At 39.9% G+C, this 72,089-nt stretch overlaps 1 non-coding gene across 1 annotated transcript; it reads right to left on the bottom strand.

The window, feature by feature from the left end:
• Positions 1 to 38,441: 38,441 nt before the first annotated feature.
• Positions 38,442 to 38,503, bottom strand: LOC111764445 (U7 small nuclear RNA). The gene has a single exon (XR_002797047.1). It is a non-coding gene; the product is annotated as a U7 small nuclear RNA (small nuclear RNA).
• Positions 38,504 to 72,089: the final 33,586 nt, after the last annotated feature.

Genomic DNA, 72,089 nt, shown 5'->3' with positions numbered 1-72,089 from the left:
CCGCCAAGCTGTCCTCCAGAATGGCTGGATCCTTCTGCCTTCCCACCAGCAGTGCATGAATGTTCCCATTCTTCCACATCCTCTCCAACAATTGTAGTCTTCTTTATTTGATAGCTGCCAGTCTAATGTGAGTAAGATGGTATCTCATTGTAGTTTTGATTTGCATATCCCTAACAGCTAGTGATTTTGAGCATTTTTTTCATGTACTTTTTAGCCATTTGTATTTCTTCTTTGGAGAAGTATTGTTTAAATCTCTAGCCCATTTTTAAAATGGGTTGTTTGTCTTTTTATTTTCAAGATGTAGGGGTTCTCTGTATATGCAGGATATTAGTCTGCTATCAGATATATGGTTACCAAGTATTTTCTCCCATTGGGAAGGCTCTCTTTTCATTTCCTTGACGAACTCCTTTGAGGTGCAAAAGGCTTTAATTTTGAGGAAGTTGCATTTATCTATTTGTTCTTTTGCTGCTGTGCTTTTGGTGTGAAGTTCATGAAGCCACTTCCTATTACAATGTCCTGTAGATGGTTCCCTACATTGTTTTCCAAGGTCTTTATGGTCTTGGCACTTATATTTAGGTCTTTGATCCATCTTCAGTTGATTTTTGTATAAGGTGTGAGTTGGTAATCCTCTTTCATTCTTTTACATATGGATATACAGTTTTCCAGACATCATTTGTTGAAGAGTCCATTATCTCGCATCTGAGTGGGTTTGGTGGCCTTGTCAAATATCATTGGACTATATATATGAGGATCTATATCAGAACTCTCAATTCGGTTCCATTGGTCTGCATGTCAATGTGCCAATACCATGCTGTTTTCACTACTGTAGCTTTGTAGTATGTTCTGAAGTCAGGTAGAGTGATTCCTCCAATTTCATTTTTCTTTTTCAGTATGTCTTTGGCTATTCGGGGCCTCTTTCCTTTCAAATAAATTTCATAGTTAGTTTCTCTAGTTGATTAAAGAATGCTGTGTTGATTTTTATTGGGATTGCATTGAATGTGTAGATAAGTTTTGTTAGGATAGACATCTTAATAATATTTGGTCTTCCTATCCATGAACAGGGAATATTTTTTCATTTATTTAGGTCTTCTTTGATTTCCTTGAACAGTGTTGTATAGTTTTCTGTGTATGTCTTTTACATCTTTAGTTAAATTTATTCCTAGGTATTTGATATTTTTATTTACTATTGTGAATGGTATTTGATTCCTGATTTCCTCCTCAGATTGCTTACTATTGGTGTATAGAAATGCTACTGATTGATCTTGTAACCTGTGACTTTACTGAACTCATTTATATGTTCTAGAAACTTTGTTGTAGACTTCTCAGTGTTTTCTATGTATAGGATCATATCATCTGCAAATAGTGAAATTTTGACTTCTTCCTTTCCATTTTGGATGCCTTTTATATCTGGTTCTTGCCTCAGTGTTCGAGCAAGTACTTCTAACACAATGTTAAATGGAAGTGGTGATAGTGGGCAACCTGGTCTTGTTCCCGATCTGAGGGAAAGATTTTAGGATTTCACCATTATAAATGACTTTAGCTATGGGATTTTCATATATACCCTTTATCCTGTTCAGAAAGTTTCCTTCTATTCTGATATTTTGCAGTGTTTTTATCAAGAAAGGGTGCTGTATCTTGTCAAATGCCTTTTCTGCATCTATAGATATGATCATGTGATTTTTTTCCCCTTCAATCTGTTTATATTGTGTATTACATTGATTGATTTTCTTATGTTGAACCATCCTTGCATACCAGGAATGAATCTCACTTGGTTATGGTGTATAATTTGTTTAATCTCTTGTTGAATACGATTAGCAAGTATTTTATTGAGGATTTTTGCGTCTAGGTTCATTAGAGAGATTGGTCTGTAATTTTCCTCTCTTGTGGTGTCTTTGTTTGGTTTTGGCATTAGGGTAATGGTGGCATTGTAGAATGAGTTATGCAGTGTTCCTTCTGTTGTGATTTTAAGGAAGACTGGTGTTAGTTCTTTCTGAAATGTTTGGTAGAATTCACCTGTGAAGCCGTAGAGACGTTTTAGATTACAGAAAAATTACATCAAACATTACACATTATGTCGAAATCTATAAAATATGTGGTGGAATATGTAAATCGTAATGTAAACCAATGATCATTTGTAGCAGTTTGATATAGTTGATGAATTCCAAAAAGAAATATTGGATTATGTTTGTAATCTGATCTGTACCTGGGCATGATTGAGTTATCATTAGAGCATGGAGTCCCCACCCAGTCCCACTGCTTAGTAGGAGAAGACTCACAGATTAAAGGCATGGCAAAGGACGGAGTTGGAGCTTTTGATGCAAGGGCTTTTAATGTTGGAGTTTTGATTTTGGAGTTTGATGCTGAAAACTTAAACTGTAGCCCTGGGAAGTCAGCACACAGAGGAAAGAAAAGCCAGCCCCGGAAAGGAAGGACCTTGAAGCCAGAGCAAAGCAAGCCCCAGGAACTTAGTAACCCAGGAATCCTGAACCCTCACAGACGTCGGCAGCCATCTTGCTCCAAATAGACTTTGGTGAGGGAAGTAACTTATGCTTTATGGCCTGGTGTCTGTAAGCTCCTACCCCAAATAAATACCTTTTATAAAAACCAACCACTTTCTGGTATTTTGCATCAGCACCCCTTTGGCTGACTAATACAATGAGTCAGGAGGTCATTCCAGAGGTTATGCATATGCATGTCTCAGGAGGCTCTCACTGACCGCCACAGTAAACAATGCCTCAGGTAGAGGTGCTCCTGAAGGCTTTAGAGACATCTAGACACTATAGCAGGGCAGACAACATCAGGAAATCAGCACCCTATTGGTGGGCCTTACTTTTGGAATATATGATAACCTATCTCCCAAATATATCAGAGTTAGACTCATTTATAATTTTCTTACCCATGGCTCTTATGCCCCTTTATTTGAAACTATAATTAGCAGTGTACCCATTAAATATATTTCCCAGAGGCTTAAATCTTTGGTCTGTTCAAATGCCGGTTGAGACCTGAATCTCAGCAGTGTTGTGGCCAACTCTTTCTCTCCAGTTCATTGGACTCACCCAGGACAACTAACAAAAGGATGATGATGTACAACGCCCATTCCTCCAAAAACTGGAAGTATCTACAACTGCAAGTAAGACAGTTCCATCCACCTGCCCCATGGGATCTAAGCCCCCTCTCAATCAGAAACACAACATCCTAAAATCCTCAAGATTGAGGAATGAACACACTTAAAGGGGAATGCACCTATGGACCAAGGTAGACTTATTATTATTCTAGTAATGGAAGAACTTATAACACTGATATAAAGACAGTGATCACCAGAGATTCTCAGGGGAGGAAGAGGGAAGAGTAGGTGTAACATAGGGCATTTTGGGGAGATTGAAATTGTTCTGCATGACATTGCAATGAGATTATACATTTTATCAAAACCTGTAAAATCATGCAGTGTGAAGTGTAAACCATAATGTAAACTATAGACCCATGGTTAGCAGCAGTGCTTCAATATGTGTTCATCAATTATAACAAATGTACCACACTGATGGAAGATGTTATTAATGGGGAAAGGTGTGTGGGGGGAGAAGGTGGTGTATATGGGAATCCCCTATATTTTTTATGTAACTTTTGTGTAATCTAAAACTTCTTTAGAAATAAAAAAATAAAAATAATAATAAAAAGTATAGGGGATTCCCCTACAATCTACTCTTTTGCCCTCCCACAAACCCTGGTTTTCCTGATCTGACTACATATGCACCAAGACACTTTATTGCTGCTAGTCCTTTGCCTTATCAGATATTCAGGTCTGTATTCTTTTAGAAATGGGTAATTCTCCCAGGCCATAAGTACCCTATGTATTTCTAGGTAAATAAGGTGAAAGGAGCTGAGAGGGCCCCTTAACAGGACACCTCTGCCACAGCAGGGTGCAGGTTGGTAGAATGCATATCCCAGACGTATAATATTCCTTCAATTCAGGTTAGACCTTCCCTTGCCCCATAGCCTGAGACCACCAAATTGTGGTTAGACACTCTATGAGAAAATGGCTGACTTATCTAGGATAAAGGCCTTGAGTTCTCTGGTGTCATCTTTGTTGTGGAGTGGCAACAGCAGGTGTCCTCTACTTGCATGGTCTCATAATTATCTATCTTCTAATCCCAGAAATGTCTTCAAGTTTTTTGGGCTGAGCTAGCTAAGCTGTCCTCAGGACTTTTTAGCTAAGCAGCTGCTGAGAAGAATGTGATGGTGTAATGAAGCTATCTAGGGAGCTGCTCTAGGGATAAATTGTCCTTGGTCCTAGGATTGAGTTCTATCTACAAAAGAAATAAGAATAGGTGACTTCACTGCACTCTTTGTCTACCACCAATCCCTGGAATGTTGCTACATGCCAAAAGTAAATTTATCCCCAGGAAATAGGACTAGCTAAAAATAGAAACAGTTTTTGAAGAGATTTATTATTTCATCTGCAATGGTTTTACAGTAAATTATTATAGGAAGCTAGAATAATTATGGCTATATCTTTGAATAACTTCAGCAATAATGTCATGCTCTTTTACACTACTGGTGACAATATTTAGTCTAAATCAGCAAGACAATTCTTATGCTCTTATACTGTAATGCTATAGCATATTTCACAAAAGAGAACTATATATGATTATGACCTGATGAAAGTATTAATGGCATATATGCTTTAGTATTATTGATAGGGTTCATTCATTCATTCTTTCATTCTCAACAGGTTGTGGGGTGGCAAAATTGAGTAAGGGGAGCAGAGGTAGCTCAGTGGTTGAGCACCTGCTTCCCATATATGAGGTCCTGAGTTTAATCCTTAGTACCACCTTTAAAATATTGAATGAGACACATTTTCTCCTCTCAATGATCTTAGAGTCTAGACAGGAGGACAGATATGCTAAAAACTCATTGAAAGGTATGTGGTAGCAGTGATTCTCAATCTTGTCAATGCATCAGAGCCACCTGGAGAGCTTTTAAAAATCATTATGCTCCGGCAGCACTTTTGCCTGAAGTTCTATGGGACCAGACTAAGGCTGTGGCAGTGAGGATGAAAGGGGAGAAAGGGATATGAGAAGTATTTATAAGGCAAAATCAGCTTGGAGCATTGAGGAAGAAGTCACATGGTAAAAGGAGGCACTGAAATGTGGAGTACCTTGTTTGGGCAAATGGGAGAATAAAATAAAAGCATCATTGACAGAAAGAGAAGTCAGAAAAGGAAGGCATGTGTTTGATTTTAGTGTTTGGTTAAATGTGAAATAATAGATAAGCTGGAGATTTGAAAAGTTGTTAAGACTGGGGATAGAACATTTAGATTTGGACTCTTCAAAATGATAGAAACTGGAAATCCTAAAATGTGTCTCAGATTGCTCAGAAAGTATACTTTCTCCTTGTCCTCCATTTATTATTTAAATTTTTATTTATTTTTATCTTTTTTTAAAAAAAAGATGCATGGATCACACAAAATGCTACATGAAAAAGTATGAGGTTCCTACACACCCCGCTCCCCACACCCTCCACTCCTCCCATACTGACAACCTCTTTCATCAGTGTAGTACATTCATTGCATTCAATGAATACATTTTGGATCACTGCTGTACAGCATGGATTATAGCTTATGTTGTAGTTTACACTCTCCCAGTCCATTCAGTGGGTTATGGCGGAATATATAGTGTCCTGCATCTGTCCCTGCAATACCATTGAGAACAACTCCAATTAATTGAGATATGATAGGCTTCAACCTCTCCAACATGTATTTGGAAAAAAAGGCATGTAAATATTTCTTGGGATACTATTTTATCAATAAATCTACCTCTGAAATAATCATTAAAACCTGATATTAAAAAATAAAAAAATGATAGAAACTGTGGGAATAGATGGTTTGTAAATTTGTTTCCTCCTTTGCTCACCTGACCTGACAGCCCTCTAGTGACAACAAGCACATACTACATTAAGAAAAAGGGCTTCCAATCAGTTAATATGATTGTGAAATGGGTATTCAGATCCTGCGTTTGGTTGAAATATTATTGGATTAATATTTCAATATCAGTGAATGGTGGAGCGTCTATGCAGCAAGGGATCTCGAGCCTAAAGGTGTAATTCGGGGAGAGTCCTGAAGACTTGAAATTGAACCACCAGGGATCTATTTATACGAGGAATCAAGGAGCCCTCCGTGAAACAACTTATTTGAAAGCAGTGGTTTTCAATCTTAGTTACCATAATTATCACCTGGGGAGCTTTTAAAAATCCTAATGCCCAGGATGTGCTTTGGACCAACTAAATCACAACATCTGAAGGTGTGGTCTGGTCAGGCATGAATAGTTATTAAAATCCCTCAGGCAATTCTTTGTGCAGCCAAGGTTGAGAATGGCTGCTCTAGGGAATGGCAGCCAAGAGATATATATGTTTAGGTCAAGGATAAAGGCCTACGTGGCTGGGGAGGAGTGATTCTAGGAGCAGAATATGTCCATCAATCAAATTGGCCCTGGCACAAGCCCCCAGGAAGTCACACCTGACACCTACCTCTAAGGAGCTACAATAAGAGAGTCAAGGATAAAATAACTGAGCCATCCATAAGCCTAGTAGGCTAGTAAGAGCACAAGGAGTCCAACATCTTTGGCATTGGCAATAAAACTGCCAGTATTGCTGTTGGCAAGTCCTTCTTTCAGCACAGTTTTTATTGAGAGCCTATTCTATGTGCCAGACACTAGTCAAGGGGCTAAAGGTACAGTGTCAAACAGGACAGACAAGGATCATTCTCATGGAGGTAGACAAACAAACAAAAGAATGCTTAGTTGGGATAAGAGCTGTACAGAGTGTTCAAGTTAAGTGATATGATAGATTATGAGTGATTGGCTATTTGGCTTGGTAGGTCAGGGAAGGTTGCTCTCTGCAGAGGTGATATTTAAGGTAAGATATGAATGAAAAGAAAGAGCCTGACATATGAAGAACAGGAAGAAGAACATCCTCCAGACATAGGGAACACAAATTACCATGAGCTCCAGCCCTAAGGCAGAAGCCAGCTTGGCTTGAGGAACAGCAAGGAGGCCAGAGAGGCTGTAATGAATTAATTGAGGGGCAAGTGGCACAAGATGAAGTTCTAGAGATTGGCAGCTTCCAGATCATGTAGAACCTAGTAAGCCATGGTTAAGAGTCTGGATTTTAATCCAAGTGTGATGGGGAGACACTGAATGGTTTTGAGCAGGTGAATGGTAAGACCTAATTTATATTTTAAAGGACCATTCTTACTACTATTTTGGGAAATGGATTGAAGAGGTGTAAGAATGGAAACAGAGACACCAATTTGTAGGTGATTTGCCTTAGGGTAAGAGATGGTGGTCTCTTGTGCCAGGGTGGTAATAGTGAATTTGGAAAAGAAGTAGGCACATTTGAGATATATTTTGGAGATAGACTCCATAGGATTTGTGGATAAGTTGGTTGTGGAAGGTGAGGGAAAGAGAAATAGCAAGGTGATGGTGATGGCAGCAACAACATTGGCAGTCACATTGTTGAGCATAGTAATTCTGTTTCGGCAGTGGTATCTTCTGTGTCTTTGACAACCAATATCAACACCTTCAGCTCAGATGTCAGCTCACACAGCCTTCATAGGCATTGCTGGCATACTAGTTGCTCTTGGTGATGATAGGTACTGGAGACATCAAGACTGGAGGAAAATGTCAGGTACCACATGGGAGCAAAGAGGACTCATTTACAGAGTATATGTGAGGCACCTTCTGGGTCCTTATTCCCAGAAATATTTGGGAAGAATTTAAGAAAGGTTATTTTTAACTTCTGCAGAGCTAGTGGGTATGGAGTCAGAGCTATATATACTGTTACTGAGGCTGTGATTCCATACTATACACAGGCTACTTTAACATTTAACATTTAACATTTCCAAAACATTTTGGGGGGAGGTTAATAAAAATGACTAAATTTACACATTAACTTGGGGAGATTAATTCATGTAAAATAAAATTAATTATTTTATTTAGGATATTGAATCATCTCATCTAGGAACTTGGTCTGCTTTTCCATTTTTAAAGATCTTATTTTATGTCCCTCAGTGAAGGCTTATGGTTTTCTGCATATAGGTTTTAGGCACTTTTTCTAAGTATTTTACAAATCAATTTTTGATATATATTAATAAAGCATACAATTAATCCAAAGTGTACAATAATTGGTTTTGGTATAATCACATAATTGTGCATTCATCATTTCAATCATTAGTAGAGCATTTTCATGATTTAAATAATAATAATAATAATAGACAAAAAACAGACGAACAAGAAAATTCTTTACCTCTCAATTTTTGTTTCCCCTGCAGTGCATAGCTGTTATTTCTGGCTTTGTTGCACAGTTATTTATTTATTTACTATGTGGTTTTATTGAGATATATTCACATACCATATGGTCTATCTAAAGTATATAATCAATGGCTTTTAGTATAATCAAAATGTTGTGTATTCATCATCACAAAAATTTTTAGAATTATTTCATTTCTCCAAAAAGAAAAACTCCACACCCCTTAGCATGCCTTCCCTAGGCCTACATAAGCTCTAATCAAATTTCTTCTTTATAAATTGATTTATATTTATATTTTATATAAATGGAATCATACAATATGTTACACAATATATTCTGTTCATCGTAACTCAATCATACAGTATTTGCTCTTTTGTGTCTGACTTACTTCACTCAATGTAATGTCCTTCAAGGTCATCCATGTTGTCATAAGCTTTACGGCTTCATTTCTTCTTACGACTGCATGATATTCCATCATATGAATGCACCACAGTTTGTTTAACCATTCATCAGTTGATGGACACCTGGGATGGTTCCAACTTTTGAAAATCATGAATAACACTGCTATGAATATAGGTGTGCAGATGTCTATTTGTGTCACTGCTCTGTTCTTCTGTGTATTTACTCAGTACTGGTATTGCAGGGTCCTATGGCAAATCTATATTCAACTTCTTTAGGAACTGCCAAACAGTTCTCCACAGTGACTGTACCATTCTGCATTCCCACTAACAGTGAATAATGTCCCTATCTCTCCACATCCTCTCCAGCACTTGTAGTTCTCTGTCTTTTTTTATAGTGCCATTCTGATAGGTGTGAAATGATATCTCATTGTAGTTTTGAATTGCATTTCCCTAATCATTAGTGAGGTTGAACATTTTTTTCGTGTGTTTTTTTTTTTTTTTTGCCATTTGTGTTTCTTCTTTGGACAAACATCTATTCAAGTATTTTGCCCATTTTTTAAACTGGGTCATTTTTCTTTTTATTGTTGAGTTGTAACATCTCTTTATATATCATGGATATTAAACCCTATCAGACACGTGATTTCCAAATATTTTCTCCCATTGAGTTGGCTGCCTTTTCACCCTTTGGACAAAGTCCTGTGAGGTAAAAATGTGTTTAATTTTTAGGAGGTCTCATTTATCTATGTTTTCTTTTGTTGCATATGCTTGAGGTATAAGGTTTAGGAAACTATTGCCTACCACAAGGTCTTGAAGATGTTTCTCTACATTTTCTTCTGGTAGTTTTATGGTCCTGGCTTTTCTATTTAGGTCTTTGATCCATTTTGAGTTGATTCTTGCATAGGGAGTGAGATAGGGGTCCTCTTTCATTCTTTTGGTTATAGATATCCAGTTTTCCCAGAACCATTTGTTGAAGAGATTATTTTGTCCTTTTAACATGGACTTGGTAGGCAAAAACCAGTTGACTGTAGAAGTGAGGGTTTATTTCTGGACTCTCAATTCTATTCCACCAACCAATGAATCTGTCTTTATGCCAGTACCGTGCTGTTTTGACCACTGTAGCTTTATAATATGTTTCAAGATCAGGCAGTGAAATTCCTCCTAGGTTGCTCCTCTTTTTTTTAGAATGCTTTGGCTATTTGGGTGCACTTTCCCTTCCAAATGAATTTTGTAATTGCCTTTTCTATTTCTGTAAAACAGGCTGTTGGAATTTTGATTGGTATTGCATTGAATCTATAAATCAGTTTGGGTAGGATTGACATCTTCATGATATTTAGTTTTCCAACCCATGAACACAAAATATCTTTTCATTTGTTTAGATCTTCATTGATTTCTTTTAGCATTGATTTGTGGTTTTCTGCCTACAGGACCTGTACTTCTTCAGTTAAATTTATTCCTAGGTATTTGAGTCTTTTTGTTGCTATTGTAAATGGTATTTTTCACCCTGATTTCCTCCTCGGATTGTTCAATATTAGTTTACAAAAACATTACTGATTTTTGCATGTTGATCTTGTATCCTGCCACTTTGCTGAACTTGTTTATTACCTCAAGTAGCTTTGTTGTAGACATTTCAGAATTTTCTCTATATAGGATCATGCCATCCACAAATAGTGAGAGTTTCACTTCCTATTTTCCTATTTGGATGCCTTTAATATTTTTTTCTTGTCTAATTGCTCTAGCTAGAACTTTTAGTACAATGTTGAATAACAATGGTGACAGTGGACATCTTTGTCTTGTTTCTGATCTTAGAGGGAAAGCTTTCAACCTTTCCCCATTGAGTACAATGTTGTCTGTCGGTTTTTCATATATGTGTTTTATCATATTGAGGAAATTTCCTTCTATTTCTATCTTTTGAAGTGTTTTTTATTAAGAAAGGATGCTGGATTTTGTTGGATGCCTTTTCTTTGTTGATTGAGATGATTACACGTTTTTTTCCCCTTCAATTTGTTAATGTGGTTTATTACATTGATTGATTTTCTTATGTTGCACAAGTCTTGCATACCAGGAATAAATCCCACTTGGTTGTGATGTGTAAGTCTTTTGATATACTGTTGGATTTGATTTGCAAGTATTTTGTTGAGAGTTTTTGCATCTATATTCATTAGAGAGATTGGTCTGTAATTTTCTTTTATTGTAGTGTCTTTATCTGGCTTTGGTATTAGGGTGGTGTTGGCTTCATAAAATATGTTGGGTAATTTTCCCTCCTCTTCAATTTTTTGGAAGAGGTTAAACAGGATTGGTGTTAATTCTTTTCAAAATGCTTGGTAGAATTCACCTGTGAAGCCATCTGATCCTGAAGTTTCCTTTGTAGGGAGATTTTTGATGATGGAGTCAATCTCTTGAATTAGTTTGAATTGAATTGAATTGAATTGGTGATTGGTTTGTTAAGTTCTTTTATTTCTTGTTGCATCAGTGTAGGTTGTTTGTGCTTTTCTAGGAATTTGTCCATTTCATCTAGGTTGTCTTGTTCATTGCCATATAGTTGGTCATAATATCCTCTTATGGTCCTTTTTATTTCTGTGGTGCCAGTCTTATCTTTCCCCCTTTCATTTCTGTTTGTATTTATTTGCATTGTCTCTCTTTTTTTCTTTGTTAGTCTTGCTAGGTATTTTTCAATTTTATTTATCTTCTCAAAGAACCAGCTTTTGGTTTTGTTGATTTTCCCTATTTTTTTTTTTTTTTTGCTCTCAAACTCATTTATTTTTGTTCTAATTTTATTATTTCTTTTCTTCTGCTTGCTGTGGATGGGTTTGCTGTTTTTTTTTCTCTAGATTCTCTAGTTGTTCAGTTAAATCTTTGAGTTTAGCTCTTCTTTTTAAATATAAATATGTAGAGCTATAAACTTCCCTCTCAAGACTTTCTTTGCTGTATCCCATAAGCTTTAATAAGTTATGTTCTTATTTTCATTTGTCTCAATATATTACTGATTTCACTTGCAATTTTTTCTTTGACCCACTGATTATTTAGGAGTGTGTTGTTTAGCCCCCCCATTTGCTAATTTACCTTTTTCCTGTCTATTATTGATATCCAGTTTCATTCCATTATGATCTGAGAAGGTGCTTTGCATAATTTCAATCTCTTTATATTTATTGAGAGATGCATTTTGCCCTAACATGTGGTCTATCCTGGAGAAAGATCCATGGGCACTTGAGAAGAATATATAACCCACTGAGTTTGGATGCAACATTTTTTATATGTCTGTTAGGTCTAACTTGTTTATCACATTGTTAATGTTCTCTGTTTCCTTGTTGGTCTTCTGTCCAGTTGTTCTATCTAATGTGAGTGGTGTGCTGAAGTCTCCAATGATTATTGTAAAGATGTCTGTTTTTCTCTTCAGGTTTTCCAGAGTTTGTCTCATGCATTTTGTGGCACCCTGATTAGGTGCATAGGTATTTATGACTGTATATCTTCCTGGTGGATTGCCACTTTTAATAATATATAATGGCCTTCTGTATCTCCTATAACTTTTTTGCCTTAAAGTCTGTTTTGTCTGATATTAGTTTAGGCTACCCCTGCTCTTTTTTGGTTACTATTTGTGTGGAGTATCTTTTTCCAACCTTTCACTTTCAGTTGGTTTGTATCCCTGGGTCTTAGGTGAGTCTCTTGTAAGCAGCATATGGGTGGCTCATGTTTTTTAATCCATTCTGTCAGCCTATATCTTTTGACTGGGGCGTTTAATCCATTCACATTCTATGATATTCCCATAAATGCATTATTTACTTCCACCATTTTATTCTTTGGTTTTCATGTCATATCATATTTTCATCTGTCTTTTCTCCTCCAAGCCTCTCTCTCCTGTCTTTTTCTTTCAGGCTCTAAGGCATCCTTTAATATTTCCTGCAAAGATGGATTCTTTTTTATAAAATCTCTTAATTTCTGTTTGTTTGTGAATATTTTATACTCACCTCCAGATTTGAAGGCAATTTTGCTAGCTAAAGAATTCCTGGTTGGCAGTTTTTCCCTTTCAGTACTCTAATTGTATCATACCATTGTCTTCTTGCCTCCATGGTTTCTGATGAGAAATCCATGCTGTCTTACTGGGTGTCTCTTGTATATGATGGTTTGCTTCTCCCTTGCTGCTCTCAGAATTTTCTTTTTATCTTTGACATTTGACATTCTGAGTAGTATGTGTCTTGGAGTAGGCTTTTTTAGATTTATTCTAATTGGGGTACAGTGCACTTCTTGTACATGTAAGTGTGTTTCTTTCATGAGAGTTGGGAAATTTTACAACTATTATTTCCTCAAATATTCTTTCTGTCCCCTTTCCCATCTCGTTTCCTTCTGGAACTCCCAGAGTATGTATGTTGTTGTGTTTTGTGTTGTCATATAACTCCCTGAGTCCTTGCTCAATTTTTTCCATTCTTTTCTCTGTCTCTTCTTTTTTCTCTTCAATTTCATCTTTTCTGTCTTTGGTATCACTTATTCTTTCTTCTATAATTTCAAGTCTCCTGTTGTATGCCTCTAATGTGTGCTTCTAAAAAACGTATTTATTTATTTATTTATTTATTTATCTCCCCTTCCCTGTTCCCCCCAGTTGTCTGCTTTCTGTGTCCATTCACTGTGTGTTCTTTGTCTGCTTGTATTCTTGTCAGCAGCACTCAGAATCTGTGTCTCTTTTTGTTGCATCATCTTGTTCCATCAGCTCTCCATGTGTGTGGCACCACCTTGGGCTGACTGCACTTTTTTTGCACTGGGTGGCTCTCCTTACGGGGCACACTCCTTGCATATGGGGCTCCCCTACGTGGGGGACACCCCTGCGTGGCATGGCACTCCTTGTGCGCATCAGCACTGTGTGTGGGCCAGCTCATCACATGGGTCTGGACACCCTGGGCTTGAACCCTGGACCTCCCATGTGGTAGGCAGATGCTTTATTGGTTGAGCCAAGTCTGGTTCCCTCTAATGTGTTCTGACCTCTTGTGTCTTTCATTCCCATGAGCTTTGTTACTTTTATATTTAGGATTTCAAATTCTTCTTTGTGCTCACTCAATGTATTTTTATTTTATTTTTAAAATTTTTATTTTTAAAGAAGCTTTAGATTATATAAATGTTACATAAAAATATAGGGGAGTCCCATATGCCCCACCCTCCCCCTTCCACTCTTTGTCACATCAACAACGTCATTCATTAGTGTGGTACATTTGTTAAAATTGATGAATACATATTGAAGTATTGCTGTTAACCATGGACTATAGTTTACATTATAGTTTACAAACTATCCCATCCAATTTTGTAGGTTATGACAAAATATATAATGGCCTATATCTGTTATTGCAATGTCATGCAAGACAATAGCAATGTCTGAAAATGCCCCCATATCACACCTATTCTTCCTCTCCCTCCCCTCAGAAACTTTGGTGGCCACTGCCTTTATATCAATGAAAGAAGTTCTTCCATTGATAGACTAATAATAAGTCTATAATAGAATAATAATTCTACTTTGGTCCAAATGTCTTCTTTTGCCAGTATCGTTTAAAAAAAGATTTATTTATTTATCTCCTCCCCACCATTGTCTGCTCTCTGTGTCCATTCATTGTGCATTTTTCTGTGTCTGCTTGTTTTCTCTTTAAGTGGCATTGGGAACCGATCTTGGGACCTTCTGAAGTGGGAAAGAGGTATTCAATTTCTTGCACCACCTCAGCTCCCTAGTCTGCTGCATTTCTTATTGTCTCTCTTCTGTGTCACTTTTCGTTAGATCATATTGCTCTGCCAGCTCTCTGCTTGGGTCAGCTTGCCATGGAGGCCAGCACTCCTGCACAGGTCAGCACTCCTGTGTGGGCCAGCACTCCACTTGGGCCAGCTTGTTGCATGGGCCAGCAATCTGTTTGGGCCAGCTTTCTGCTTGGGCTAGCTTGCCACATAGGCCAGTTTGCTCTCACCAGGAAGCCCCAGGAATTGAAACCTGGGCCTCCCATATAGTAGATGGGAGCCCAATCTCTTGAACCACAGTTGCTTTCCCCAAATGTCTTCTTTTTTTTTTTATTATTTTATTATTTTATTATTATTTATTTATTTATTTTTATTGACATTGTAATAATATTACATTAAAAATATATATATATATATATATGAGGTCCCATTGAACCCTACCACCCCCACCCCACCTCTCCCCCCCCCCCCAGCAACACTCCTTCCCATCATCATGACACATCCATTGCATTTGGCAAGTACATCTTTGGGCACCTCTGCACCTCATGGTCAATGGTCCACATCATGGCCCATACTCTCCCCCATTCCATCCAGTGGGCCCTGTGAGGATTTACAATGTCCAGTGATTGCCCCTGAAGCACCATCCAGGGCAGCTCCATGTCCCAAAGACGCCTCCACCTCTCATCTCTTCCTGCCTTTCTCCATACCCATCAGCCATCATGTCCACTTTTCTCAATCCAATGCCCACCTTTTCTATGTGGACATTGGATTGGTTGTGTCCATTGCACCTCTATGTCAAGAGGAGGCTCAGATTCCACATGGATGCTGGATGCAATCCTCCCACTTTCAGTTGTAATCACTCTAGGCTCCATGGTGTGGTGGTTGTCCTTCTTCAACTCCATCTTAGCTGAGTGTGGTGAGCACAATAAGTCAGATTGTAAATGCTGGAATCTGTTAAGGCTCAGGACCTGGCTATCACATTGTCAGTCCAGAGATTCAAATCCCCTAAATATATCTTAAACCCTGACACTAACTGCACCTCCAGCACATTAGCATGAAAGTCTTAGGAAGAGAGATCCCATCTGAGTCCAGATTCATCACACATAAACACCATTTCCAAAGAGGGGCCATCTGACCTGGTAGTTAACCCCATCGGCCATGACCATAACTCCCATGGGTCTCTTTAGCCCTTGAAGGAACCGATATCTGGGGGTTGTATCTGCTTTATCTGTCTCTCAGAGTCTGCTCAGTTGTGCATAAGGGCAATCCTTCTGACAGCCTCCAGACTCTTTTTTAGAGACTCGTAGCCATATAAACTCATTTCTCCTTTCCATTTCCCCCTTACTTTAGGTCAAACAGCATTTTAAAGTCATGTTATTTTATGTAGACGTGGATATTCTGCTGATCCGCTTTGAACCTTCTGTATAAGGTCATTTTCCAGTTGCATCATCAGTTGGTAGTTGATAGTGGTCCCTCGGTGCCAGAGAGGCTCATCCCCGGGTGTCATGTCCCACGCTGGGGGGAAGGCATTGCATTTACATGCTGAGTTTGGCTTCGAGACTGGCCACATTTGAGTAACATGAAGGCTGACAGGAGGAAATTCCTAGGCACAATGCTGCCCTAGGCCTTGTTTTTATTTTAGGCTTATCAGCTCACAAGCATAGTCATTAGCGTCAGGGGCTCACTGTTGAACCCTCACTCCCTCCCGGTCCCTGACGCTGCACCTGGGAGACAGTCGCTGCTCTCCTAGGGACCACGACAGAGCACCACTGGCCAGGAACCCAGTACCCCCCCCTACTGTGGTTTTTAATTGTTGCCACTATGAGTATACCCAAACATTGCCATGCACCCTGGACCTATGTTCTGTACAGCTCCCTGTCAGCCATGTATCCCCTGTCAATGGTATCCCATACCAGTATTCCTCCATTGCCTTTGTTGAACCACTCTGTGATCCAGAACTCCCTGAAATTTGAAGCCCAATATAATGTCAGGGTCCCTTACTAGGAAATGGCATATAGCGATGGGTTTAAAGGTTAGATAAAGAATATGTGTTGACTTGGAAAAAATTCTACATCCTATCTCCCCCCCCCCCTAATTATTGAGCTTCTCTTCACAGGAGCCCTAGACCACAGCAATGCATATATATAGTATACAGCACTCCCATACATCCACCACAAAACCTTTTCCCTTCCACAGCGATATTCTTACACACTATTCACATCATATTTACTTAACGTAATGTACAGAGTCTGAGACAATAGCTTTCAAACAAGGTGACATCTGTGCTTACATTGTGGTGCATACTTTAGGATACACACTTTTTTACATTCTTAGTTATCCTATGTTTTACATTATGGTTTACATTATCAGTCTGTCATCTCCTATATGTTATGGTGTAATATTACATGTTTTATATCCATCCTTGTGTACTCTCACGAAACTCCTCTCTTACCCCCCATTTACCTTGGTTACACACATTTAACGTCCATTTTCCCTTCCACCTTGGTGCCCACAGTGACAGCCAACCTCCGTTTCCCGAGGAGCCACTTCCAGAGATAGATGGAATAGTGTTCAGGGTCTAACTTGCTCAACTGCCCCAATGCCCTGGGAGCCACCCTTTCTCTCGAGGGATACAGTTCCCTCTATTTGATGGCATTAGTCCTCCCCAGGATGTGGGTCCACCCCCACTCTCACTACTTGGGTTTCTACCCCATGGTGTCACCCACTCTGGCAGAATGAGCATTTAGACATTCCCCAGGAGCCCATCCTGCATCAGACCCTCCCCTCCGAGCATTCTAAACAGGTAACCCTCTTTATTATATTTTGATATGATTTTCTCGGCATTTTACTCTCCACCAACACCTGACCCTCTCCTGTGTTCGTATGCTACCCCTCCCTCCACCCACTTTTGGGCAATGTTACCCATCCCGCCCATCCCCAGCCTCCCTCAAACCCGCAAAGCCCCAACCAAAGGCAACCCCTTGCCCCCATTTTATCTCTTCTTTGTGTTCATACTTACCACCATCTCGTCTTAAATTCCACCCCTGCAGACATCGGCTCACATCCTTCCTCCACCCTCAGATTTCCTGTAAGCCTATCGTTCAGTCTCTTGCTATCTAGGGCAGCTTGGTTATTTCAAATCATTGAGGTCATGTAGTATTTGTCCTTTAATGTCTGGGTTGCTTCACTCAACATAAGGTTCTCAAGATTCATCCATGTTATCACATGTGTTTGTAGTGTGTTTGTTCTTACAGCCGAGTAGTATTCCATTGTGTGTATATACCACATTTTATTGATCCACTCATCTGTTGATGGGCATTCCCCAAATGTCTTCTTGATGTCCTTTATTTCTTTAGTCACATTGTCTTTCATCTCATTAATTTGATTTTAGAAATTTGTGTGTATCTTGTTACTTAGTTCTCTCAAATCCTGAGTCTGTTCTGGGGCTTTGATATATTCCTTTTCTTGGGCTGTGTCTTCCACTTTCTTTATTTTTTTTTAAAATTTATTTTTATTTATTTCTCTTCTACCCTGCCCCTCATTGTCTGCTCTCTTGTGTCCATTCACTGTGTGTTCTTCTGTGTCTGATTGCATTCTTGTCAGGTGGCACCAGGAATCTGTATCTCTTTTTGTTGCATCACATTTTTGCATCAGCTCTCCGTATGTACGGTGCTACTCCTGGGTGGTCTGTGGTTTTCATGTGGGGTGGCTCTCCTTGTGGGGTGCACTCCTTGCATGTGGGGCACCCCTACACAGGGGCACTCCTTGTGTGTAGCCACACTGTATGTGGGCCAGCTCAACACACAAGCCACGAGGCCCTGGGTTCAAACCCTAGACCTCCTATATGGTAAGTGGATATCAGTTGAGCCACATCTGCTTTCTCAGTTTTCTTAGTATGGTTCATAATTTTTTGCTGGTGTCTAGGCATCTGATTAGGATGGTAGTTTACCAGATAATTTCTTTCTCTTTCATAGGGATTCAGTGGCAGGAACCTGTGTGCTACTGCTGCTCTTTGATTCTTAGTTTGACCTGGATGGTTGGGATTGTCGCTGTTAGTTGCTCAGAACTGGGCTCTGGACCCAGTATTGGGTTGCAAACTCACTTCCTAGGGCCTTAAAGAGGGAGGCTATAAAGACCAGAAAAAATGTCTCTTACTTATTTTTAATTTTCTCACTTGCACTTCCTTGGTCTGCCAGCAGATGTGGTCTTTGGCAGCTCTCAGTTCAATGCCTGGTCAGGAGTGTGTTTGTTGCAACCTTGACTGGATCAATGTGGTAGAGGATCCTGCCTGGAGGCTAAGAGCCTTGTAATTCAAACTTTCTCTGAGACAGTTCTCCAGCCTTCTCTGGCAGCCCCTTCCCTTTTCCCAGGTAGGAAATATTTTCACTCCCCTCTGCATCTTCAACAATCAGTCCCGGTTAGTAGAGAAGGAGATTGGGAAGGTTGTATCTCTTTAGTCCCTTGCCAGCTCCTAAGGCAAACAATGGCACGGCCCCACCCGCTGTGGGACACAGAAGACCAAATTTGTGGGTCAAAAGCTGAGTCAGCCGTAGGCTGTGACCCTTTCCTGGGGAGGTGTGCCATCATCAATCAGTCCCCACTAGAAGAAAGGGAGATTGGGACCATTGGATCTCCTCTAGACCCATTACCGGCTCCCAGGGCAAACAATGGTGTGGTCCCTCCCAGCCTGCAGCAGACCAAATTTGTGGGTCAGAAGCAGAGTCAGCCTTAGGCTGTGTCCCTTTCTCTCCCCTTTCCTGGATGGTGGATCCCCTAAAGCCCTCTTTGTAGCCGGCTCAGAGGTCTAAGAATTCTGAAATGTCTCTAGTGGGAGAGGATACTGGCAGTAGCAGCCACTGGTTTCAACTCATAGTTTTGCTATCACTATCCCCCTCCTTTGTCCCTTTCTTTTCTGGGCAGTGACCAGGCTTGACCTTGTGTCCCTAAACCCTAGAATATCTTTTCCCAGGCTGCTTCAGCCTGATCTCTAGCTATTTTTCTGGAACAGAAATGAGTCCCCATATCTTTCTAGTCTGCCCTCTTCCAAGAAGTCCTCTTTTTTATTTGCTATTCAGGTTCAAATGACTCAATTATTATAGTTATTCATTTTCAACATCTGAATTGTCCTTGATTTTCTCCCTCTCACTACTTTCATTCAAAAATTCCTCTTAATTTTGCCTCTTCCCCATTGTTATATATTTCCTCCTTTCTGTTCTTACCTTTACCCCACTTCAATCTAACTTTAACAAACTGTTATTTATGATCTTCTCTGTGTTAGATATAGTACACTGAGTTCAAATATAAATAAAATATAATTCCTGCACCTCACGAGTTCACGAGTAGTAGATGATGACTCTTAAATTTAACTAACTTCAGTTCAATGTAATAGGTGCTTCAAGAACTATGTATATATATATAATGAGTTATGACAGCCAAGAAGAAGAAGTGATTATTCCTGATTATGCTTAGTCAGAAAAGACTGACATTTGAACTGAAGCCTGAAGGACAATCATAGCTTTGTCTGGGTGAAGAAGGAGGGAGAGAAGAGGCATTTTTTTTTAACTTTTTTTTTCTTCTTTATTTTCTTTTAAATGTTACATTAAAAAAATATGAGGTCACCATATACACCCCACCCCACCCACGCCACCCCTCCCACATCAAAAAACTCTTCCATCATTGTGGCACATCCACTGCACCCAGCGAATACATTCTGGAGAACCACTGCAACACATGGACACTGGTCCACATTGTAGTCCACACTCTCCCCCAGTCCAGGCAGTGGGCCATGGCAGGACACACTACATCCAGCATCCATCCCTGCAGCACCACCTAGGACAACTCCAAATCCTGAAAATATCCCCAAACCACATCTCTTCTTCCCTCTCCCGACCATCAACAGGCACCGTGGCCACCCTCTCCACATCACTACTACAATTTCTTCCCTTACTATTCACAATAGTTCCCCAACAGAACACCAGTAAGTCCATTCTAATCCATACTCTTTTCCTCTATCTTGTGGACCTGGGATGGCTATGTGTCATCCCCCTCTACATCAAGAGGGGGTTTAGATTCCACATGGATGATGGATGCAATGCTCTTGCTTGCAGCTGTAGGCACTCTTGGCTCCCTGGTGTGGTGGTTGACCCTCTTCACCTCCCTGTCATCTGGCCAGGGTAAGTCCAAGAAACCAGAGGGTAGGAGCTGAAAGTCTGCTGAGGCCCAGGGCCTGGCCATCACATGGACAGTTCAGAGATTCAGGTCTCCTGAGAATACACCAACCCAAATGCCAACCACAGGTCTGGTAAAAGTGACAGAAGAGGCATGTGCAGAAAGATTATATCTGAGTCCAACTCCATCACACTCAGGAACACAAACTCTAAAGTAGGGCCAACTGACATGGCCCTGAACTCCAGAGCCATCTGCCTTGACCATAGTACCTATGGGTCACTGCAGCCTTCAGGAGAACCAACACCTGGATTTCCATCTACCTTGGCTGTCTCTGGTACCCTGCTGAGGCATGCATAATCATCACCCCCTGATGACCTCCTGACTGTTTTTTGGAGACTCTTAGTCATATAAAATCACTTGTCCTTTCCATTTCCCCCTTTTTATCCAAAGTCAAAAAGTAGTTTTGAACACCTGATATTACATGTAGGCTGAGATATTCTGCCAGTCTGAGTTGACCTCTTTGTTCATGGTCTTTTTGTAGTTACATCATCACCTGGTGCTTGATAGTAATCCCTCAGTGCCAGGGAGGCTCATCCCTGGGAGTCATGTCCCATGCTGAGGGGAAGGAAATGCATCTACATGCTGAGTTTGGTTTAGAGAGTGGCCACATTTGAGCAACATGGAGGCTCTCAGGAGGTAACACTTAGGCACCCCACAGCTATAGGCCTAGTTCATTTTTCAGGCACACAGGCTCATAATTGGAGCCATCAGTATCAAGGGCTCATCGTTGGACCATACATCTTTATTGGTCTTTGCCATTGCACTTGGGGGATTGTTGTTGTTCCATTGGGGAATGTGATAGAGCTCCCCTGGTCAGGAATTCAGCACTCTCTCATCTGTTGTTTCCAACTGAAACCACTATGAAAATATCCAAACTGTTCTATATACCCTGTCTACATGCCCTGGAGAACTCCCTCCCAACCGTGTACCCCCCATTAATGAAACCCCACACAAGTGCTCCTTCCCCACCATAGTTGAACCTCTCTGTAGTCCAAAACTTCTTCAAAAAGGAAGCCCAATATATTGCCAAATTCCCTTAATAGAAAAATGGAATATAGTGATGGGTTTAAAGGTTAGCTATAGAATACATAGAAATTTAGAAAAATTAAATAAAGGAAAAATAAGTTGGTGTATCAAAGAAATGAAAAAATGAAAAAGCTTTGTTTTTAACATTTTGCCCTTCATCACTGCTACAGGTGTTGCCCTGTATGTACAGTGGCAAGGCAATTCCTTCCATTTCTTCCTCAGTGTCTATCTCCTTTCTTTCTTTTTTTCCTGATTATTAAGATTCTCTTGACATAAGTTTTAGGTCACAGTAATTCACATATACAATATATGGTACTCCCACATATCCAACATCAAACTCTTTGTCTCTTCCCCAAAAGTGATCTTTTTACATGTTCATATTATATTTGCTGCATCTAATGTACAGATATTGAAACGATAGCTTTCAAACATGGTTCCATTTGGGTTTACATTATGGTTTTATTTTAGACAACACAATTTTCTAAATTTTTAGTTATCCTATGTTTTATATTATCGTTTACATTTTAGCCTACAGACTTTTATACATTTTTGGTGTAACTTAACATGACCTATATCAACAATGGCATGATCTTGTGGAACACTTCCATTGCCCCACAGTTACCCTGGTTCCATGTATTCAACTCCTCTTTCCCCCTCCCCACAGGGCCCACCATGACAATCAATCTTCATTACTTGAGGGACCATATTCAGAGATACTTGCAAAAATATCGAGGGTTTCACATCCTTGACTGCCCTAACCCATTGGGAGCCACCAATTCAATAGATACAATTCCCTCTGTTTGAGAACATCAATCCTCCCCAGGATGTGGGTATACCTTCAGTCTCATTGTGAGGGTCTCCACCCAATGATATAATCCACTGTGACAAAATGAGCACTCACACACTCCCCAGAAGCTTGCCCTGTGTCAGATGCCCCCCCCTTAAGCATCCCAAACAGGCAACCTTCCATATTACATTCTCTAAAGAGTTTTCTCTGCACCACAATATCAACCACATACCTGACAATCTCCCATGATCAAATGTTTCCCTCACCCTCTCCCCAATCTCTTGGGCAATCTGACCCATCCTCCCTTCCCTATCGCTCCTAAATCCCATGCAGCCCCATTAGCCCACCCTAAGTTATCCCTATGCCCCCATTTTATCCCTTCCCTGTACAAATACTTACCTTCAGCTTATCATAGATTTCACCCAAGTAACTGTCAGCTCACAGCCTTCCTCTACCCTCCAACTACCTTAAAGTTTATCATCCAGTCTCCAGCTCTCTGAGACAGCTTGGTTTACTTATTTCATATCAGAGAGGTCATGTAGTATTTGGCCTTCAATGCCTGGATTACTTCACTCAACATAAGGTTCTCAAGATTCATCCATGTTATTACATGTGTTTGTACTGTATTTGTTCTTATAGCCGAGTAGTATTCCATTGTATGTATATACCATATTTTATTTATCCATTCATTTGTTGATGGGCATTTGGGTTGATTCCAAGCTTTGGCAATAGTGAATAGTGCTGCGTATATCGGGTTGTGTCCTTGTTTTCAGATCTTCTGGGTATATACCCAGCTGTGGAATTGCTGGGTCATATGGCAAATCTATAGCTAGTTTTTTGAGAAACCACCAAACTGTCCTCCAGAATGGCTGGATCCTTCTGCATTCCCACCAGCAGTGGATGAGTGTTCCCATTCCTCCACATTCTCTCCAACAATTGTAGTCTTCTGATTTTTTGATAGTTGCCAGTCTAATGTGAGTAAGATAGTCCTCATTGTTGTTTTGATTTGCATTTCCCTAATAGCTAGGGATTTTGAGCATTTTTTTTCATGTGTTTTTTAGTCATTTGTATATCATCTTTGGAGAAGTATTTGCTCAAATCTTTTTCCCATTTTTTAAATGGGTTGTTTGTCTTTTTATTTTCAAGAAATAGGAGTTCTTTATATACGCAAAATATAAGTCTCCTATCAGATATATGGTTACCAAATATTTTCTCCCACTGTGTGGGCTCTCTTTTCACTTTCATGACAAACCCCTTTGAGGTGCAGAAGGGTTTAATATTGAGGAAGTCCCATTTATCTATTTGTTCTTTTTCTGCTCGTGCTTTGGCATGAAGTTCATGAAGCAGTTTCCTATTACAAGGACCTGGAGATGCTTCCCTACTTTGCTTCCCATGTTTATGGTCTTGGCTCTTATATTTAGGTCTTTGATCCATCTTGAGTTGATTTTTGTATAAAATGTGGGTTAGGAATCCTCTTTCATTCTTTTACATATGGATATTCAGTTCTCCAGTCACCATTTGTTGAAGAGGCCATTCTCTCCCAGTTGAGAGGGTTTGGTGGCCTTGTCAAATACCATATGGCTGTGTATATGAGGATCTGTATCAGAACTCTCAATTCGGTTCCATTGGTCAGTGTGTCTATCCTTGTGCCAATACCATGCTGTTTTCACTACTGTAGCTTTGTAGTATGTTTTGAAGTAAGGTAGTGTGATTCCTCCAATTTCATTTTTCTTTTTCAAGATGTCTTTGGCTACTCAGGGCCTCTTTTCTTTCCAAATAAATTTCATAGTTAGTTTCTCTACTTGATTAAAGAATGGTATGTTGATTTTTATTGGGATTGCATTGAGTGTGTAGATCAGTTTCGTTAGGATAGACATCTTAATAATATTTAGTCTTCCTATCTATGAACAGGGAATATTCTTCCATTTATTTAGGTCTTTTTGATTTCCTTGAACAGTGTTGTGTGGTTTTCTGTGTATGTCTTTTACATCTTTAGTTAAATTTATTCCTAGGTATTTGATTTTTTAATTTACTATTGTGAATGGCATTTGATTCCTGATTTCCTCCTCAGATTGCTTGTTATTGGTGTGCAGAAATGCTACTGATTTTTGTGCATTTATCTTGTAACCTGCGACTTTATGGAACTCATTTATAAATTCTAGAAGCTTTGTTGTAGACTTCTCAGGGTTTTCTATGTATAGGATCATATCATCTGCAAATAGTGAAATTTTGACTTCTTCCTTTCCAATTTGGATGCCTTTTATGTCTGGTTCTTACCTAAGTGCTGGAGCAAGTACTTCTAAGTCTATGTTAAATAGGAGGGGTGATAGTGGGCATCCTTGTCTTTTTCCTGATCTTAGAGGGAAAGATTTTAGGATTTCACAATTGTAAATAATGTTAGCTGTGGGTTTTTCATATATACTCTTTATCATGTTCAGAAAGTTTCTTCTATTCCGATCTTTTGCAGTGTTTTTATCAAGAAAGGGTGCTGTATTTTGTCAAATGCTTTTTCTTCATCTATAGATATGATCATGTGATTTTTTTCCTTCAATCTGTTTATGTAGTTTATTACATTAATTGATTTTCTTATGTTGAACCATTCTTGCATAACAGGAATGAACCCCACTTGGTCATGCTGTATAATTTGTTTAATGTGTTGTTGAATACGATTAGCAAGTATTTTGATGAGGATTTTCATGTCATGGTTCATTAGAGAGATTGGTCTGTAATTTTCCTTTCTCGTGGTGTCTTTGGCTTTGTACTAGAGTTATGTTGGCACCATAGAATGAGTTAGGCAATGTTCCTTCTGTTTCAATATTTTAGAAGAATTTAAGTAAGATTGGTGTTAGTTCTTTCTGGAATGTTTTGTAGAATTCACCTGTGATGCCACCTGGCCCAGGGCTCTTTTTAGTTGGGAGGTTTTAAATGATTGATGCTCTTTACCTGTGATTGGTTTGCTGAGATCGTCAAATTCTTTTTTTTGTCATTGTAGGCTGCTTATGTGTTTCTAGGAATTGGTCCATTTTCTCTAAATTGTTGTTTTTGTTGGAATATAGTTTTTCAAAGTATCCTCTTATGATAGTCTTTATTTCTGTGGGGTCAGTGGTGATATCTCCTTTCTCATTTCTTATTTTGTGTATTTGCATCTTCTCTCTTTTTTCTTTGTTAATCTAGCTAAGGGTTTGTCAATTTTATTGATTTTCTAAAAGAACCAGCTCATGGTTTTGTTTATTTTTTCAAGTGCTTTCTTATTTCTATTTCATTTAATTCTGCCCTGATCTTTGTTCTTTCTTTCTTTCTTCTTCCTTTGGGGTTAGTTTGTTGTTTTTTAACTAATTCCTCCAAGTGTGCCTTTAGTTCTTCAACTTCAGCTCTTTTTTCTTTTTTGATGTGTGAATTTATGGCTATGAATTTCCCTCTCAGTACTGCTTTTTCTGCATCCCATAAGTTTGAATATGTTGTGTTATCATTTTCATTAGTTTCAACATAGTTATTAATTTCTTTTGAGATTTCCTCCTTGACCCACTGTTTTTCTAAGAATGTGTTGTTTTACTTCCAAATCTTGGTGCCAAATCTGGGTCTCTGGCCCTTGCAGATTTCCTGCTTCATTTCACTGTGGTCAGAGAAATTATTTTGTATGATTTCTATCTTTCTGAATTCATTGAGTCTTTTTCTGTGGCCTAGCATGTGGTCTATCTTGGAGAATGATCCATGTGCACTTGAGAAGAATGTATATCCTGCTGTATTTGGGTGTAATGTTCTTTATATGTGATTAGGTCCAACTTCTCTAATATATTGTTCAACATCTTTGTTTCTTTATTGATTCTCTTTTGAGATGTTCTCTCCAAAGTTGATAGTGGTGTGTTAAAGTCCCCCACTATAATTGTAGAGGCATCTATTCCTTCACTTAGTTTTTCCAGTGTTTGCCTCACATATTTGGGGGCATCCTTGTTAGGAGCATAAATGTTTATGATTGTTCTTTCTTCTTGAAAGATTATCCCTTTCACTAATATGTAGTGTCCGTCTTTGTCTCTCACAATTGTTGTGCATTTAAAGTCTGTTTTGTCTGATGTTAATATAGCTGCTCATGCCCTTTTTTAGTTATAGAAAAGGCATTTTTGGTAGAAGAAACAGCATGAATGCATGATTTATAAATTCATTCAACAAACATTTATTGAGCACCACTGTATGCCAAGCATTATAAAGGGTGTGGAGCTTTAAAAAGGTCTTAGACTTGTGGGAGACATTGATACATAAAGAGGTAATCATAATAAGAAATTATGTAAAATGTCAAATTATTAAAAGAGTTCACTTAACGAGGGTGTTCTTTTCACCAATTATTTGAAATTGGGAGCTATAAATGTACAATACTGTAATAGTCTTAACCAAATTTAAAAAGTTATTAAAATATACTTATGACTGGGTTTGTAACAGATATTGTACTTCTCCCCAAGGCAGTAACTGGAATTGGGAGACGGATTGGCTATCAAATGATAGGATACCATGTATTTATTTATTAATGTAATCAGAAAACATTTATTGAGTGTCTATTGTGTGATACATATTGCATTAGACCTTGAGGATACATACAGAAGATAGAGTCTCTCCCTTTAGAGAACTACCAATGTAGTGGGGGTTCACAGACACCCAAAATTATAATTATTATGCAAAGAACTAAAAATATAATAGAACTATACATTCTGTATTATGGGAGCTTGTATGTGAAATATTTAACTCAGCTTTTGGGGAGAAGATACCTGGGGAGATTTCCTACAAGAGATGATACCTGAGCTTAGTGTTAAAAAGAATATGTAAGTGTTAGCCAACTGAAGAGGGTAGGGATGACTGAGACATTCTTTACAGAATGAAGAGCACCAGCAAAGACAGAGAGATAAAATACGGAATGATGCAAGTGGGAAACTACAGCTGTTCGAATTTCCAGAGCATGAAATGCAAGGCAAAGAGGGGTGAGCAATTAGATTAGAGTTGAGGAAGCTGGATCATGGATGGCTTTATATGCCACATTAAAAATCTTGAACTCATGGATCATGGATGGCTTTATATGCCACATTAAAAATCTTGAACTCCAGATATTGGTTCCTTTGAAGGCTAAAGAGACCCATGAGAGTTATGGCCATGGCCGATGGGGTTAACTACCAGGGCAGATGGCCCCTCTTTGGAAATGGTGTTTATGTGTGATGAATCTGGACTCAGATGGGATCTCCCTTCATAAGACTTTCATGCTAATGTGCTGGAGGTGCAGTTAACGTTGGGATTTAAGATATATTTAGGGGATTTGAATCTCTGGACTGACAATGTGATAGCCAGGTCCTGAACCTCAACAGACTCCAGCACCTACAATCTGATTTATTGGACTTACCGCACTCAGCTAAGATGGAGTTGAAGAAGGACAATCACCACACCATGGAGCCTAGAGTGATTACAACTGAAAATGGGAGGATTGCATCCAGCATCCATGTGGAATTTGAGCCTCCTCTTGACATAGAGGTGCAATGGACACAACCAATCCAATGTCCACATAGAAGAGGTGGTATTGGATTGAGAAAAGTGGACATGGTGGACGATGGGTATGGGGAAAGGCAGGAAGAGATGAGAGGTGGAGGTGTCTTTGGGACATGGAGCTGCCCTGGATGGTGCTTCAGAGGCAATCACCGGACATTGTAAATCCTCACAGGGCCCACTGGATGGAATGGGGGAGAGTATGGGCCATGATGTGGACCATTGACTATGAGGTGCAGAGGTGCCCAAAGATGTACTTACCAAATCCAATGGATGTGTCATGATGATGGGAACGAGTGTTGTTGGGGGGGGAGAGGGGGGGGGTGGTGGGGGAGCGGGGTTGAATGGGACCTCACATATATATTTTTGATGTAATATTATTACAAAGTCAATAAAAAAAAAAAAAGAAAAAAAAATCTTGAACTTTATCCTGCAAGTGAAGGGGAACTACTGAAAGTCTTCAGTCATGGGAATTACATAGTTAGATGTGCATTTAAAAATCATTATGTGGGAAGCAGATGTGTCTCAAGCAATTGGGCTCTTGTCTACCATATGGGAGGTTCAGGTTTGGTTCCTGGGGCCTTCAAGGGAAGGCAAGGTGGCCCTAGCAGAGAGGTGGCCCATGCAAAGTGCTGGCGTGTGTGACGAGCTGGCCTGCATGGTGAATTGGACCATGCAGAGAGCTGGCCCACGAGGAGTGCTGGCTTGCATGGAGAGCTGGTGCAGCAAGACGACACAACAAAAAGAAACACAGAGGAGAGAGAATAAGAGATGCAGCACACCAGGGAGCTGAGGTGGTGCAAGAAATTGAGCATCTCCCTCCCACTTCAGAAGGTCCCAGGATTGGTTCCCGGTGCTGCCTAAATGGAACACAAGGAGACACGGAAGAATTCACAGTGAATGGACACAGAGAGCAGACAGTGAGCACAAACAATGAGGGGATGTGTGAGAAATTTAAAAAAATTTGAAAATAAAAATCATTATGTTTTACAATGGAATTTTTTTTCTTTTTCCTTATTTCTCCCCCTTTCCGTCCCCCTGTTGTCTACTCTCTGTGTCCATTTGCTATGAGTTCTTCTTTGTTGCATTCTCCTTAGGTGGCTCCAGGAATCCATCCCAGAACCTACCAGAGTGGGAGAGAGGTGATAATTCTCTTGCTTCACCTTAGCTCCCTAGTTCACTGCGTCTCATATTGTCTCTCCTCTGTCTCTTTTTTTGTTGCATCATCTTGCTGTGTCAGCTCTCTGCGTGGGCAGCTCCACTCCTGGGCAGTCTGCCCTCCTGCACGAGGCTACACTCCTTGTGCGGGGGCCACTCCTTGCACAGGGGCACCCCTGTGTGGGGCGACACTCTTTGTGTATGGCAGCACTCCATGTGGGCCAGCTCGCCACATGGGCCAGGAGGCCCTGAGTATTGAACCCTGGACCTCCTACATGGCAGGTTGAAGCTCTATCCATTGAGCTATATCTGCTTCCCACAATGGAATATTATTCAGCTATAAAAAGGAATGAAGTTGTGATACAAGTGACAACATGGATGAACCTTCAAGATATCATGTTCAGTGAAATAAGCCAGACACAAAAGGACAAATTTTGTATGAACTCATTGATATGAAATAATTAGAATAAAAAAATTCATATAGTCAGAAACTACATTACAGGTTACCAGGGGTCAGGGAGGGTGTGGGGGAATGGGGAATTAATGATTAATTGGTACAAAATTTCTTTTTGTGGTTATGGAAAGGTTTTGGTAATGGATGGTGGTATGGCACAATATTGTGAGTGTAATTAAGAGCATTGAATTATATATATGAATGTGGTTAAAAGGGGGAAATTTGGGTTGTATATGTTACTAGAACAAAAATAAAAACCCCATAGGACTGTACTACACAAACAGTGAACCCTAATGTAAATTATGGGCTATATAGTTAATAGTACTATTATAATAATATTTTCACCAATTGTAACAAATGTACCATTCTAATGCACAGTGGTACTAATAGGGAAAACTGTGTGTGTAGGACATATGGGAATTGTATTTTTCTGCATGATCTTTCTGTAAACGTACAACTTTTCTAATGACAATTGTATTAAAAAACTAAGAAAATAACTATTGAAAACATAAAAAATCATTATGCTAACTGTGTTGAGGATAGATTTGAATTGTGGGGTCAAAAAGGAAATGGGATTGGCATGGAGCCTGAAAGTACATGGAGTCATTGGGGGAGTAGGTTAGTATAGGCATTGGGAATCATCTGGAGAACAGCAGAAGCCGAAAACAAAATAAATAATGGCTTAACTGTAAAGGATTTTTATTGCCAAGCTAACCAAGGAGCTTGGAATCTATCTGGTAGGTAACAAGGAATATGAAATAAATGTCTCATGATCAGATTTGTGTTTTGGGATGATGAGTCTGCTACCAAGTACCAACAAGATGAATTGTAACTTTAGGGAGAGGGGACTGGACCATGATATTATTCATGAGGACAATTTCCCAGGGGTGTTTAGTAATTAAGAAGTATGGGGAGCCCTTTGGTCATTCTGTGTCAATCCTGTACTTTATGAATAACAATGTGATCAGCTGTATTGTAATTTAAAATCTTTCTTTCCTCACTATATCCTAAAATTTGTGAGCACTGAAACTATGATGATTTGGCTCACCACTGCATCTTCACCACCTTGTACAGAGAATGTCACATAAACAATTCTTGGCAAGTGTTCGTTGAATCAATGCTTCCCTGACCTGGGTGTATATTTCACAAGTGTGGGTGTGTAGAACTGTATTTGGGAGGATATTTTGTCAGATGTCTGCGGGGACTTCCTGTGGCATAAAAGCATCACTTTTGTGTGGGCTTCTCTCATTAGATATATAGAAGGCCATTTGGGATGAGTATTCAACCACGCATTTGTTTTCCATCTCTACAAAGAATGCCTTAGGTAACCCTTGACCTCAGCATGCATCGCTCTTCTTACTGTTTTCTGCTCTCCCCATTGGGTTATCGCCTGTGTAATTGCATGTGTTCTTAGCTGGATACAGTTTTTTTTTTCAGTCTAGATGATCTCTTGGGATGGGGCAGCTTCTGGGGCTTCCTGGTATCCTGGCTTATGTGATCTGGCATCTGATTAATGGCTCAGCTTATATTTGATGTGAAACCCAAATATTTCTACATATTCTGCCCCCCTTATTTGTCAAAAACAGAGTTTTCAGATTTGCCTCGTTACTTAAACTAATGGTTACATTTGGCTTGACAATCAAATTCCTTAGCATCACATGGATTTGAGGACTTTGAAGTAGTGTATCTACACCCTGAAGACAGTAATTCCTATTTCCACACTATGTACTTAACTGTAACCAAAGCCTGATTCCTTAAGAAGTAAGTGCAACTTTTGGGGGAAATGTGATTAAATAGCTCTTTCAATAAAATTGGAAGTTGGTTTTAATAATTTAGGAGCAGGTTGGGGTAGGGTAGGTAAGGGTGTAGGCAGAGGTAAATAGGATCATTTGCTGGTGGAACACTGTAGATGTAAACAGAGACTAGGTAAAAAGATTCCTTTTTCTTGAGGAATTCTGTTAGTAGGGTTATTAGGGTGGAAAACTGGGGGAATTCCAGTAATTAGTTGATGCCATTAATAGTTCAGGGGGTTTGCCACTCCAAGATAATTGATACTTTGTCCAGCATCCTGAAGATGTTTCAGCCAGTGAGGACTTTTCCTTTGCATGACTATGCTTTCTAAAATAAACTTCTTTGGGTTTGCTCAGGGATGATACTGTGACAGCTGAGACACAGAGAGTTCTTCGATACTCAAGAAATTCTGGCCAAGACTTTATGGAAATTCCCATTGATTGGTCTCTGGAAAATTGTCAGTGTGTGACATGGGGAAGAAGGCATTGCCAATGCTACTTCAAGATACATCTGGAAGAATCCTTCCTTCCTTCCTTCCTTCCTTCCTTCCTTCCTTCCTTCCTTCCTTCCTTCCTTCCTTCCTTCCTTCCTTCCTTCCCTCCTTCCCTCCTTCCCTCCTTCCCTCCTTCCCTCCTTCCCTCCTCCCCTCCTCCCCTCCTCCCCTCCTCCCCTCCTTCCCCCCTTCCCCCCTTCCCCCCTTCCCTTCCTCCTTTCCTCTTTCTTTCTCTCTCTCTTTCTTTCTCTCTCTGGATGAGGGCTTTTTTAAAAAGATACATAGATTACACAAAATGTTACATTAAAAAATATGAGGTTCCCATATACTCCACTCCCCACCCCGTTCCACTCCTCCCACACCAACAACCTCTTTCATCAGTGTGGCACATTCATTGCATTTGATGAATACATTTTGGAGCACTGCTACACAGCATGGATTATAGTTTACATTGTAATTTACACTCTCCCCCAGTCCATTCAGTGGGTTACGGCAGGATATATGATGTCCTGCATCTGTCCCTGCAATATCATTCAGGACAACTCCAAGTTCTGAAAATGCCCCCATATGGCACCTCTTCTTCCCCTCTCCCTGCCCTCAGAAGGATCATTTCTATTTAACATTTACCCAAAGTACAGGTGAGAATGTGTCTAGGAGGTTTAACTTTGGTTAGACCCGGGTTCCTCAGAGTTCAAGTAACTTCTGAGAAAAAGAAAGTTTATGGGGATAATCTGAAGTTACTACATTGAGGCCACAGCATCCTGGCAAATCATGGAGCACTATATTGTTCTTCTTTGCAAAAAGCATCAGGACATTAGGACAACTGGTTAATAATTTAGGGGAAAAGAGCCTTATCTCACATCTTGCAAATTTCAGATCTATTAAATACTTAAATGGAAACATTAAAACATAAAATACACAATAACATGTAGATTAATATTCATATAATCAACATTTAGAAAGCCCATCTAAGCATGAAGCCAAAACCAGGAAACATAAAAAAGATAGATTTGACTTCATGTAAATTTTAAAATCTTGAAAACTAAATAATACAACAAATAAATATAGAAGATAAATGGAAAACTGGGTTAGTATTCTTATTAGATAAAGAGCTCTCATAAGTCAATAAGAAAAACATAAAAGACCAGTAGAATAACGGGCAAAGAACATGAACAGGAAATTCAGAGCAGGACAAATAAATTTATCAAAAACGTCAATTTCACTAGTACTCAAAGAAATGCAAACTAAAACATTGAGATACCAAGATTTTACACAACAGATTGGACAAAGTTAGTGCTCAATACTGTAGGAGTATAGAAAAGGATATCTCATATACTGCTACTGGGAGTTTAAATTGATATTTTGTTTTGAAGGATAATTTGGTAATATACATTACAGCTTTAAAATCTTTGTAACATGGATAATTTTAAAAATACCTCCCAATGTGTTTCCATCTTTCTTTTTAAAAGATTTATCTATCTATCTATTTATCTATTTATTTATCTCCCCCCTCCCCCCGTTGTCTGCTCTCTGTGTCCATTCGCTGTGCTGTTCTTCTGTGTCCACCTGCATTCTTTGTCAGTGGCTCTGGGAATCTGTGTCTCTTTTTGTTGTGTCATCTTGCTGTGTCAGGTCTCCATGTGTGCGATGCCACTCCTGGGCAGGCTGTGCTTTGTTTGCAAGGGGTGGTTTTCCTTGCGGGGTGCACTCTTTGAGTGTGGGGTTCCCCTACACAGGGGACACCCCTGTATGGTACGGCACTCCTTGAGTGCATCAGCATTGTGCATGGGCTGGCTCACCACACAGGTCAGGAAGCCCTGGACCTCCCATATGGTAGGCAGATGCTTTATCAGTTGAGCCAAAACTGTTTCCACCTTTTTTGATAACCTGGTACCTTTCTTTCATTAAGCACCCAGGGGATAGAAAAGGTGAATGCCACCTTGAGAAGGAGGGAGCATTTCGTCTTGTCCAGACAAGAAGGAGAAGTGAGACCTTTTTGGTCCCTAGAAGGAGTTTCCTAGGAAGGGGAAGGGGTGTTCCCAAATAAGTTTGCGAGAATCTTTTTTTTTTTAGAGATTTATTTTTATTTATTTAATTCCCCTCCCCTCCCCCGGTTGTCTGTTTTCTGTGTCTTTTTGCTGCGTCTTGTTTCTTTGTCCGCTTCTGTTGTCGTCAGCGGCACGGGAAGTGTGGGCGGCGCCATTCCTCGGCAGGCTGTTCCCTCCTTCGCGCTGGGCGGCTCTCCTTATGGGTGCACTCCTTGCACATGGGGCTCCCCTACGCGGGGGACACCCCTGTGTGACACGGCACTCCTTGCGTGCATCAGCACTGCGCATGGGCCAGCTCCACACGGGTCAAGGAGGCCCGGGGCCTGAACCGCGGACCTCCCATGTGGTAGACGGATGCCCTAACTACTGGGCCAAAGTCTGTTCCCGCGAGAATCTTAGAATAGCAGAACCAGTCCCTTGCATCTCCAGATAAAGGTTGGGAAAATGTTAAGCTCCTCTAAAGAAGTACCATGTCCAGTACAATGTTAACCAGGTAAGAAGTGAAAAATGACATGATGGCATAGTGAGTTGGACAAGGGCAAAAATGATCTCCTAGTTTCCCATGGTGCTGAGGTTGGCATAGCTAGGACATCTAGTTTTCCCATGCTCCTGGAGAAGGTTCAGGAAAGTTATCAGTGCAGGGATCAGCTTACTCCCTAAATGCCAGTGAGATGAGAGGACACCAAGCAGAGGCTGTTGGTGGATTGTCCTCTAGAGATGAGTCCTAGTGATGGTACTAATACTTGTGTAGAAACTCCCATATGAATAAACCATGATGGATGACATGCCACATGGCAGAGCTGAGAAGGTATACATTATCTGTGTTAAAGAAGAGACTGGGTGAAGACACCAGCACCAGTCCCCTATGGAATGAAAGAGCAACAGAATTCAAGATCCACACTTAGGTAAACTATTAGAATTTACGGTATGCAATAGGCAGTTTCTGGAAAGGAACACAAGGTTAAAGTTATACGATGAATGTCTTTTTATTGCCATGCATAATGCTTTTTGCCTAAAAGTCTATTTCATCTGCTCTCAGTATTTGGCTGAAATAAATATGTTTTCATTCTTTCACCCCCATCTTTTTGTTTTCATCTGTTTTAGGTGTCACTTATAAATAGCATATAGTTATATTTTTCTTTTCTATTCTACATGTGTAAAGTGTTTTATTAAAGTGTGACATACATACAATGAAAAGTGCAGATATTATGTATATAATATTAAAAGTTCTACGTAGTAAATGCACTGATGTAACCATTACTCAAATTAAAGTTTAAGATAGTACAGTACATATAGGCACCTCATAGGCCCCTCCCAGTCATTACCTCCTAATGAAGATAACATTTTTTTGACCTCTCTTGTTTGCTTATGAACTTTATGTAAATGGAACCATTTGCATGTGTTCTTTTGTGTATAACTTTTGTAGCACAGCATTATGTTGTGACATTCATCCATGTTGTGGTGGCAGTACTTATTTTTCCTTAATATGTAGTATTTCATATCATATGTTGTCCAGCCTACTAATAATGGATACAGTGGTTATTTCCAATTTAGGGTTATAAAAAATTCATGCTTCTAGAAACATTTGTGTATATGTACTTTTTTCTGGTAGGCTTTACTGAGGAATAATTCACATACAAGAAAATGTACCAATTTCAATTGTACAATCTGGTGAGTTTGACAAATGCGCTCAGTCCCATGAACCACCACAATCATGATAGAGAACATCTCCAGCACCCTAAATAGGTCCTGTTTGCAGTCATTTGCCTCCTCCCACCTTGACAACTACTGATCTTCTTTCTGTTGACTCAGTTTTGCCTTTTCTATAATGTTATATACATGGAATCATATAGTGTGTAACCTTTTGAGACTAGAATTTTTTCCTTGGCATTTTTGAGATTCATCCATGTCGTGGCCAGTATCAGCAGCTCATTCCTCTTTTTTTTTGCATTTAATTATTTAAATTAGAAAAGTAGTTTATAAAACAATCATGCATAACATACAAGATTCCCATTCATCACCCCACCACCAACACCTTGCATTCTTGTGGAACATTTGTTACAAGTGATGAAGGAACATCATCAAAATATTACTGCTAACTGCATTCCATAGTTTACATTTGGTATATTTTTTCCCATAAACCACCATATTGTAAACACCATGTTTTAGTATTGTATATTTGTTATAGTTCACGAGATAATGCTCTCATACCCGTACTGTTAACTACAGTCCATCATCCACCAGGGGTCCACTGTGTTAAATGGTCCCATGTCTTGTACAATTCATCTGAAGTTTACACTCAAGTGGCTCTCAGTTTTGGTTTTGATATTAGGGTGGTGTTGGTTTCATAGAATGAATTTGGTAGTGTTCTTTCCTGTTCAGTGTTTTGGAAGAGTTTGAACAAGATTGGTATTAGATTGTCTTTGAATGCTTGGTAAAACTCACCTGTGATGCCATCTGGTCCCTGGTTTTTCATCTTTGGGAGGTTTTAGATGACTGTTTCAATCTCTTTACTAGTGATTGGTTTGTTGAGGTCTTCTATTTCTTCTAGGATCAGCGTATGCTGTTTGTGTGTATATTAGTCTGTCAAAGTGGTGCAAATGCAAAGTACCAGAAATCTATTGGCCTCTATAAAGGGTATTTATTTGGGGGTAAAAGCTTACAGTCCCAAGGCAGTGGAAAGCGCAATTCAAAGCACCACGAGAGGTGCTTTCTCACCAAAGTCAGCTGCCAAATGTTGAAGCAAGATGGTGAGTGATCTCTGCTTGGTCCCTCCTTCCCCTCCAGGCTTCCTCTTTCTCTTTTTTTTTTTTAAGATTTATTTTATTTATTTCTCTCCCCATCTCCCCACCACCGCTGGTTGTCTGCTTTTTGTGTCCATTTGCTGTGTGTTCTTCTGTGTCCCCTTGTATCCTCATCAGCAGCACTGGGAAACTGCATCTCTTTTTTGTTGTTTCATTTTGCTGCGTCAGCTCTCCATGTGTACGGTGCCATTCCTGGGCAGTCTGCACTTTTTTTTCCGCACTGGGCAGCTCTCCCTATGGGGTGCACTCCTTGTGCGTGGGGTTCCCCTACACGGGGACACCCCTGCATGGCATGGCACTCCTTGTGCACATCAGCACTGAGCATGGGCCAGCTCCACACGGGTCAGGAGGCTCTGGGTTTGAACCCTGGACCTCCCATATGGTAGGCAGATGCTCTATCAGGTGAGCCAAATCCACTTCCCTCCTCTTCCTCTTGAGCTCCAAGGGCCCAGCCTCTTGAGGCTTCATGCTTAAGTGATCCTGTAGTCCTGTCTCACCTGGTAAAGGGCTTCTTTCTTTCTGGGTCTTCTATAGCAGTCTTGGCTGTTCTGCTCTAGTCCCAATTTCAGCTGTAAACTATCAGGCAAAATGACTCATCTCAGCTGTTTTAGCCTACTAGTTTCTGTCACATGTCAGGATTAAAAATGACAGAGTTCTCTCTTCCTATGTCTCTGTGAGTGTCCGTTTATATCAGACCAGCAAGGGGGGCAGGGACTCAACCTGAGTCACATCTTTTGACGTAGTCAAATAAAAAAGTCCTAAGAGCAATCTTAACAAGTAATCTAATATAAGGCCCCTTCACTGAATTTAATTCAATCAAAGGGTATCATGCCCAGAGGAATAGTTTACAAACATAATCTTTCTCTTTTGGGGATTCATAAAATCATCTTAAACTGCCACAGTGTGTTTCTAGGAATTTGTCTATTTCTTCTGCGTTGCCTAGTTTGTTCGCATATGGTTGTTCACAGTATCCTTTATGATCTCTTATATTTCTGCAGTGTCGGTGGTAATGTCCCCCATCTCATTTTTTTTTTAAGATTTATTTTTTATTTATTTCTCTTCCCTTCCCCGCCACCCCCCAGTTGTCTGCTTTCTGTGTCCATTTGCTGTGTGATCTTCTGTGTTTGTTTGTATTCTTGTCAGTGGCACTGGGAATCTGTGTTTCTTTTTGTTGTGTCATCTTGCTGCATCATCTCTCCGTGTGTGCGGCACCACTCCTGGGCAGGCTGCACTTTTTTCATACTGGGCTGCTCTCCTTACAGGGCAGGGCACACTCCTTGTGTGTGGTGCTCCCCTTTGTGGGGGACACCCCTGTGTGGCATGGCACTCCTTGTGCACATCAGCACTGCATGTAAGCCAGCTCCACACGGGTCAAGGAGGCCCGGGGTTTGAATCTTGGACCTCCCATGTAGTAGGTGGATGCCCTATCTGTTGGGCCAAATCTGCTTCCTGCATCTCATTTCTGATTTTATTTATTTGCATCTTCTCTCTTTTGGTCTTTGTCAGTCTAGATAATGGTTTGTTGATTTTGTTGATCTTCTCAAAGAATCAACAGTTGGTTTTGTTGATTCTATTGGTTTTTTTTTTTTGTTCTCAATTTCATTTATTTTTGCTCTGATCTTTATTATTTCTTTTCTTTGGCTTGGTTTGGGGTTAGTTTTCTGTTCTTTTTCTAGCTCCTTCAGGCACGCAGTTAGGTCTTTGATTTTAGCATTTTCTTCTTTTTTATGGGTCTTCCAACCGAAGGCAGAAAACCTACTACACAAATTCTAAAGCAGCGATAATACTCTTTCTCTTTTTTAAATGTAAGCATCGAGGCCTATAAATTTCCTTCTCAGCACTGCCTTTGCAGTGTCCCATAGGTTTTAATAGGTTGTGTTCTCACTTTTATTCATCTCAAGATATTTACTTATTTCTCTTACAATTTCTTCTTAGATCCACTGTGGCAGATTGATAATTTATGAATTATAAAAAGGAGATATTGATTATGTTTGTAAACCGGTCTTTTCCTCTAGACATTATATCCCTTTGATTATATGAAATTCAGAGGTTTCGCTTTTACTTTATTAAATCAAGATTAGGGCTTTGATTCTACCACATCATTAGGGCATACAGGATTGAGTCCCCACCACCTTGGCGGGGTTAAAACAGATTCTCACATAGAAGTAGAAACACAGGAGAAGAACACAGAGGAATAGAGACTGCTCCATAGGCAGAGGCCCTGGGAAGAGAGATGAGCCCAACAGCCTATAACCACAGCTGAGCCTGGAAAGAAATGAGCCCTGAGGAGAGAGACAAACCTTATGCCAGCCTACAGCTGATATCAGAAGAAGCTGGGACCATGGAGCCTTAAGAGGAAGAGGAAGACTGAACCCTCACAGACATTGCCCAAGAAAAGCAGCCATATTGCTCCAACATGTGGCAACAGACTTTGGTGAGGGAAGTAACTTACTCTTTATGGCCTTGTGACTGTAAGCTCTATCTCAAATAAATACCCTCTATAAAAGCCAACAGATTTCTGGTACTTTGCATCAGCACCCCTTTGGCTGACTAATATACATACTGATTATTTAAGTGTGCTGTTTAATTTCCATGTATCTGTGAATTTTCCCTTTTTCCATCCATTGTTGATTTCCAGCTTCATTCCATTATGATCAGAGAAAGTGTTTTGTATAAATTCTATCTTTTTACATTTCTTGAGACCTGCTTTCTGACCCAATGTATGGTTTATCGTGGAGAAGGATCCATGAACACTTGAAAAGAATGTATATCCTGTTGTTTTGGGGTATAAGGCTCTGTAAATGTCTGTTAGGTCTAGTTCATTTATCATATTAGTCAGACTCTCTGTTTCCTTATTTATCCTCTGTCCAGATGTTCTATCCAACGCTGAGAATGGTTTATTGAAGTCTCCAAATATTATTGTAGAGACTTCTATTTCTCCCTTCAGTTTTGCCAGTGTGTGCCTCATATAACGTGGGGCATATTCAGGTTAGGTGCATAAATATTTAGTATAGTTATTTCTTCTTGGTGAATTGCCCCTTTTATTAATTATATAATGACCTTCTTCATCCCTTGTAACAGTTTTGCATTTAAAATCTATTTTGTCCAATATTAGTATCACTACTCCAGCTCTGTTTTGGTTACTATTTCCATGAAATATCTTTTTTTTTAAAGATTTATTTATTTTTAAAATTTTTATTTATTTCTCTCCCCTTCCCCACCCTCCCCTTCCAAGTTGTCTGCTCTCTGTGTCCATTTGCTGTGAGTTCTTCTGTGTCTGCTTGTATTCTTGTCACCAGGAATCTGTGTCTCTTTTTGTTGCATCATCTTGCTGCATCAGCTCTCCATGTGTGTGGTGCCACTCCTGGGCAGGCTGCACTTTTTTTGCACTGGGTGGCTCTCCTTACAAGGTGCACTCCTTGCATGTAGGGCTCCCCTACATGGGGGAAACCCCTGCATGGCATGACACTCCTTGTGTGTATCAGCACTGTGTGTGGACCAGCTCATCGCATGGGTCAGGAGGCCCTGGGTTTGAACCCTGGACCTCCCATGTGGTAGATTGAGCCAAATCTACTTCCCTGAAATATCTTTTTTCAACCTTTCTCTTTTAAACTGGTTGTATCCTTACATCTGAGGTGAGTCTCTTGTAGACAACATATGGGTGGCTCATATTTTGAAAATCAGTTCTATCAGTCTATGTCTTTTGTTTGGGTAATTCAAGTCATTAACATTCAATGTTATTACTATAAAGGCATTACTCACATCATCCATTTTGTCATTTGGCTCTCTGTTGTCATGTCATACTTTTGTTTTTCTTTTTACCCTTTAATATACTCTTCCTAAAATTCTTCATTTCTACACTCTCCTGAAAGTCTCTCACCCTTGTTTTTTTTTCCTTTTAAGCTTCAGCACTTCCTTTAGTATCTCTTGTAATTCTGATCTTTTGTTAACATACTCTCATATTTTTTTAGATCTGCAAAGTCTTTAAACTCATCCTCATTTTTTGAAATACTGCTTTGCCAGATAAAGAATTCTTGGCTGATAGTTTTTCTCTTTCAGTGTCGTAAATATATCATATTATTTTCCTCTTGCCTCCATAGATTCTGATGAGAGATCAGCATTTAGTCTTATTGAGGTTCTCTTGTATGTAATGCATCACTTCTTTCTTGTTGCTTTCAGAATCCTCTCTTTATCTCTGATATTTGTCATTTTGAATAATAGGTGTCCTTTTGTAGGTCCTCTTTGGATACTGGTATTTATGTCTTTCATAAGGGTTAGGAAGGTTCGAGTCATTATTTCATCAAATATTCTTTCTGCCCCTTTTCTGTTCTCTTCTTCTTCTGGGGCAATGATAATGCGTATGTTTGTGCATTTCACATTGTCATTCAGTTCCCTGAGTCACTGTTCCATTTTTTCCATTCTTTTCTCTTTCTGTTCTGTCTTTTCCAGTTCAGATAGTCTGTCCTCAAGTTCACTAATTCTGTCCTTCATCAATTCAAATTTCTTGTTATATGTATCTGATGTACTTTTTTAACTTCTTTTTTTTTTCAAAAGATTTATTTTTATTTATTTACCCATACCCTCATTGTTTATGGTCACGGTATGCGCTCTGTGTCCATTTGCTGTGTGCTTTTTGTGACTGCTCGCCTTCTTTTTAGGAGGCACTGGGAACTGAACTCAGGACTTCCCATGTGGAAGATAGGTGCTCCATCACTTGAACCACCTCAGCTCCCTGGTTTGTTGTGTCTCTCATCATCTTTTCTCTTTGTGTCTCTTTTGTTGCATCATCTTGTTGTGTTAGCTTGCTGTGCCTGCCCACCACAACAGCTCTCCTTCTCCAGGAGGCACCAGAAACTGAACCTGGAACCTCCCTTGTAGTAGGCAGAAGCCCAAATGCTTGAGTCACATCCACTTCCCTAATGTATTTTTTTCCCTAATGTATTTTTAATCTCATCAATTGTCTTTCATTCCCGTAATTCTGGTATGTTTTTGCAAGCTTTCAAATTGTTCTTTATGCTCACCTAATGTCTTCTTAATATGCTTTATTTCTTTAGCTGTATTTTCCTTCAACTCTTTGAATTGATTAAGGATATTTGTGTCATTATCGTTGATTAGTTGTCTTAAATCCTGTATTTTTTCAGGATTTTAATTTGTTCCTTTGGCTGCATTATCTCTTCCTGTTCCTTAGTATGGCTTGTAATTCTTTGCTGATGTCTAGGTATCTGACTTATGTTAGTGAATTTACCCTGATGGTCAATTTCTTTCTCTTGACTTGTGGTTTTGTTTCATGGCTTTTCTTTGATTTACTTCAACTTATACTACATCTTTAAAATTACCCTGCCTTAATTATCAAAACAGGGCCAGGGACTCACCAATGTGGTATAGACCAGATCCAAGGGGATCTGGGGATAGGGACATGAGAAATTCCAAAAACTTTTTCTCCCCACTTTTCCAGACTGCCAACAGACGGCACTCTTCCACCCTTTCTGTGGAGGTGACTCAACCTCTACTGGTTTGTCTTTCTGGGCCAGCAAAAGTCAAAATTCCAAGGGGGCCATGCTGTCCAACCTCATTGAAGAAAAACCACATTCAGCTCTCTGCCACACCCTCCCTCTTGTCTGAGAGGAAAACATCCATTCCCCTGTCAGTTGGCTGCATCATCCATGGGTTTTACTGTGGCTTTTCACCTTGAGGGTGAGGGATGGGTGCCATTCCCAGACTCAGGGGCAAGTGATCCACAGTTTTTATTTTGGCATTTTTGTCTCTCTGTCCCTCTGTCTCCTGGATGATATGCAGCACTCTCCTAGTCTGCAGCTCTTGAAAACAGCTACCTCAGACTGGTTTGCCCTTCCTCCATTGCTTTTCTGAGAGAGTTAAGCACCACTGACCTACTCCAATGCCATCTTCCGAGAAGTCCTTTGTATATGTATTTTTCAAATTAAACATTTCATTTTGAAATAATTATTGAGTTACATTTTATTGTAAAACACACAGAAATTCCATGTACCCTTTACCCAGTTTCCCCCACTAGTGACATCTTGTAAAAATGTGGTAAAATATCACAGCCAGATATGGGATTGATAAAACCAAGACACTGACATTTCCATCAGTATAGGAATCCATCATGTTGCCATTTTATAGTCACCTCCACTTAGCTCCCACCCCCACCTCCTTCTTAAACCCTGGTAGCCATAAATCTATTCTCTGTGTCTATAATTTTATCAATTCAAGAATGTTATACAAATTGACTCCTACAGTATGTAACCTTTTGAGATTGGCTTTTTCCACTCAGCATAATCCTCTGGATATTCATCCAGGTTGTTGTGATTTAGTAGTTCATTTCTTTTTTTTAGAATTTCAAAACAATAAAATTTATTAATTTTGCTTTTAAATATTTGCAATTCACATGCATCTATAGGAAATTGCAAAGGTATTTAGAGTGGCCTTCATGATTTTATATTAAATGTTATACATTTTATTTTCAAGTAGTTTAACAAAACTCAACCTGTACTTTTTTTAAAGATTTTAAAATTTATTTTATTTCTCTCCCCTTACCCCCCCCCCCCCACTCCAGTTGTCTGTTCTCTGTGTCTATTTGCTGTGTGTTCTTCTTTGTCCACTTCTGTTGTTGTCAGTGGCACGGGAATCTGTGTTTCTTTTTGTTGCATCATCTTGTTGCGTCAGCTCTCCGTGTGTGCAGTGCCATTCCTGATCAGGCTTTACTTTCTTTCGCACTGGGCAGCTCTCCTTATGGGGCACACTCCTTGTGCATGGGGATCCCCTACGCAGGGACACCCCTGCGTGGTAGCGCACTCCTTGCACACATCAGCACTACACATGGGCCAGCTCCACAAGGGTCAAGGAGGCCCGGGGTTTGAACCACAGACCTCCCATGTGGTAGACGGATGCCCTAACCACTGGGCCAAGTCCACTTCCCTCAACCTGTATTTTATTTTATTTTATTTTCCCTTCCCACCCCCTTCACCCTACTCATCCCCCCATAACAACAACCTCCTCCATCATCATGAGACATTCATTGCATTTGGTGAATACATCTCTGAGCACTGCTGCACCTCATGGTCAATGGTCCACACCATAGCCCACACTCTCCCACAGTCCACCCAGTGGGCCATGGGAGGACATACAATGTCTGGTAACTGTCCCTGCAGCACCACCCAGGACAACTCTAACCCCCGAAAATGCCCCCACATCACATCTCTTCCTCCCACTCCCTACCCCCAGCAGCCACCATGGCCACTTTCTCCACACCAATGCCACATTTTCTTCAATTACTAATCACAATATTTCATGAATAGAATATCAGTAAGTCCACTCTAATCCATACTCTATTCCTCTATCCTGTGGACCTTGGAATGGTTGTGTCCACTCCACATCTATATCAAGAGGGGGCTTAGATTCCACATGGATGCTGGATGCAATTCTGCTTTCAGTTGTAGGCACTTTTGGCTCCCTGGTGTGGTGGTTGACCTTCTTCACTTCCATGTTAGCTGAGTGGGGTAAGTCCAATACACCAGAGTGTAGGAGTTGCAAGTCTGTTGAGGGTCAGGGCCTGGCTATCACATGGTCAATCCAGAGATTCATGTCCCCTGGGTATACGCTAAACCCCAGCACCAATTACAGTTCCAGTAAAAGTAACAGGAGAGCCTTGTGGTCAACCTATATTTTAATATTTCAAAGTAAAATCCATTATATCAAAGTCTTATGCATTTTTAAAAAACTATAAAAGCCATGATGAAAGATTTTAGTGCTTTCAAATTCGGTGTGTAAATGTGATTTCATTTGTCTAAGAATTTACTCTTTCCTTTCTGGCTTTTTCAAGACTTTCAAAACTGATGGCATTCCTCTTGGCAGCTGTAACTTTCTCTTTCCTGTTTCCAATATATTCTCTGCTTCACCTTTCATTCTCTGTAGAAGGGTTCCATAGCCCCAATTATACTGGTAGATAAAGACAAAGCCTAATGGAATGACAGGGAAGAGGAAGGCTGCTTTTTTCTTTTTTATAACTCCAGCTATTAAAGAGATGGCTGCAATGCCAAAGAAAGTCCCAAAATATCTGTGGAATTCCTGAGACCAAGCAATCTGCTTGGCTATTTGTCGTTCCCTCATTTTCATTCTACATCATTAGCTGCCTTTCCAGGTGAAGTCACAAATTCATAAGTATGAACTCCTGTTTACCTATTTTCATAGATTTTGAAAATATAAAACCCATCTTGACTGAGCTGTGGGTGATAGAAGTGTGGGGACACTGTGATCTTGACTGCCAGTTCATTTCTTTTTAATACTGAGTGGTATGTATGTACCATGGTTTGTTTAACCATTCTCCTATTGAAGGACATCTGAATCATTTTTGGTTTTGAGCATTACAAATAAAACTGTTATAAACATTCATGTACAGATTATTGTGTGAACCTACATTTTCTCTTCCCTTGGATGGATGTCCAAGAATGCAACTGCTGGGTCATATAGTAGGTGCATGTTTAGTTTTTAAAGAAACTGACAAACTATATTATAGCGTGGCAGTACTATTTTACATTCCCACCAGCAATGTATGAGTTTTCCAGTGTCTCTGCATCCTCACCAGCATTTGGTGTTGGCATTGTTTTTTCTTTAGCCATTCTGATAGATGTGAAGTAATCTCTTTGTGGATTTGATTCGCTTTTCCCTAATGGCTAATGAGGTTAAATATATTTTCATGTGCATATTTGCCATATGTATATCTTCTTTGGTGAAATGTCTCTACATGTCTTTTGCCTTTTTTTAAATGGATTGTTTGGATTGTTGAGTTTTGAGAGTTCTTTTTAAATTATGGATACTAGTCCTTTGTCAGATTTTAGGTTTGAAAATAGTTTCTCCTACTCTGAAGCCTGACTTTTCATACTTTTAATGGGGCCTTTCCTAGAACAAAAGCTTTTAATTTGATGAAGCCCAGTTTATGAATTCTTGCATTTGTGGATCATACTTTTGCCTATCCCTAGATCCCAATGGTTTTCGTCTATGCTTTTTTCCCCTAAAAGCTTAATAGTTTTATGTTTTACACTTATCTTTGTGATCCATTTTGAGTTAATATTTGTATACCATTTGAGACTTAGATCGAGCTTCATTTTTTTTTTGCCTATGGATGACCAATTGCTCCAGCTCCATTTATTAAAAGTCTATCTTTTCTCCATTGAATTGCTTTAGTAACTTTGTAAAAAAAAAAAACCCGGATAGACTTACCCAGGTCAGCTAACAGGGAGGTGAAGATGATCAACCACCACACCAGGGAACTGAGAGTGCCTACAACTGCAAGCAGGAGAATCTCATCCATCAACCATGAGGGATCTAAGCCCCCTCTCGATATGGAGGTGGAGTGGACATCACCATTCCAGGGTTCACAGGATGGAGGAATAAAATACGGTTTAGACTTACTGGTATTCTACTATAGAACTATTGTGACTAGTAATGGAAGAAATTGTAGCACTGATGTGGAGAAAGTGGCCCCGGTAGTTGTTGAGGGCAGGGAGAGGGAAGAATAGATGTGATGTGCGGGTATTTTTGGGACTTTGAGTTGTCCTTAATGATATTCCAGGGACAGATGCTGGACATTATATATCCTGCCATAACCCACTGAATGTACTGGGGGAGAGTGTAAACTGCAATGTGAACTATAATCCATGCAGAGCAGCAGTGCTCCAAAATGTATTCACCAAATGTAATGAATATGTGACAATAATGAACGAGGTTGATGTGGGAGGAGTGGGATGGGGTGGGGTGTGGGGTATATGGGAATCTCTTATATTTTTTAATGTAACATTTTTTGTGATCTATGTATCTTTAAAAAATACAACTAAAAAACAAAAAAATAAAAAAAGACTGGAGAAAAATTCATCAAGATGTGGGTTGTGAAATGTGGTCTTTATATGGTGGAAGGTCGTTAAAGGTTCTGTGTTCTGTTGACGATATCTTGGAGAATATTCCTTGGGTTCCTTATAGTACTGAATAAACTTCTCTTCAGTAAAAAACCAAACCAAACCAAAAACCCAGTTAGGCATATTTATGTGGATCTATTTCTGGGGTCCTTATTTCATTCCATTGATCTATGTGTCTATCCCTCTGCCAATACCACACCATCTTAATTTCTGTAAGTATGTAAGTTTCAAATTCAAGTAGACTGCTCCCAGTTGATTCGTCTTTTTCAGAGTTGTTTTAGGTAATTCAGTTATTTTGTCTTTCTATATAAATTATACAATAATCTTGTCTTTATTTATAAAAAATCTTGCTGAGATTTTGATAGGAATTGCATTAAACCTCTATATCAGTTTGGGGAGAATTGGCATCTTTACTACGTTAAGTCTTCTAATCAATGAACACAGTATATCTTTCCATTTTTTTATATCTTCTTTGATTTCATTTTGCAATTTTCAGTAAACAAGCCCTATACATGTTCTGTTAGATTTACACCTAAGTATTTAATTATTTTGAGTATTTATAAATGGGTATACATTTTCAGTTTTGGCATTCATATGTTTGTTCCTGGTGTATAGAAATATAATTGATTCTTATATGATTGCCTTGTAACCAGCAACTTTGTTGAACTCATTTATTTCTTCGGGATTTTCTACAAAGACAATCATGCTATCTGCAAATAGGAACAGGTTTATTTGTTCCTTTTCAAGTTTTTTTTTTTTAAAGATTTATTTTTATTTATTTAATTCCCCTCCCCTCCCCCGGTTGTCTGTTTTCTATGTCTTTTTGCTGCGTCTTGTTTCTTTGTCCGCTTCTGTTGTCGTCAGCGGCACGGGAAGTGTGGGCAGCGCCATTCCTCGGCAGGCTGCTCCCTCCTTCGCGCTGGGCGGCTTTCCTTATGGGTGCACTCCTTGCGTGTGGGGCTCCCCTACGCGGGGGACACCCCTGCGTGGCACGGCACTCCTTGCGCGCATCAGCACTGCGCATGGGCCAGCTCCACACGGGTCAAGGAGGCCCGGGGCTTGAACCGCGGACCTCCCATGTGGTAGACGGACGCCCTAACCACTGGGCCAAAGTCCGTTTCCCTGTTCCTTTTCAAGTTATATGCCTTTTATTTCCTTTTCTTGCCTTATTGCACTGGCTAAGAATTTCCAGCACTATGTTGAATAAGAGTAGTAGGAACAGATATCCTTTTCTTGTCACAATCCCATGAAGCAAACATCTAGTTTCTCACCATTAAGTATGATGTTACTGGAAAAAGACCTTGACCAAAAGGGGGATATATTAAACACAAATTAGTTTATATGGCTAAGAGATTTCAAAGTGAGTTGGGATGTCATTCCATAGATTATGCTTACGCACATCTCAGCAGGATCTCATTGACTGTTACAGTAAACAGTGCCTCAAAAGCAGGGCTCCTGAAGACTCCAGAGACATCTGGTCACTATAAGCAGGGCAGAAAATCTCAGGAGTGTGGTACCCTTACTTTGGCATTTATGCTCCCCAATGTGACAGAGTTAAACTCACTTATACTTTACCTACACATGGCTCTTCAGCCTCTTCTATTTAAACCTATAGTTAGTATAGAGTTGATAGGTGTATGTCCAAGAGACTTAAATCTTTGGGCTTTCCATGTGCCAGTTGGGCCCTGAATCTCAACAGCATTGCAACACCTACTTTCCAGTTCATTGGATTCACCCAGGACAACTAACAAGAAGATGAATATGGACTATGCCCATCCGAAGGAAGACAGTGTCCATCTGCCCCATGGGATCTAAGCCCTCTCTCAATTAAAAACAGGGTGGGCACTGTTATTCCAAAATCCTCAAGATTGGGGAATGAGCAATGGACTAAACTACACTTTTTCTTCTATTATAGACTTATTATTATTCTAGCAATGGAAGAACTTGTATTATTGATATAAAGACAGTGGCCACCAGAGCTTCTGAGTGAGGTGTGAAGGAAGAATAGATGTAACATGGGGGCATTTTTGGGACATTGGAATTGTTCTACATGATATTGCAGGATGGATAGAGACCATTATACATTTTGTCAAAGCCTATAAGATCGTGCAAACTGTAATGTAAATTATAGACCATGTTTAGTAGAACTGCTTCAATATGTGTTTATCAATTGTAATAAATGTACCACACTAATGAAAGATGTTAATTATGACAGCGTGGGAGGGGGAGGGGTGTGGTATATGGGAATCCCATATATATTTTAATTTTTTTCTTCCCCCTCCAGGAATGGCTTCCACGTTTGTTTGTTTGTTGTTTTTGCTCATTGTTTGAGCTCATTATCTGCTTGTTGTCTGCACATTGTTTTTTTTTATCATTGTCTTCTTATTGTCTGTTTTTTCTTTAGGAGGCACTGGGAACTGAAACTGGGACCTCCCATGTGGGAGGCAGGTGTTCCAATTTCTTAAGCCACATCTGATCCCTCCCCCTTTTTTTTTTTAATTTTTAAAAGAATTTCATTATTTTTAAATTTTTTCCTTCTTTATTATCTTTTTAAAAAAGATACATAAATCACACAAAATGTAACATTAAAAAATAAAAGAGGTTTTCATATACCCCACTCCCCACTCCCCCTACTCCTCCCACATCAACACCTTTCATTAGTGTGGTACATTAATTGCATTTGATGAGTACATTTTGGAGCATTGCTACACAGCATGGATTATAGTTTATGCTGTAGTTTACACTCTCTTCCAGTCGATTCAGTGGGTTATGGCAGGATATATAGTGTCCTGCATCTGTTCTTGCAGTATCATTCAGGACAACGCCAATTCCTGAAAATGCACCCATATCACACCTCTTTTTCCCTCTCCCTGCCTTCAGCAACTCCCATGACCACTGTCTCCAAATCAATGATACAATTTCTTCTTTTGCTGGAGTCATAGTAGTTCTATAGTAGAATACCAGTAAGTCCACTCTAATCCGTATTTTATTTCTCCATCCTGAGGACCCTGGGATGATGATGTCCACTCCATCTCTAAATTGAGTGGGGCTTAGATCCCACATGGCTGATGGATGGAATTCTCCTGCTTGCAGCTGTAGACTCTGGCAGTTTCCTGTGTGGTGGTTGACCATCCTCATCTCCCTATTAGCTGATCTGGGTAAGTCCAATGAACTGGAGAGTAGGTGTTGCAACTCTGCTGAGGCTCAGGGCCCAGCTGGTACATGGACAGTACAGAGATTGAAGTCTTCTCAGCATATACCAACCCCAGTGCCAACCACAGGTCCAAAAAAAGCGACAGAAGAGGCACTCATAGAGATTTCACATCTGAGTCCAACTCCATCACACTCAGGAGCATAAATTCCAAAGTAGGGCCCACTGGTAAGGCACTGGACTCCAGAGCCATATGTCATGACCATAGGACATGGGCATCTCTGTATCCCCCAGGAGAACCACTACCTGGTGTTGTATCTACTTTGGCTGTCTCTGAGATCCTGTTGAGATGTGCATAAGCGCCACCCCTCCAATGAACTCCTGACTCACTTTGAAGTCTCTTAGCCATATAAACATATTTGTCTTTACCATTTCCCCCTTTTATTCAAGGTCTTTTTCTAGTTGCATCACCCTCTGGTGCTCGGTAGTAATCTCTCAGCATCAGGGAGGCTCATCCCTGGGAGTCATGTCCCATGCTGGGGAAAGGTAATGCGTTTACATGCTGAGTTTGGTTTTGAGAGTGTCCGCATTTGAGCAACATGGAGGTTCTCAGGAATTAACTCTTAGGCACCCTGCAGCTCTAGGCCAAGTTGAAATTTCAAGTGCACAGGCTCAGAAGCATGGTCATCAGTATCAAGGGCCCATGTTTGGTCCATCCTTCTTCACTGGTCTTTGCCCTTGTACTTGGGGGATTGTTGCTACTCCATTGAGGAGTGCAACAGAATTTCCTGGAATGGGAACTCAGCACTCCCTCAATTGTGTGAAACTCTATCCCCTATGCCAATCTCCAATGAACATCTAAACATATCTATATATCCTATATACACACCCTGGAGAACTCCCTCCCACACATGCATACCCCATCAATGACACACCAGATCATTGTTCCTCTCCTGTCATAGTTGGACCCATCTGTGATCCAAAATTTCTTCAAAAATGAAGTCTAATATATTGCCAAATTCAATTAATATGAAAATAAAATACTAATGATAGTTTTAAAGATTAGAAATAGAATACACAATAATTTAGAAAAACTAAAATAAAGTAAAAAATAAATTGAGATATTAAAAAATGAAAAACATCATAAAAATTCTTTTTTATGTTTTCTCTTTCATCACTGTACTATGTGTTGCTCTGTATGTACAGTGGTAAGGCAATCTCTTCCATTTCTTCCTCAGTATCTACATTCTTTTTAAATTTTTTTTATTATGTGTTCAAAAAAGTTTTAGCTCACAGTAAGGTCACATATAGACTCCGATATTCCTAACATCAACCCCTTTTCCCCTTCCCCCACCCTAATTTTTTTTTGCTGTCTGTGTTCATTTGCTGTGTGATCTTCTGTATCCATTTCTATTTTTGTCTTCTGATCCTGTCTTTCTCCTCTAGGATTCACTGGGTTTCAATCCTGGGAACCTCCAATGTGGAGAGAGGTTCTCTGTCAATTGCACCACCTCAGTTCCTGGTCTCTGCTGTGCTTCACCTTGACTCTCCCCTTTGTTTCTCGTTTCTTGCATCATCATTTTGCTGTGTGATGCACTTGCACAGGCACTTTCTCACCACACGGGCACTGGCTCACTATGCGGGCACCCACATGGGCACTCGGCTCATCACACAGGCACTGCACAGGCACTGGCTTATTGTGCAGGCACACTTTCTCTCCTTTTTCACCTGAAGGCCCCAGGGATCAAACCCAGGTCCTCCTATATGGTAGATGGAGACCTTATCACTTAAGCCACATCTGCTTCCCTCTCCTTTATTTATTTTTTTTATGCCTGAGACTTCTTTTTTTTGTCTTTATTTTTTTAATATAACATTAAAAAAATATGAGGTCCCCATATACCCCCCACCCCCCTCACCCCACTTTTCCCCCCATAACAACAGTCTCCTCCATCATCATGAGATATTCATTGCATTTGGTGAATACATGTAATCTAAAGCTTCTTTAAAAATAAAAAAAAAAACTAAAAAAATAAAGCATATAGAAAGAAAAGAATGTATGATGTCAGCTATAAGTTTTTTGGTAGATTTTCTTTATCAAGTTGAGAAAGTTCCCTCTATTCCTATTTTTTTTTCGGATATTTTTTTCTCATGTGTTGGTTTGGGGTATTGTCAAATGCTTTTTCTGCATCAATTGATATGATCATGAGAATTTTCTTCATTAGCCTGTTAATATGGCAGAATACTTTGCTTGATTTTTGAATATTGAACCAGTCTTGCACCCCTGGAATAAACCCCACTTGCTTATGGTTTATAAATCTTCTTATATATTATTGAATTCTATTTCCTAACATTTGTTAAGAATTTTTGTGTCTATAGGCATGCAGGATATTGATGTATAGTTTTCTCTTTTTGTACTGTCTTTGGTTTTGTTAACAGAGTTATACTAACCTCATAAAATGAATTGAGAAGTATTCCCTCCTATTTTCTTGAACAGATTGTACAAAATTGGTGTCAATTCTGATTTAAACATTTGGTTGAATTCTCGAGTGAAACTATCTGGGCCTGGAGATAACTTTTATGTGTTTTTAAAATTACTAATTAAATTTCCTTAATGGTTAGATAGATATTAAAATTCTGGATTTAATATTGGATGAGTTGCTTTTCAATGAATTGGTCCATTTAGTCTAAATTGTCAGATTTATCTGTAAATTTGTTTGCAGTATTCCTTTGTTTTCCTTTTGGTGATTGCAGGGTATGTAGTTATATTTGCTATTTGATGCCTGCTGTTGGTAATTCATGTCTTCTCCCTTTTTTTCCTTAACATTGTTATTAGAAGTTTGTCAAATTTATTGATCTTTTCAAAGAACCAGATCTCAGTTTTGTTTATTCTATTGTTTTTCTGTTTTCAATTTCATTGGTTTCTATTTTTAATCTTTATTATTTCTTTTCTTCTGCTTACTTTAGGTTTATTTTGCTTTTCTTTTGCTAAGTTCTTGAGGTGGGAGTATAGATTATTTCTTTGAACTATTTCCTCATTTCTATTACATACATTCAGTGTCATAAATTTCCCATTTTAGCTCTGTTTTACCTATGTCACACATTATTTATTATTTAATGAAATTGTGAGTTTACAAAACAATCATGCATAACCCACAGGATTCCCATAAACCACTCCACTACCAATGCCTTGTATTGTTGTGAACATTTGGTACAATTGATAAAAGAACATCCACATATTACTACTAACTGTAGTCCATAGCTTGTATTTGTTGCATTTCCCCCATAAACCACCCTATTATTATATTTAATTTAATTTAATTTTAATTTAATTTTATTTCTCTCCCCTCTCCCCCCCACCCCAGTTGTCTGTTCTCTGTGTCTATTTGCTGTGTGTTTTTCTTTGTCTGCTTCTGTTGTTGCAGCAGCATGGTAATCTGTGCTTCTTTTTGTTGTGTCATCTTGTTGTGTCATCTCTCCATGTGTGCGGTGCCATTCCTGGGCAGGTTGAACTTTCTTTCACGCTGGGTGGCTCTCCTTACAGAGCGCACTTCTTGCACATGGGGCTCCCCGATGTGGGGACGCCCCTGCATGCCAGGGCCCTCCTTGTGCGCATCAGCACTGCATGGGGGCCAGCTCCACATGGATCAAGGAGGCCTGGGGTTTGAACCGTGGACCTCTCATGTGGTAGATGGACACCCTAACCACTGGGCCAAGTCCGTTTCCAAACCAACCTATTATTAACACCATGTATTAATATTGTACATTTGTTAGAATTCATGTAATAATGTTATCATATTTTATATGTCCCACATTTTTGATATGTTGTGTTATATTTTTCACTCACTTCAATGTATTTTTTTTCCTTAAGAATTCCTCCTTGATCCATGGATTATTTAGAAGTGTGTTTTTAGTTTCTAAATTTATGGACATTTTCCTGCTATCTTTTTATTATCAATTTCTAGTTTGATTACATTGCAATCAGAAAACATTCTTATGATTTCAATTTTTGTACATTTATTAAAGTTTGTATTATAACCCAGTATATGGTCTATCTTGGTATATGTACTGTGGGTATTTGAAAATAATGTGTATTGAGCTCTTGTTGTTTGCAGTGTTCTATAAATACAGATTTAGATACTGTTCGTTGATAGTATTGGTGAGTTCTTCTATATCATTGCTGATTATCTGTTTAGGTTTTCTATCAATTTTTGAGATAGGTGTGTTGAAGTCTCCAACTGTAATTGTGGATTTGTCTATTACTCCTTTCACTCCAATCAGTTTTTGCTTCACATGTTTGCATCTCTGTTGTTTGGGGCATATATAATGTCCTCTGTCTCTTAATTTTTTGGCTCTGAATTTTACTTTATCTGATATTAATATTGCTACTCTTGCTGTCATTGGATTAATGTTTACATGATATGACTTTTTCCATTTTCTTACTTTCAGCCTGCTTTTAGCATTATATTTTAAGTGAATTCTTATAGATAGCATATAGTTTGGTAATGCTTTTAAGCCAATTTGCCAATCTGTTTTTTACTTCCTACACTTTTGACCATTTAACTTTTTTTTTTAAGATATATTTTTTATTTATTTCTCTCCCCTTCCCTGACCCCCAATTGTCTGCTCTCTGTGTCCATTTGCTATGCGTTCTTCTGTGTCCGCTTGTATTCTTGTCAGCGGCACCTAGAATCTGTGTCTCATTTTGTTGCATCATCTTGCTGCGTCAGCTCTCTGTGTGTGTGGCACCATTCCTGGACAGGCTGCACTTTTTTTTGCACTGGGCAGCTCTCCTTATGGGGCACACTCCTTGCATGTGGGGCGCACTCCTTGCATGTGGGGCTCCCCTACACAGGGGACACCCCTGCATGGCACAGCACTCCTTGTGCGCATCAGCACTGCGTGTGGGCCAGCTCATCACATGGGTCAGGAGATCCTGGATTTGAACCTTGGACTCCCCATGTGGTAGGCGCACGCCCTATCTGTTGGGCCAAATCCAATTTCTTTAATGTAATGTAAATCCACTTAACTTTAATGTAATAATTGATCTACTGGAGTTAAGTCTGCCATTTTATTTTTTGTTTTCTGTTTGTTCTCTTTTTTGTTTCTCTATTTCCTTTTTCATGTCTTGTGTGTTACTTGAATGGTTTTTAGAATTCCATTTTGATTAACATATAGTGTTTTTGAGTTTAACTCTTTGAATAGATTTTTGGTGGTTTCTCTAGTTATTAAATTATATAAACATAAATTATCACAGGTTACAAATATCTTCATTTTTTCTACTTAAGTGAAGTATAGAAACTTTAACTTCCTTTATGTCCTTTTACCCTTCATAATTTACAATATACTTGTGTTAAATATTTCCTTTACATACATTTAGAACTACATCAGATGGTGTTATAATTTTTGCTTAACTATCAAAAGAATTTAGAAGATTCAAGGGAAGTAAAGGCTATTATTTAATCATACTTTTGCTTACTGGGTTCTTTCTTCTTTCTTGATGTTCCAAGATTTCTTCTTTTAATTTACCTTTATTTATTTATTTGTTTTATAATATAGTTGTAGCAGTTTCATATATTTTATGAATTCTGAAAATAGATATTGGATTATGTTTGTAAACTGGTCTGTCCGAAGTTTCACTTTTACTTGATTAAATTCTTTTTTTCTTTTTTCTTTTCGTTTGTTTTTTTCTGAGCCTTCCCCAGGTAGCAGCAAAGCAAAACAATTTTGCTTTTTTTTTTTTTTAACTGCCACTTAGCAGTGAAGTTCTAAAGCACTTTAGGAACTAGTTTCCAAGCAAACTTTTGTTGCTTTCGAAGCAACAATTTAACTAGTATTAGCAATCAATTAGAATTAACCATTATTTTCAATGCCCATGAGCTGTATTAAATTCCCCTAGAGCTCTGCCTCATCTTTTTCCTCCAGGGAATTCCCTTTACCACCCTCCACCCCCCATTCCTCCTACAATCCCCAACCTCGGTGCTACAAACCTAACCAAACCTCTTCCCTTTCCCACCCCCACCCTTCCCAGAAGCTGAGCCTTCCCCTTCCCCCAACCCCCACCTCAAGGTCCTCTCACATGAGTGCCCAAGAATTCTTTCAAATCTAACAGAGTAAAATTCAAGTTAAAAAAATGCAGAGCAAGATGAACCACAGATCATCATCTGTACACACCATTCCCTTCTGGAGATAAATCTACACTGCAGATCTGAATGCCTGAACTAGACCTGCCATCTGGCACACACAAGCTGTACCCTCTCACACTTCACACAACACAATAATCCCCTTAATGTACCAATATTTCATCTAAATACCCCCTTGGCTTAACCATTTAGAACTTGAACAGCTTTCCCCAACACACAGATTAAATCATAATAACATTAAAAAAATTTATTGGACCAATGAACAGGCAGGCCGGTGGGCAGGCAGGAGACGAGAGGGTCACTGGGGCTCCATCTGCAAGCTCCATCTACAAGGCACTCTGTGTTGCGGCATCAAAGTTAGAACAGTCTACAGCTTAGAATCTTCTCGAACCTTCGTAGCAAAGAACTATTAAGTCTATGAAGGGTGGCTCAATTTAGAAGATGCAGCATCTGAGAACCTCCACCCACCCCCCAAAAGGAGGAGTGCCTGGAGGCTGGTGTGCCCGGATGAGACATTCAATTCAAACCAATACATCTGCTGAGAGTCAGGGACAGGATGCATATTCTTTCTTTTTTTTTTTTTTAAATGCCCCCTCACGAGCTCATCTGAAAAGCTTAAAATGGCTGCCTCCTGAATACAGGGCTTCCTGTGCAAGGCCTGGGAACAATGACCCTGGAGAGCTTCCTCCTCCTAAGCCTCTGGAAATTCAATCTGCAGGCATCAACTTAGGCGGGCTCTCTCCTTCAGGATCTCCCCTGCTGCACTGCTACTACTCACACGGGACACTGGCCAGGGGGCTCCATGTCTCCTGGTGCCATCTGGTCGCCATGACGAAGGCTACACAGCAACAAACCACGGTCCAAGAGGCGTGTGGATAATTTTCATGGCTTCCAGCTTCTACCACGCTGCTGTCAATCCTGACCCGCTCCACAGACCAGCCACATAGGCCTGGAGGGAGGCCTTGCCAACCTGCCCGCTGCCTTTCCTGCATTGTTACCAGCAATACCAACTCCTGGTGAAAAAGAAGTAGAGAAAGCTTGCCCATGCAGCAAGCCAGTGCCAGCACAGTGCCTGCATGGTGAGCCAGTGCCTGCATGAGTGCCCATGCAGTGAGCCAGTGTCCTGCGCAAGTGAGTCATGCAGCAAGATGATGACACATCAAAAGAGAGACAAGAAAAGGTTTTATAATGGATATGTGGGAGTACTGTGTATTGTATATATGAATTACTGTGATCTAAGGCTCTTGTGAAGAGAAGCTCAAAAATTAGGGAAAAAAGAAAAGAAAAAGATAGGATGTAGAATTTTCCCAAATCAATATGTATTCTATATCTAACCTTTAAACTCATCGCTATATTCCATTTTACTATTAAGGGAAACTGACATTATATTGGGTTTCACTTTTCAGGAAGTTTTGGATCACGGAGTGGTTCAACAATGGCAGCAGAGGAATACTGGTATGGGATGTTATTGACAGGGGATATATGGTTGACAGGGAGTTATACAGGGCATGTGTCCAGGGTGCATGGAAATGTTTGGATATACTCATAGTGGAAACAATTAAAAACAACAGCTGGGGGATACTGGGTTCCTGGCCGGGAGGGGGCGGGCTCTGTCGTGATCCCTAGGGGAGCAGCAGCAGTCCCCCAGGTGCAACGGCAAGGACCAGGAAGGAATGAGGGTCCAACAGTGACCCCCTGATACTAATGACTACACTTGTGAGCCTATACACCTGAAATAAGAACAAGGCCTAGAGCAGCACTGTGCCTAAGAGTTCCCTCCTGACAGCCTCCATGTTACTCAAATGTGACCAGTCTCAAAGCCAAACTCAGCATGTAAATGCAATGCCTTCCCCCCAGCATGGGACATGACACCTGGGGATGAGCCTCCCTGGCACTGAGGGATCACTACCAAGTACCAGCTGATGATGTAACTAGAAAATGACCTTGAATTAAAGGTTCAATGCAGACCAACAGAATATCCCTGTCTACATATAATAGGAGTTAAAAATGCTCTTTGACCTGAATTAAGGGGGAAATGGAAAGAACAAATGAGTTTATATGGCTATGAGTCTCAAAAAAGAGTCTGGAGGCTGTCAGAAGGATTGCACTTATGCACACCTGAGCAGAGTCTCAGAGACAGATAAAATAGATACAACCCCATGTATTGGTTCTTCTGAGGGCTACAGAGACCCACAGGTTTTATGGTCATGGCAGATAGAGTTCATTGCCATGTCAGTTGGCCCTTCTCTGGAGTTCGTGTTTCTGCATGATGGAGCTGGACTCAGATGGGATCTCTTTTCACAAGACTTTCATGCTACTTTACTGGAATTGTAGTTGGTGCTGGGGTTTAAGATATATCTAGGGGATTTGAATCTCTGGACTGACAATATGATAGCCAGGCCCTGAACCTCAACAGACTTCAGCTCCTACACTCTGATTTATTGGACTTACCCCACTCAGCTAACATGGAGTTGAAGAATGTCAACCACCACACCATGGAGCCTAGAGTGCCTACAACTGAAAGCAGAAGGATTGCATCCAGTATCCATGTGGAATCTAAGCTCCCTCTTGATATAGATGTGGAATGGACACAACCAAGCCAAGGTCCACAGGAAGGAGGAATACAGTAAGGGTTAGAGTGGACTTAATGATATTCTATTCATGAACTATTGTGGTTAATAATTGAGAAAATGTGGCATTGGTGTGGAAAAAGTGGCCATGGTGGCTGTTGGGTGCGGGGAATGGGAGGAAGAGATGAGATGTGGAGGCATTTTCGGGACCTGGAGTTGTCCTGAGTGGTGCTGCAGGGACAATTGCCGGATGTTGTATGTCCTCCCATGGCCCACTGGATGGAACGTGGGAGAGTGTGGGCTATGGTGTGGACCACAGGCCATGGGGTGCAGTGATGCCCAGAGATGTACTCACCAGATGCAGTGGATGTGTCATGATGATGAGGGAGAGTGTTACTGTGGGGGGAGTGGTGGGGTGGGGGCGGTGGGGGTGAACGGGGACCTCATATTTTTTGAATGTAATGTTTTTAAAAAAATGAATAAATAAAATAAAATTAAAAAAAAAAAGAGAAACAATGGGAGAGTCAAGGTGAAGCACAGCCAAGACCAGGAACTGAAGTGGTACAATTGACAGGGAACATTTCTCCCCATCAGAGGTCTCCAGGATAGAATCCTGGTGAATCCTAGAGGAAAGAAAATAAGAAGAGAACACAGACAGCAAAAAGCAGCAGGGTGGGAGGAGGGGAAGGGGAGAAAACAAACAAATAAATAAATAATTATTTAAAAAATAAAAGAAGGGGCAGAAGATCCATGTGTAGGGAAACTACAACTGAGTTAGACTCTGTCACACTAGGGAGCATAGATTACAAAGTAGGGCTCATTGGCAGGGCACCTAACTCCTGAGCTGTCTGCCTTGCCTATAGTGTCTGGGTGTCTTCAGAGCCCTCAGGAGACCTGCTATTTGAAGCAATATTTACTTTGACAATGAGTCAATGAGATCCTTCTGAGATGTGCCTAATTGTAATTTCTGAAATGACCTCCCCAATCACTTTGAAATCTCTTAGCCATATAGACTAATTTGTCTTTACCCTGTCCTCCTTTTTGCCAAGGTTTTTTTCCAGTTGCATTGGTAGTTGGCGCTTGGTAGTAATCCTTCAGTGCCAGGGAGGTCCATCCCCAGGAGCCATGTCCCATGTTAGGGGTAAAGTAATGCATTTATATGCTTAATTTGGCTTAGAGAAAGGCCACATTTGAGCAACAAGGAGGCTCTCAGGAGGTAACTCTTAGGCACCCTATAATACTAGGCTAAGTTTCAATTTCAAAAATAAAGGTTCATCTGCAGGGGTGGAATTTAAGACAAGATGGTGGTAGGTATGAACACAAAGACGAGATAAAATGGGGGCAAGGGGTTGCCTTTGGTTGGGGCTTTGCGGGTTTGAGGGTGGCTGGGGATGGGCGTATGGGTAACATTGCCCAAAAGTGGGTGGAGGGAGGGGTAGCAAGCGAACACAGGAGAGTGTCAGGTGTTGGTGGAGAGTAAAATGCCGAGAAAATCATATCAAAATATAATAAAGAGGGTTACCTGTTTAGAATGCTCGGAGGGGAGGCTCTGATGCAGGATGGGCTCCTGGGGAATGTCTAAATGCTCATTCTGCCAGAGTGGGTGACACCATGGGGTAGAAACCCAAGTAGTGAGAGTGGGGGTGGACCCACATCCTGGGGAGGACTAATGCCATCAAATAGAGGGAACTGTATCCCTTGAGAGAAAGGGTGGCTCCCAGGGCATTGGGGCAGTTGAGCAAGTTAGACCCTGAACACTATTCCATCTATCTCTGGAAGTGGCTCCTCGGGAAACGGAGGTTGGCTGTCACTGTGGGCACCAAGGTGGAAGGGAAAATGGACGTTAAATGTGTGTAACCAAGGTAAATGGGGGGTAAGAGAGGAGTTTCATGAGAGTACACGAGGATGGATATAAAACATGTAATATTACACCATAACATATAGGAGATGACAGACTGATAATGTAAACCATAATGTAAAACGTAGGATAACTAAGAATGTAAAAAACTGTGTATCCTAAAGTATGCACCACAATGTAAGCACAGATGTCACCTTGTTTGAAAGCTATTGTCTCAGACTCTGTACATCACGTTAAGTGAATATGATGTGAATAGGGTGTAAGAGTATCGCTGTGGAAGGGAAAAGGTTTTGTGGTGGATGTATGGGAGTGCTGTATATTATATATATGCATTGCTGTGGTCTAGGGCTCCTGTGAAGAGAAGTTCAATAATTAGGGGGGAAAAAAAAAAGAAAAAGATAGGATGTAGAATTTTTTCCAAGTCAACACGTATTCTTTATCTAACCTTTAAACCCATTGCTATATGCCATTTCCTAGTAAGGGACCCTGACATTATATTGGGCTTCAAATTTCAGGGAGTTCTGGATCACAGAGTGGTTCAACAATGGCAATGGAGGAATACTGGTATAGGATACCATTGACAGGTGATATATGGCTGACAGGGAGCTGTACAGAACATATGTCCAGGGTGCATGGTAATGTTTGGATATACACATAGTGGCAACAATTAAAAACCACAGCAGGGGGGGTACTGGGCTCCTGGCCAGTGGTGCTCTGTCGTGGTCCCTAGGGGAGCAGCGACAGTCTCCCAGGTGCAGCGGCGGGGACCGGGAGGGAGTGAGGGTTCAACAGTGAGCCCCTGACGCTAATGACTATGCTTGTGAGCTGATAAGCCTAAAATAAGAACAAGGCCTAGAGCAGCATTGTGCCTGGGAATTTCCTCCTGTCAGCCTTCATGTTACTCAAATGTGGCCAGTCTCGAAGCCTAACTCTAAATGCAATGCCTTCCCCCCAGCGTGGGATATGACACCCGGGGATGAGCCTCCCTGGCACCGAGGGACCACTATCAACTACCAACTGATGATGCAACTGGAAAATGACCTTGTACGGAAGGTTCAATGTGGATCAGCAGAATATCCCTGTCTACATAAAATAACATGACTTTAAAATGCTGTTTGATCTAATGTAAGGGGGAAATGGAAAGGAGAAATGAGTTTATATGGCTACGAGTCTCTAAAAAAGAGTCTGGAGGCTGTCAGAAGGATTGCCCTTATGCACAACTGAGCAGAGTCTGAGAGACAGATAAAGCAGATACAACCCCCAGGTATTGGTTCCTTTGAGGGCTAAAGAGACCCATGGGAGTTATGGTCATGGCAGATGGGGCTAACTACCAGGTCAGATGGCCCCTCTTTGGAACTGGTGTTTATGTGTGATGAATCTGGACTCAGATGGGATCTCTCTTCCTAAGACTTTCATGCTAATGTGCTGGAGTTGCAGTTAGTGTTGGGGTTTAAGATATATTTAGGGGATTTGAATCTCTGGACTGACAATGTGATAGCCAGGTCCTGAGCCTCAACAGACTCCAGCACCTACAATCTGATTTATTGGACTTACCACACTCAGCTAAGATGGAGTTGAAGAAGGACAACCACCACACCATGGAGCCTAGAGTGATTACAACTGAAAGTGGGAGGATTGCATCCAGCATCCAGGTGGAATCTGAACCTCCTCTTGACATAGAGGTGCAATGGAAACAACCAATCCAATGTCCACATAGAAAAGGTGGCATTGGATTGGGAAAAGTGGACATGGTGGCTGATGGGTATGGGGAAAGGCAGGAAGAGATGAGAGGTGGAGGCGTCTTTGGGACATGGAGCTGCCCTGGATGGTGCTTCAGGGGCAATCACCGGACATTGTAAATCCTCACAGGGCCCACTGGATGGAATGGGGGAGAGTATGGGCCATGATGTGGACCATTGACCATGAGGTGCAGAGGTGCCCAAAGATGTACTTACCAAATGCAATGGTAATGGAAATGTGTCATGATGATGGGAATGAGTGTTGCTGGGGGGGGAGAGGGGTGGGGTGGGGGTGGTGGGGTTGAATGGGACCTCATATATATATATTTTTAATGTAATATTATTACAAAGTCAATAATAAAAAAAGCAGAAATTTTAAGTTGTATATATGTTACTAGAATAAAAATTTTTAAAAATAAAATAAGTAGACTCATCACTATTAAGGGTCTGTCAATTGTCCATCTTCCTTCACTAGTCACTGCCCCTGTATTTGGGGATTCCTGCTGCCCAATTAGAGAATGTGGAAGAGCTCCCCAGGATGGGAATTCAATATCCTTTTGGTTATTGTGTGGATCCTCATCCACTGTGACAATACCCCATGAACACTTGAACACTTTTATGCAACTTATAGATATGACCCAGGTGAACCTCCTCCCATGCATCTCCCAACTCTGACACCCTGCACCAATGATCCTCCCCTGCTGCAGTTGTAACAATTCTTCAAAATTGAAGCCAGCAGGGAAGCAGATGTAGCTCAAGCATTTGGGCTTCCATCTAACATATGGAAGGTCCAGGGTTTGATTCCTGGGACCTCCTGGTGTAGGCAATCTGGCTCACATGGTGAGTTGGCCTGAGCAGAGAGCTGGCCCATGCAGAGTGCTGGCCCATGTAGGAGTGTGGGCCTGTGCAGGAGTGCTGGCCGAAGTGGAGAGCTGGTGCAGCAAGATGATGCAACAAAAAGAGACACAGAGGAGAGATAATATGAGATGATGTAGACCAAGGAGCTGAGGTGGTGCAAGAGACTGGCACCTCTCTCCCACTCTGGAAGGTCCCAGGATCGGTTCCTGGTGGCACCTAAGGAGAAGATAAGCAGACACAGAAGAATGCACAGTGATTGAACACAGAGCAGACAACGGGGTGGGGGTGGGGGAGGAGAAATAAATAAATCATAAAAAATTGAAGTGAACAAAATAACCAAATACATTTAATAGGAAAATGATATAAGAATAGTTTAAAAATGATGAATAAAATAAAAAAAATCAAAATAATAAAAAATCTAAATTTAAAATTTTTTCTGACTTTATGTCTTTCATCACTGTAAGATCCGTTGTCTTGTATGTACAGCAACATTTGCTTCCGTTTTTCACCCAATGTCTTATTTTTTAAATTTTGTCTTCAAAGAAGATTTAGGTCATGGATAAGTCATGTACAGAATATAGGTGATTCCTACGTACCTGACATCTTCTCCCTTTCCCTCTTTCCCCTATTAATAACATTCTATGTGTGGATGGTGCATTTGTTACAATTGATGTACATATATATATATATTTTAATTTTTTTATTTTTTATTGACTTTGTAATAATGTTACATTAAAAATATATATGTGAGGTCCCATTCAACCCCCCCCACCCCCCCCTCTCCCCCCCCCCAACAACACTCGTTCCCATCATCATGACACATCCATTGGATTTGGTAAGTGATGTACATATATTGAAACATTGTTCTAACCATGGTCAATGATTTGCATTCTGGACCATACATTTTATAGATTTTGATGAAGTTTGACTTGGTCTGTATTCATCATTGCAGGATTATGTAGAACAATTCCATATTCTCCAAAATGTCCCATGTTCCATCTATTCTATTCCTCCCTTCCTCTCCCCTCTGGACCCATGGCAGCCACCAAGATTAACTCATTGAAGGACCAGATTCATAGTTACTTTCAACAATATTGAGGACTTAACATATTAGACTTCCTCCCCTATTAGGCAGTGCCTATGCTCTCAAGAAACCCCCATCCCTCTTTTTGAGATCATAGCAGGACTCCCCAGGATGGGAGTTCAACACTTTCCCAACCATTATGTGAGTCTCCATCACGTGATATAACACACTAAGACAAGATGAATGCTACACACTCCTTAGAAACCTGCCCCAGGAATGACCTGTCCAACATGCCCCCATATCCAACACCTTAAACCAGTAGGCCTTCCCTGCCATATTTGCCAAAAGAACATTCCCAGAATTCTAGTTTCAACCACATACCTGCAAATCCCCAGAGTTCTCCTGCTTCCTCCCCAACCCTCACCCAATCTCCATGGGCATTCTAACCCATCCTCCTCACCCTATCCCCTCAAAGATAAGCACTGTCCAGCCCAATAGCATCACAGCACCATTGTTATACCCATCCATTGTACAACTACACCCTTCTACCTTATCATAGATTTTGCCCATATGGGCATTGGATAACAACCTTCTCCTTTTCTGTCTCCTGTAAACCTATCATCAGGACTCCTCTGTGAGTCTGCTCAATTTGCTTAATTCATATCAGCGAGGACATGTAATATTTGTCCTTCTGTGCCTGGCTTGCTTCACTCAACATAAGTTTTCAAGATTCATCCTTGTTATCCCATGTTAATACTGCATTCCTTCTTACAGATGAGTAATATTTCATTGTATGTGTGTGCCACAATTTGTTTATCCTTTCATCTGTTGATGGACATTTGGGTTGTTTACAACTTTTGACAATACTGAGTAATGCTGCTATGAACACTGGTGTGTATATATCTGTTCATGTCCCTGTTTTCAATTCTTGGTATATACCCAATGGTGGGATTGCTGGATTGTATGGTAGTTCTATAGTTAGCTTCCTGAGGAACCACCAAACTGTACTCCACAGTGGCTGCACCATTCTACATTCCCACCAACAGTGGATAAGTGTTCCTATTCCTCCACAACTTCTCCAACACTTGTGGTCTTCTTTTTTTTAATAACCGTCAGTCTAATGGGTGTAAGATGATATCTCATTGTAGTTTTGATTTGCATTTCCCAATATCTAGTGATGTTGATAATCTTTTCATGTGCTTTTTAGCCATTTGTATTTCTTCTTTGGAGAAATACAGTTGCCCCTTTTTAAAATGAGTTGTCTTTATTTTTGAGGTGTAGAATTTCTTTATATATGCAAGATACTAGGCCCCTGTCAGATATATGGTTACCAAGTATTTTCGCCCATTGAGTAGGTTCCCTTTCTACTTTCTAGAGAAACTCCTTTGAGGTGCAAAATTTTTTTTCTTCCATTGCTTGTGGTTTGGGTGTAAAGTTCATGAAACCATGAACTTTATCTTCCTAATACAAGACCTTGTAGATGTTTCCCTATATTATCTTCTAGGAGCTTTATAATCTTGGCTTTTATAATTTATACCTTAGACCCATCTTGTGTTAATTTTTGTATAAGATGTGAGGTGGTATTCTTCTCTCAATTTTTTGGATATGGACATCCATTTCTCCAAGCATCATTTGTTGAAGAGGCCATTCTCTCTCAGTTGAGTGGACTTAGTGGCCTTGTTGAATATTAGGTGACTGTGTATGTGGGGATCTATATCAGAACTCTCAATTTGGTTCCATTGGTCAATGTATCTATCCTTGTGCCAATACCATGCAGTTTTGACCACTGTAGCCTTGTAGTATGCTTTAAAGTCAGGTAGTGTGATTCCTCTGATTTCATTTTTCTTTTTCAATATATCTTTGGCTATTAGGGGCCCCTTGTCCTTCCAAATAAATGTCATAGTTAGCTTTTCCAATTCAGTAAAAAATGTAATTTTTATTGGGATTGCATTGAATCTGTAAGTCAGTTTGGGTAGGATAGACATCTTAATGATGTTTAGTCTTCCTATCCATGAACAGAGAATATTTTTCCATTTATTTGAATCTTCTTTGATTATCTTTAACAGTGTTGTGTAGTTTTCTGCATATAAGTCATTTACATCTTTAGTTAAATTGAGTTCTAGTTATTTGATTCATTTCGTTGCTACTGTAAGTGGGATTTTTTTCTTGATTTCCTCTTCAGTTTGCTCATTATTGGTGTACAGAAATGCTACTGATTTCTGCACATTGATCTTATAACCTGTTACTTTACTAAACTAATTTATAAGCTCTAGAAGCTTTGCTGTCGATTTCTCAGGATTTTCTATGTATAGGATCATGTTATCTGCAAATAGTGAACTTTTGACTTCTTCCTTTCCAACTTGGATACCTATTATGTCTTTTTCTTGCCTAAGTGCTTGAGCAAGTTCTTCTAACACAATGTTAAATAAGAGTAGTGGCAGTGGGCATCCTTGTCTTGTTCCAGATCTTACAGGGAAAACTTTTAGGATTTGTTCATTGAATATGATGTTAGCTGTGTGTTTTTCATATATACCCTTTATCATGTTGAGGATGTTTCCTTGTATTCCTATCTTTTGAAGTGCTTTTATCAGGAAAGGGTGCTGTATTTTGTTGAATGCTTTTTATGCATATTGCAATGATCATATGATTTTTTTCTTTTGATTCATTTATGTCATGTATTACATTAATTGATTTTCTTATGTTGAAACATCCTTGCATACCAGTGATGAAACCCACTTGGTCGTGGTGTATAATTCATTTGGTGTGTTATTGGATATGATTAGCAAGTATTTTATTAAGGATTTTAGTATCTAGATTCATTAGAGAGATTGGTCTATAGTTTTCCTTTCTTGTGGTTTCTTTCTTTGACTTTGGTATTAAGGTTATGTTGGCATCATAGAATGAGTTAGGCAATGGCCCCTCCACTTCTATTTTTTGGAAGTGCTTAAGCAGAGTTGGTCTTAGTTCTTTCTGGAATGTTTGGTAGAATTCACCTGTGAAGTCATCTGGTCCTTGGCTCTTCTTAGTTGGGGTTTTTTTGATGACTAATTCTATCTTGTTACTTGTGATTGGTCTGTTGCATTCATTAATTTCATCTTTCATCAATGTAGGCTGATTGTGTGTTTCTAGGAATTTGTCCATTTCCTCCAAATTATCCATTTTGTTGGCATACAATTTTTCTAAGTATCCTTTTAGGATACTCTTTAGTTCTTTGGGATCAGTGGTGATATCCCTTCCTTGTTTTTATTTATGTATTTGCATCTTCTCTGTTTTTTTCTTTGTTAGTCTAGCTAAGGGTTTGTCAATTTTATTAATCTTCTCAAAGAACCAGTTTTTGTTTTATTTTTCCAGTGCTTTCATATTTTCAATTTCATTTAGCCCTGCTGTAATCTTTGTCATTTCCTTCTTTCTAGTTGTTTTTGGGTTAGTTTGTTGTTCTTTTTCTAATTCTTCCAGGTGTGCATTAGGTCTTTTATTTTAGCTCTTTTTTCTTTTTATTTTATTTTATTTTATTTTATTTTATTTTATTTTATTTTTTTATTGACTTTGTAATAATTTTACATTAAAAATATATATGTGAGGTCCCATTCAACCCCACCCCCCCCACCCCCCCCTCTCCCCCCCCCAACAACACTCGTTCCCATCATCATGACACATCCATTGGATTTGGTAAGTACATCTTTGGGCACCTCTGCACCTCATAGACAATGGTTCACATCATGGCCCATACTCTCCTCCATTCCATCCAGTGGGCCCTGTGAGGATTTACAATGTCCGGTGATTACCTCTGAAGCACCATCCAGGGCAGCTCCATGTCCCAAAGACGCCTCCACCTCTCATCTTCTTTTTTCTTTTTAAAATAGACATTCATGTCTATGAATTCTTCTCTCAGTACAACTTTTGCTGCATCCCATAGGTGTTGATATGCTGTGTTGACATTTTTGTTTTATTCAAGGTAGTTACTAATTTATTTTGCAATTCCCTCCATGATCCAGTGATTTTCTAAGAGTGTGTTATTTAACTTCCACATCTTTTACCTAATCTGGTTCTCTGCTCCTTACTGATTTCCAGCTTCATTCTGTATGATCAGAGAAATTACTTTGTATAATTTCAATCTTTTTGCATGCACTTAGATTTGCTGTGTGGCTTTGCATGTGGTCTATCTTGGAGAATGATCCATGTGCCCTCAAGAGGAAAGTATATCCTGCTGTATTTGAGTGTTATGTTCTGTATATGTCTATTAGGTCCAGATTCTCTAATGTATTATTCAAGGTCTTTGTTTCGTTATTGATTCCCAGTTGAAATGTTCTGTCTAGTGGTGATAATGGTGTATTAAAGTGCCCCAGTATAATTATAGAGGCATCTATTTCTCCACTTAGTTTCTTCAATGTTTACCTCATGTATTTTGAGGTGCCCCGGTTAGGTGCATAAATGTTTATAATTGTTCTTTCTTCTTGATAGATTATCCTTTTTATTAATATATAGTGACCTTCTTCATCTCTTACAGTAGTTTTGCATTTAAATGCAAAATTTCCCCCTATATTAGTATAGCTACTCCTGCCCTTTTTTTTGTTATTTTTTGCATGTAAAATTTTTTCCCAATTATTCACTTTCAGCCTCCTTGCATCTCTGGGTCTAAGGGTGGTTTCTTGTAGACAGCATATAGATGGGTCATATTTACTCATCAATTTTGCCAATCTGTGTCTCTTGACTGGAGAGTTTAACCCATTAACATTCAATGTTATTATTGCCAAAGAATTACTTACATTAGCCATATTTTTGTTAGGTTTATGTGTGCTATATGTTGTTTTTATTTCTCTTTTTTATCTTTTGTTCTTATACTCTCCTCCAACTCTTTCTCATGTCTTCTCCTTTCAGTCTGCAGAACTCCCTTTAGTATTTCTTGAAGCATGGGTTTCTTACTGACAAACTCTCTTAATTTCTGTTTATCTGTGAATATTTTGAACTCTCTCTCATCTTTGAATGCCAACTTTGAAGGGTAGAGAATTCTTGCCTGGAAGTTTTTTTTTCTTTTAGCACCTTAACTAGGTCATTCCACTGCCTTCTTGCCTCCATGGTTTCAGTCAAGAAATCAACACTTAATCTTACTGAGCTTCCCATGTATGTGATGGATCTCTTTTCTCTTGTTGCTTTTACTATTCTCTCTTTTTCTTGAGCATTGGACAATTTGACAAGTATATGTCTTTGAGTAGGCCTTTTAGGATTTATACTGTTTGGCATGCACTGCACTTCCTTGAAATGTATATCCCTGTCATAAAGTATCAGCTGGATGCCTGATAACCCAGTGGAACACTTCTCTGAAAAAATGTCAGGAATCAAACCAGGGACCTCATATGTGCAAGGTGGGATTCCTTCACTGAGATAAACTGTCTCCTTAGGTAAGTTAGCCTTATCAGAAAACTATCTGCCCCCATGTGAAAAAGAGTTTAAACTGTATTTGAACTTTGTATGACCTGTTCCTTATTGTAGATGTTGCAGTTGTTCCTTATCATAGATGTTGCTGTTGTTTCCTGTTATTGTAGATGATGTTGCAGTTCTGATAGCAAACAGCTGCTCTGTAGTTTTCAATAAATACAATGTGGAAACTAGGGTCAAGGCTCTCAGTTCCAGAAGTTGTGAGTCCCCTGGTCCCATCTTTATCTCCTCTCCTGTTCTTTCTCCATTTCATAAATTCTGCATCACCTTCCCTTTGAGCCAACCTATCACTAAGCTGATGTCAGCAACTGGTGCCCAATGTGTGGCCCGAAGTGAAGATGGATCGCCTAGAGTGAAACTAAAGTTGGTGTAATGGTGCAGAGCTCCAAGTGGTTTGCAAAGCCTTTGAAGTCCTCAAGGGTTTGCTTGTATTTCCCCAGGAGATGGAGAATGTCCTGTGTGGTTACCAGCTCATCAGATAAAGCCAAACCATGAATGCCAAGAGACAATGAAAGTTCCTGTGGAACCCAGAACCTTTGATCATACAGATGGAGAGATGGATGCTGGAAACTGCATGGCTGGGTCTCAATCTGAAGACTAGAATGGCTTTACATCAAAGCATCTAAACTGCAGAACTTGTTAAAGCATGGCATCATAAAGCAAGTATGGCTTGGGGACAGAAAGAGATTGAGAAAGAAATTGAGAGGAGGAAAGCTAGAAAAGAAATGTTGAATTATAAAAGGAAGCAATGAAGACATTCCAGATTAATAGATTTGGAATAGCTTTTGTGTTTGTCTGTTTGTTCAATGTCAGTGTGTGTGTGTTGTAATTGTTTCTGTGTGTGTGATTGTTCAAAAAAGAAAGAAAGAGCAAGAGAGAAAAAGGAAGGAAAAAAGAAAAAGAAAGAAAGATAGAAAGAAAAAGGAAGACACCTCAGCAGAGTCCCAGAGACAGATAAAGTAGATACAACCTTGGGTATTGGTTCTTCTGAGGGCTACAGAGACTCACAGGTTCTATGGTCATGGCAGATGGAGTTCAGTGCCATGTCAGTTGGCCCTTCTTTGGAGTTTGTGTTTCTGTGTGATGGAGCTGGACTCAGATGTGATCTTTGTTCACAAGCCTCTCCTGTTACTTTTACTGGAACTGTAATTGGTGCTGGGGTTTAATATATACCCAGGGGACCTGAATCTCTGGACTGACCATGTGATAGCCAGGCCCTGAGCCTCAACAGACTTGCAACTCCTACACTCTGGTTTATTGGACTTACCCCACTCATCTAACATGGAGGTGAAGAAGGTCAACCACCACACCAGGGAGCCAAGAGTGCCTACAACTGAAAGCAGGAGGATTGCACCCAGCATCCATGAGGAATCTAAGCCACCTCTTGATTTAGATGTGGAGTAGACACAACCATTCCAAGGTCCATATGATGGAGGAATAGAGTATGGATTAGAGTGGACTTACTGATATTCTATTCATGAACTATTGTGATTAGTAATAGAAGAAAATGTGGCATTGGTATGGAGAAAGTGACCATGGTGGCTGCTGGGGGTAGGGAATGGGAGGAAGAGATCAGATGTGGAGGTGTTTTCAGGACTTGGAGTTGTCCTGGGTGATGCGGCAGGGACAGTTACCAGACATTGTATGTCCTCCCATGGCCCATTGTGTGGAACGTGGGAGAGTGTGGGCTCTGATGTGGACCATTGACCATGAGATGCAGTGGTGCTCAGAGATGTATTCACCAAATGCAATGAATGTCTCATGATGATGGAAGTGATTGTTGTTATGGGGGGAGGAGTGGGATGAGGGGGGTGGGGGTATATGGGGACCTCATATTTTTTGAATGTAATATTAAAAAAATAAATAAAGACAAAAAAAGAAAAAGAAAGATAAAGAAAGAGAAAAAGGCAGGAAAAAAGAAAGAGAAAGAGAAAGAAAAAGGAAGAAAGAGAGAGAAAAAGGAAGGAAAATGAAAAAGAAAAAAGAAAGAATTGTCAGTGTATATTTTCATGACTCCAGATGGTGATATGATTTGATAAATAAAAGGTTCTGAAAGAGCTCTATTGATTTATTTATTTTTTAAAAAGATTTATTTATTTATTTAATTCCCCCCCTCCCCCAGTTGTCTGTTCTCTGTGTCTGTTTGCTGCATCTTGTTCCTTTGTCCACTTCTGTTGTTGTCAGTGGCACGGGAAGTGTGGGCAGCGCCATTCCTGGGTAGGCTGCACTTTCTTTCGCACTGGGTGGCTCTCCTTACGGGGTGCACTCCTTGCGCTTGGGGCTCCCCTATGCAGGGGACACCCCTGCGTGGCAGGGCACTCCTTGCGCACATCAGCACTGTGCATGGGCCAGCTCGACACGGGTCAGGAGGCCCGGGGTTTGAACCGCGGACCTCCCATGTGGTAGACGGACGCCCTAATCACTGGGCCAAGTCCGTTTCCAAGAGCTGTATTTAAATAGCCAAAAAATTAAATAAGTACTTATGCTATTACCTAAGTTAAAAATGTTAATGAGGTCTCTATAATAATAAAAATTATGTCTTGATTAATAAGAATTACTATAAGTCTCTTCATAAAAAATAGTTCTTGCTTAAATTGAAATGAATAATTTATTTTTCTTCATAGGATAAAATGAAAGATATAAAAGTTAAGTGAATATTGAAATAGGTAA

This window comes from Dasypus novemcinctus, chromosome X (assembly GCF_030445035.2).
Source record: "Dasypus novemcinctus isolate mDasNov1 chromosome X, mDasNov1.1.hap2, whole genome shotgun sequence".
Lineage (NCBI taxonomy): Eukaryota > Metazoa > Chordata > Mammalia > Cingulata > Dasypodidae > Dasypus > Dasypus novemcinctus.
The sequence above is the reverse complement of the archived record's forward strand: the minus strand, read 5'-3'. Positions and strand labels throughout refer to the sequence as shown.